This window comes from Lethenteron reissneri, chromosome 29 (genome assembly GCF_015708825.2).
Source record: "Lethenteron reissneri isolate LAM-NWPU_2019-01 chromosome 29, ASM1570882v1, whole genome shotgun sequence".
Classification (NCBI taxonomy): Eukaryota; Metazoa; Chordata; class Hyperoartia; order Petromyzontiformes; family Petromyzontidae; genus Lethenteron; species Lethenteron reissneri.
In genome coordinates, this window is record NC_083807.1 from 11,482,349 (window position 1) to 11,554,437 (window position 72,089).

General features: G+C 43.7%; 1 protein-coding gene across 1 annotated transcript; it reads left to right on the plus strand.

The window, feature by feature from the left end:
* Positions 1-3,819: 3,819 nt before the first annotated feature.
* On the plus strand, positions 3,820-46,713 carry LOC133349243 (visinin-like protein 1). Its single transcript, XM_061562569.1, has 5 exons — positions 3,820-3,901; positions 4,164-4,271; positions 32,338-32,514; positions 42,488-42,703; positions 46,404-46,713. Exons 3-5 carry the CDS (start codon positions 32,353-32,355, stop codon positions 46,599-46,601), a joined length of 576 nt encoding a protein of 191 aa, XP_061418553.1. The 5' UTR covers positions 3,820-3,901; positions 4,164-4,271; positions 32,338-32,352; the 3' UTR covers positions 46,602-46,713.
* The last annotated feature ends 25,376 nt before the right edge of the window (positions 46,714-72,089 follow it).

A 72,089-nucleotide genomic window follows, 5' to 3' on the forward strand; every position in this document is an offset into this window, starting at 1 on the left:
CGGGCATTGCATCAGTCAATTGCATCAGCCAGCTGAGACACACGACGACCACCTCCTTGGCAAAAAAAAACAGACTCTAATTTCCAGGCAATACAAAAATTGTGCTGAGTGATTATAATCTACAAGCTTATTTTATGTGCGGGTATTGTATTCGTCCTCAATCTCGAAATAATGTCTGCAAATCGAGTTGTCGCCTCACTGTCGTACACTCATTTGCATCAAGAGAAAACGTTCTGCGCGATCTCAAATTGATGACACGCAAAGTGCTCGGGTCTGCACGCTGAATAACCACATCTATATATGCCCCCATTACACGGCGCTTATTTATATATATATACTTTAGTGTTGCCCATCGCAGCTAATTTCTCCGTCTTCCTCTCCACCCCTGTGAGACTTTGGGTCAAATTTTGCCCTTCCGCCGGTGTGGAGTGTCCACAAACCCCCGTGAGTGGGGAGGCTGATGTGGGGATGGGGATTAATTTTAAAACAGGAGGAGGGGGTCTCAATAGGCTTGCGGCTGGATACCCCTATGGTGGTCAGTGTTCTCCCAGCTGAGACAGTTTACGCCGATGCGAATGGTTTCGTTTCCACAGCTGCGCGGTAAATTTCTGTAGGGAATTGCCAAAGCGCACTGTCTGCTGTATAGAGTGAATGTTTAAAACTACATGACCCCCACCCCCTCCCCCCGTTTTGTAAAACAGAAAGAGAACCAGTGTGTGTTCCTGTTTGATGGCGCAGATCTTTTTTTTAATATATATTTTACTGACAATTACATTGCCAAAAAAACTGTCCTTACGTAGTAGTGTTTAACTACAGAAATGTAATCGTGATATTTTAACCTAATGAAATAAATTAATAACCGTGTTCGGTCATAATAGTATTAATTTATAGCTCTATGATGTGTTGTCGGGATTAACCGCTGTTGTTTGGAATAATGTGCGAGGAGCTTCTTTAGTTCCGCACAGAAGCGCCCCGCAAATGGAGTTAAACGTCAGACATTGTGCTGAAAGAACACGCAGGAGAAGCCGCTAACACGTCGGAAAGTTGTCCAACACAGCCGCGAAAACATAACACAGTCAAAGTGATCGTTGATGCTTGGTGACAGAGAGAGTTTTATGAAGAAGATGGCCCCAAAATAACCGTCAATAAGGAGGCACAAGTGACTCATGGAAACAGCCCAACTCCTTGTAATTACACATCTTGTATATTACACATCTTTTTAATGCTGCTCCGTTGGCTGTGGTGCACAAGCACAAATACCAAAACAAAAACTGAATACATTCGTGGATTACTTTGTGGCCTTAAAAAAGGATATAGTCGGCGACGTGTCTGGCAATGGTCCTTCTTCAGAGCACAACCATAGAGAGGCCAGAGAGATAGGGTGGATAATAATTGGAGACTGATTTTTACACTTGATTTGAAGCTTTCGTGACTGTAGGAATCCATACTCTTTGGTTATTTTGGTAAAGTCACGTAGGTAGAAATTTTTTTACACCGCGGAGAATGATGAGAATTACATATTAAACCGTTTCCTGATGAACATTTACATATACGTTATACCTATTCTGTACCTATTCTTTTGAGGTGGGTGTTATTGACGAATTTGTTGAGTTTGTTTGTGGTTTACACCATTGGAACCTCATTTGCCAGTAACAAAATATGATAATTGTTTTTTTACCCTTTTATCTGGCAACAAAACTGACACCTTGTTTTACAAGGAGTCATGTTTGCATTAACCACAATACCTGCAGTCAGAAAGCAAACAAAAAACATAACTCTGATAATGTATGCACTGTCCTTGAAATTGATTGGTCCACACCCGAGACAGCTTTCTTTAGAGCCTAGTCTCACATGGTGTTGATGACGCTAAAAAAAGGTGTCAGTTTTGTTGCCAGATAAAAGGATAAAAAAACAATTGTCATATTTTGTTACTGGCAAATGAGGTTCCAATGGTGTAAATGCTTACCCCGAGCTCTCATACTCTGATGGTCCATTGTCCTTGCGTTGTGCGCCTTTTGGCGTCATCTGGTCCAACACCATGTGAGACTAGGCTCTAAGAAAAGCTGTCTCGGGTGTGGACCAATCAATTTCAAGGACAGTGCATATATTATCAGAGTTATGTTTTTTTGTTTGCATTCCGACTGCAGGTATTGTGGTTAATGCAAACATGACTCCTTGTAAAAAAAAGGTGTCAGTTTTGTTGCCAGATAAAAGAGTAAAAAAAACAATTATCATTGTTTGTGGTACTTGTAGATTACAGGTTGGTTGTCACCAACTGGCTTAAACGAAGCAAGTTGTCTTTTCCCATTGCCCCGAAGAAGGCGAAAGGAACAGAACGCGATGTCCCCACGTCATAGAGATATTCACAAATCTGTGGTCCAATCCACGTGTCAAGACTCATTTTACACGTCTGCTCGAGCTGCGGGAAATTGCATTGCAGTTCCCTTGCTCAACCATTTCCGACCACAGCACTTGAGAAAAGGCGCTTTAATGTGGAAACAAATAGCCACCAAACATCCCCTTTGGCGTCGCACGTTACGGCTGCGATTTTTTTGTTGGTCGGAGCACTGGGCTGTGTGATGAGTTTGGAGAGAGGGGTGGGGGTGCGGGCTAAGCTGGCAGGGTGCTCCCCTTAATTAGGATGCGCGCACACGTGAACGAGACCATTAACGGGAGGGGAGACCTCCCATTCTTGCCAGGTTTGTTGCCCGACTGTTTGCGCGCTGCCAAAGTCGATCAAGCCAGTTGATCTGATTGGAGAGAAAATGGCAACAGATATGTTGATAAGCAGCCATATCCGCGTGACGAAAAGTAATTAATGTAAGCGCACTTTTCTGCGTAATTATATTAACGAGCTGTACTGTTTGCGTCCGTCACGCGCCTATCGGTTGAAGGCCGCTGCACCATCTAAATGTAAGCGCACGCTGCTTGTTAATTGTTTAAATGAGATCCATCAGCGCTGTGCATCCAAGTGTGTATGCAATTCTACAGTGATGAGATTTAACGCTACATCCTGTGTGCCACGCATGGATAGAATTCATTCATCTTAAGAGGCTTCGTCTGTAGCTTTGCTCGGTATGTATGCCCTTCACTGAGCAAGTGAGTTTGGAGACACGTCTGTTCCATTCTCACAAACCACTCTGAAATGTGGGTGCCATTACCAATAATGTATTGTTATAAATGAAAGACCCCGTATTTATTTGCGATGGTTTGCCAGAGCTACATTTATTCCCAGTAAAATAACCCCCCCCCCCCCCCCCCATACAACGATGACTATTAACAATTCACAAGTAAATACAGCTAATCAAGTCTCCCAAGCACCAACAAAAATAACCCTTGTATCTCAAAGAACTCTCGCACCCTCACCTGATTAAATCAAATCCACACTGGATTCGTATTAATTCCTCGCCGCCTCCCCGTGGATTTTGATCGCGACGCTCGCCCACGTCTCTGGGCTACCGCCCAGCGAAGTGCGGTGGCATTTGCCCTGGCAGCAACCGCTCCGAAATTTCCTCTAATAATGCGGGGATTTTTTGTTGTTATTGTTGTCTATGCTCGGTGAACATGCGGGGGAGGGGAGGGAATGAGGAAGCAGGAGGAGGAGGTGCTGCAGTGCACAATGAAAACTGCAGCCACTAAAAAAAAATCCCCTCCTCACCAGCCTCTCCCCTATCCGTTGTTTTTTTTTCGTGCCGTCCCGGGGCGTGACGTAAGCCGCTGGGCTGCGCTAAAGTGCCCTCTCCCTTCCCCTCCCTCCTTCCCTCCTCCTGCCTTTGGGTTATGTGCAGAGAGGCGAGAGAGGGAGAGAGACTGGTGGAGCTGGCGAGGTGTGGGAGTGCCTTTAGCTTGAATGTGAAACGCGTGCGCGCGTACCACCACCAACCAACCAGAAGTGCCCAAGGTAGAAATTTGCGCCGTCTCTTTCTGTGTCCCATCCCGCGCATCTCTTCACTGCCTCGTTAATGCTCCGTGTCTCTCTGCACCTTTCAAGTGCACTTCAAACAAAAACAAAAAAACTACATCAGCAGCAATTATCGCTACCGGAGAGAGCTTTCACTCAATTTGATATCATTTAATTTTCTATAAATTTCCTCGCAAGCTCACCCTCTCGCGCGTCGCTGACTCTCAATCCTTGCGTGGGAGAGGGCATCGACTTGCTGCAGGCGAGCCGGCGCTGGGTGATCGTGCCACTCCCGACTGCTGAACAACTCGGCTCCCATCGCCAATCATACCCGTGGGAAGAAGACACCGCGGCGCAATCAACAAGACCGGTAAGTTACAAACTACATGTTTACATCACGCACCGCGTGCTGCTGTATAAGCAGCGCGCTCCGACAGGAGTAAATATGCACAACTATGCACGTATTCCAGCATGCTGATTGCACAACGTGTATGCACTATTCGTATAAATCCATGAACCCAATGCGTGATATAATTCGAATTAACGGCCCTTTGCCAATCCACTGGTGAATAATGACAGTGAGGCTTGTTTGACCATATTGCACCACGCTGGTCAGTGCCGGGTTGAGTTGAAGGAGGTGGTGGCCAGATGACATCGCACTCGCTTGTAATGTCATGGACGGGAATCCAACTCGGCTTGCGGGACTCTCATCGCAATGGCGCTCACCGCCGCACCACCGCTTCACCAACCCAATGCGCATGTTAGACGCAATCATAACTCAATGCAAAAATCAATCGTGGTGTATTCTTTTTGGAAGAAACCCCAAAAAGAGCAGGTAAGATGCATGTATATACATTCAGCATTTAACATGCAATATATGCAAATAGCATGTGAAGTAGCGTCAATATGTATCACTGGAGTGTGTTCATCACAATTGTGATTAACAACCGAATGAGAGCCTCTGGAATATATTTTTCAAGAGAGGGAGATCTGGGAAGAAGGTGGCAATTGAGAACATGTCAGGGTATCTGATACTGCATCGATAATTGTTTTGTGTGATGGGGAAAAAATCCCAACAAATGACCACGTACTGTGCTCATCTATTAATGTACATTGTGTAATCAATGTATGTATACGTTTGTATACAAAACAATCATGCACGTATACCCTCTTCACATGGAACATACATTATTAGACAGTGATCTGCAGTTTATTACAATATGCGTACATACGTATGTGCGTGCGTGCATTTGTACATGTGTTCAAATGTATATAAATATACATTTGTGTTGTTGTTGTTGTTGCCTTTCCCCTCCGCCCCTAAGGCTGCAGCGTTGCGTTGCGATGTATGCAATATGCCCTGCTCGACGAGCAGAGGTAAAAAAAAATTTAAGTGACAACCGCTGGCACTGGGTGGGCAAATGCTTCAGTGAGCTGAAGTGTCCACACATCGATGTCCCGAAAAATCCACCGCGTTCCGCGCGCACACAAAAAAAAGGTGGCAAGGCGAGGTCTTTAACGAAGGCGATTACTGGGAGTTTATAACGAGAGCGAAACCTCCCGTGATGCCACGGAATATCCAGGGATAATTATTAACAAGCGAGCACGCAAGGGGGCCTCGTTGCATTTAAAGGGCTGTGAGGACGGTGGCGTTAACTGCTGCTGCTGGTAGTGGCATAAAGCCTCATTAAACAGGTGGGCACGCGGTGGGTGGGGTGTGAAATACCACATAAAGACAAACATGTTCCCTGCAGTCACAACAGGATGTTGGGCCAAGTGCTGTTTGCGAGCACCTATTAAGGTTGGCTACGGCACACGAGGGGTTGGATGGACAAAACCGCTCGCGGGCCGCCTTTGTATCGTCTGTGTTGATGCTTGCACACCGCACCAGGTGCCGAGTCGACCGAGGTTAAGGCCGACGACCGCGCTCAAATATTCGCCACGGTTATTTTACCGTGAGCTGGAATTGAACGTGACCACCGGTGTCGTGTACATGTGTTCATATAGTCCTGTACTGGCCCTTTGTCACTCCACTGCTCGATGTAGGACGCTCCCCACGCCTGTGCAGGTCGCGAGGGTGATTTTTGTTTTACCGTAGTCGATGACCATGCTGGCTTGTGCGGGTTTGTGAAAGGCGGGGGAGCAAAGACGCAGAAGCATAGAAGTACTGTGCAACAACGGGCTTCCCTGCACTGCCCTCTACTGCCCACCACGTACGGCCCAGCCTGCAAGCCCTACGGCAAACTGTTTGTGCATGGCGAGCACCCATCCAGGCACTATCAAGGCTAAATACCTGCTTAGCTTCCAAAATCGCGTGAGCAGATCCCGGGTGATTTAGCCACGGGCGCACGTGGCTTATACATGTCGAACGCATGCACGGCTATAATAAACACATAGGTGTAATATCTACCAACATTGTGCATATCCAGAGCACAATTATTCATAGCCAGACAATAAAACACACACGTGTATCATCTAACGTGTATCATGCATATTAAATTAGATGTATTCATGAAATGGCAAAGTCTTCCTTTCCACTCATTAAAATGTGGTGACATTGATTTAACGACTGTATTTTTCTTCTTGGTTCTTTCGGTAAAGTCACGTAGAAGGGAAGTAATAAAATAATAAAAATAAAACATAATAAAATAAAATAATTCTCACGACGTTTCGGCTACAACGCAAGCAGCCGTCTTCAGGTGAAGAATGAGACACTACCATTCTTCACCTGAAGACGGCTGCTTGCGTTGTAGCCGAAACGTCGTGAGAATTATTTATTTTATTATGTTTTATTTTTATTATTTATTACTTCCCTTCTACGTGACTTTACCGAAAGAACCAAGAAGATGAATCCCTGCAGTCACGAAAGCTTTAAATCGAAATTTGACTGTATTTTTATTCACCTAGCACTTTATACATTCAGTGAAGCACCGACTTTAAACTTTACTCATACAACACTTGTGTACTTACGATTGCATACATATTCAACATATACGTTCCATATAAATGTGATCAGCCTAAATCATGTACCTTGTATAATGGTTACTGATAACTGTGTAAAAACATGCTCATATATATAAAGACCAATATCTATAAAATCTAGAGACCAATGAATGAACACATACTGTACTATATATTATATGCACGCACTTATAAAAGACACACACCTAATCGTGCATACATAGTGGATGACTAAATCTTATACGCAGTGGCTGTAAAACACTTCCATGGCCCATTCCTATAAACACAAACCTACCTACATAGGCATGCGCATTTATAAATACATGCCTTTCCAGCTTGGTTACCGTATGGTCAAATAGCTCCTCATAATCCACACTGCGTGGCGAGACCTCGTGAAGCAGTGGATTGTCAAAGGGCTTGCTGTGCGTTCACACACACGCAGACGTGCACACTGACTCGTAAACGCACTCACGTGAAAAATTTACAGCTCCCTTTCAATCCACTGCCCTTCGTGCCCCCTCGGGCACGCGGGGGTTGCTTGACCTTACTTCACCAAACTGGTCAATGCGGGGGTTGGTGAAGGTTGGGGAGCTGGTGGCCAGGACCAGTTCCGATATCATTAGCCACACATAGACAATGAGTGTTCCCTTTCATCCTGCGTGTATACACTATTGAAGCAAGTGGCGTTAGTGAGAGCTCTAGTGATGAACTGGCAGGACGAGGTGGGACCACCACGCGATTGTTGTCCAGTGCCAGGTACTAATTTTGAGGCTGAGTCAACCGACAGGATGCTCAGTCCAGGCTCAATTGATTTATGTCACACACACACAGACAACGATTTCCCCATGTAGACATATAGATAGACCTACGAACCGTGGTGGCAGGTGCTGGTAGTCGGCACTCAAGCATGCCAGCACGGGACATGAGCAGGTGGTGTGGCCAGAACCATTCCAGTGCTGATGTTTATACACCGTAGTAGGCATTAATTTGAGTCAACTTGGGGCAGGCCCAGGACCAGATCAGATAATCACCACTGACGTTAACCATGACTGGGAATCGAACACAGGTTTCACACTCTTAGGTTTTTTCGGTAAAGTCACCGAAAAAACCTAAGAGTATGAATCCTTGCAGTCACGAAAGCTTTCAATCTAGAACGAACACAGGTCACCAGGTTCGTAGCGCAAGTTCGCTAACCACTCCGCCACCGCTCCCCACACTATTACAAAAAACAAAGACAAAATTCCCCCGTATAGCTGCAATAGACTGTTGGGCCAAGTGATGTCAGCGAGCACACTATTACACACACACACGTACCTTCATGCGCATCTATAAAGACACGCCCCTTTGTCAGTTTCTTGGCGAGCTCTTTTATTCTTGCAAATGCCAGTGAAGAGAGGCTGGTGTGGTGGGGCCAGCAACACAACCAGTTGCCAATTTCTCTCCATGACTGGCATCAATGCTAATTTTAGGCTGAGTCCACCTAGGGGAAGCCCATACAAGGGCGAGTGATTAATATGGATTGCTGCTAATGTGTTAGACTGGGAGTCAAACCAAGGTTTGTGTATTTATGGCCGATCAGCATTAACCCTGCATGCTCAACACGCTATAAACGCACTTCCTTATTAATATTTCACACCACGTACATATTTATAGATACAAATACGCACACGAACACAGATGCACCATTGTTCGTAGCCAGAGTGTATTAAAGCCGGGTGCAGCAGCTGCAGTCCCTGTGTTTGTAGCGGCCGATAACCATTGCAGCTTAACCATTGCTACAGTCTACATTATAGACTGCCAGTACACTCACCAAACTTAATAACCAGGCTACAGTCCATATTATAGATTGCCAGTACACTCACTCCGATTAAGAACCAGGCTACAGTCTATATTAGTGTTTTTTTATTTTTTTTTTATTTTTATTCACTTTTTTTTTTTATCTACGTGGCTTTACCGAAAGAACCAAACAATTTGTAGCAGCCGGTTTCCAGCGCTATAGAACGTGCTGCCCATGTGGCTGCGACAGCATTGACTTGCTGCTGAAGGATGGATTCTGTTGCTCGCCTACGAACTCCTACAACTGTCGATTTTCTTCAATAACATCGCTTGCAATTGCATTTCACGCATATCCTTGTCCGTTTACATAATTGGTCCAATCGTCACCCTATATTCGTATAATTAATATGTAGATTGATTTGTCATTGCTGCTGTGAACATCTAAAGAATAATCTGTCCGCACTGAGAATGTATTATTTGACATTGATTCATGTTTGTGCAGAATTTTAGATTTCTCATGTGATACCATTGTTTGTTTGTACTGATTTCTATTTGTTTAATTGTTGTGTTTTATTTGCTTTTTGCCCCTGTCATTTTGGAGGCGAAGCTCACTCTTGCAAATGAGACTATCCTGGTGTCTTGAGATCTCACCTGGTAAAACAAAATAAGCTTGAAACTTGAAACGACCAACACTAATGCAGAACAACCTGAATTTTTATCAATTGTATTCAAAATATAAAGGTGAAGATGGGCAGATATTATGTCAGCGGATAGAAAGCGTTAGCGACGTGTGATGGCAACCAACGGATTCCTGGCACGTGGCAGGGTCAAACACTGTGAGAATTGGCGTTTGGAAGAAAAAAAAATATGAATTTAAAGAAATGCAAAGTATAAACGAGGAGTTCTGTGTTGTGTGCGGTACGGCATTCCGTGTTTTTTTATGAATATGTGTGACCAGGAGCACAATCATCACGATCATCACCAGCCATGGTTTATCCACTGCTAGATCTAGGCCTCCCCAAACCATCACCATCTCTCAAAATCAGGTCATACATTCGAGTCCAGGTCAAGGGGTCGACTCAGCCCATCATCCCGTCAGGGTCATAAAATTGATACCATTTTGTAGAGGGTCAAAAAGCGCTTATTGCATTGTGAGGCATGTGTCAGGAAGTTTGAAGGGCATTATAAACTGCAATATGATCATGCAGTTTATGACAAAGATGTCATATTAGAGACTTGTCCCCACTGGTTTTGGTCAGCCACTGCTAATAAGCCCCGCGCATTGATCGCTTGAGTTCAGGAACACTACTTCACTAATATTTAAACAGCCAGCGATTCATTAGCCAGAGAACTGAGGGGTGTTGGTGAAATATTCATCATGGGACCTCCTTTGCCAGTACCAAAATATACTAATAGGGTTTTTCCCCTTTTTTCTGGCAACAAAACTGACACCTTTTGCAAGGAATCATGCTTACATTAACCACAATACTTGCAGTCAAATGCAAAAAAAACAATACTCTGATAATGTATGCATTGTCTTTGAAACTGATTGGTCCACACCAGAGACAGCTTTCTTTAGAGCCTAGTCTCATATGGTGTTTGACCAGATGACGCCTTTTAGTATATTCAGGAACACTACTTCACTAATATTTAAACAGCCAGCGATTCATTAGCCAGAGAATTGAGGGGTTTTGGTGAAATATTCATGCGTATTGGCGCCTCACGCATGGTGGGCGAACTCGCTAAATTACCGCCGAGTCGTTATGGCGGGCAGTGTAGGTTGGTGTGTCGCTCTCCGCGCTGACATTGATCCAAATGCACGTGTGTTCCCCGTGCCTCCCAACACGGCTTGTTCAATTCATCATCAACGTCCCGCCGCCAGCAGCCGCTGCCGTTGTTTTGACACTACATTTACCCAACCTCTGAGAATTCCAATTCGTGATGGTAGCTGAGAGGGCAACTGCTGAGACTCGGCTAATTTTAGCACTGGGTGAGAGACCCCCCCTCTCCCTTTGTTATTTAGTGTTAAAGACAGCATCTAGCATCCCACCTTTGTCTGTCTCTCCCTCGGAACACCGGTCACCACAACCGCTTAATCCCCCCAAACTCGCATTTGATCGAGCCCTGTGATGTGGCAGCAATCTTAAATTACGTTGGTGCTTGGAATTATTGATGTAAAAATAAAATTCCCAGCAGACACCCCTGTGTTTTTATGTATTATTCTCTATACAAAGTGGTGCTTTTCAGCGATCGGTCTTGTTTGTTTAAAGTGCAGAAAATGCAACTGGAATGAAAATCAATCACTGTCCCTTATTTCACCCGGTCAGAGAAATTGAGATGTATTGCACGTTTATCAACAGAGGCCCCTGTGACCAGAGATTCATAGGGACTGATACGTGTGGAATACTATATATTCTTGCGAGGTGTTTTCAGATGTTCTGTGACACAAACACCATGTAAAATGGTGGACAATTTATATTATGATTGCCAGTTAATACTAACAATAATGACAAGAACCAATATAACTCCAAAAATCATGATGGATATCATTATCATCAAATGTTATTATCTGAAAGTCATTTGTTGAATACAACTGAATGTCCGTTATGTAATCGGGTAGGAGATCATTATGATTCATGATTTATTTTGCATTTTTATTCATGTGTGTTGAGGTGAATGCTATCTCAGACCGTAGGCCAGACCACGTGGTATTTTTACCACTCCTTGAATGTCAAGTCCTACCATCAGGGAATCACAAATGTGAACAAATTCAAGGGTTTGAGGTAAATTATTGCCTGAGGGCATCCACCTGCTTTGCAATTCCTCGCTTTATATTTTAATAATGTGGGCGTTTAAAAATAAATCGCCAATTATATCAAAATTGTGCCACTGGCATCCAAATACAACGAATTTTCATCTCGCGGAACCATAATAATCACAGAGTTGCACGACCCATTAATAAGTGAGCTGTGAGTAACATCACTGGCCTGAGTCTGACATTCGTTAAAGATCTGGCTTACCACCTCCCATAAACTATGCTATAAAATCGTTGGTGCAGATGGGTGGGTACCTCGGAGCCAAGCAAGGGAAAATTGAGTGTAAAACATAATTTATAGGAGTTGCTTTTTTGTGCATTTGTTGAAAGCCAGGCAGAGACTATCAACATACCACACGGAGGAATCTCATGTACTTTACATGGCAATGGAGAAGATTGTTCGACACGTAAAGCTGGCATATTGCTCTTGAAGGACACGTTTTTCTTTTTAAACGAAGAAAAATAATTTGTTGAAAATGTTCTCGAAAAGCAATTGCGATAGCAAAGTTCTTTCGTTACAAACTTCTGTCCTTGCCACGGCACCAATTCTCGTTGACATTTCCTTGGCCAAAAAAACCCCACAAACTCATTGAGGGTCGTCTTGAGAGCCGTGACAGCACACTGACGTCAATGCAAGATGTAATAAATTCAGAGATCTCAGAATGCAGTGCACATCAAAGGGATGCACCTGGGAGGTTAATGTAGGTCATAAATTGCAAATAAATAAGGATAGGCCACTCAACCTCTTTTCCTACATTTAATGAGCTGCCTGGATGGGCTGTAAGGTGCATTTGCAAGTTCATCAGCGGTGTGAATCATGCATATGCAAATGTAGGCTTCAATGTTATATATCCACAATGCATTGCCACATTTTAATTATTTTACACACACTACGTTGGGGCACTTTTGGATTGAACATGTTCATATGTCTATTTGCAGTTTATTTTTTTACAATTAAACCACGTAACAGGGGTTACATTATTTAAAGTGTAGCTTCAATCACATGGCTCATGAAGGCCAATATCCAAAGCCTGACACTTGAATCCAGGGAGATTCTGAATGACTACTTTTACATCATTATCATACATGGTCTATCCACTGGTAGAGGAAGGCCTCATACCGTTACCGTCCCACATGGTCCCAGAAGCCAAAGTCCATCTCTCTCCTGCACAAGCTGATTTCAACATTTCGTTTCTGCAGTAGATGTACTCCATGCCGTGTTCCCTCCTTTGGTTCGGACGTTATGACATCACTCTATAAGATCTGTGCACGTGATGTACAATGTCCCGTGGCCAATTAACGCATGTATATCTTATTATTAAGAAGCCACTGGACCTAGACACTTTTAAATATAGATAGAAAACTCATTTCTTTAGAACTGCTTTTTGTCTTTAGTTTGTTGTCCTTCCCCCGCACCTCCGATTAGCACTGTTGGCTACGTACGGTGTGAAAGAAGTTCAACATACATGTGGCCCGCCAAAAATTAGATTTAAAGATCCTGTACTAGAACTACATACGACATATGATCATGAGATGACTAGCTAGGTGACCCACATGACAGATATGGTGTCGCCTGTTCGAGCATTGAGTGGGCACTAGTCGACTTGAGTTGACTCAATCGCGGGTGGATAAATATAGGTTTTGGTGTGCGTTACATTTGATGGATACAACCCAAATGCCAGTGCCTATATGTAAATATAAAGGTACAGCTCTGCATTTGCTCGCACATACCACAGCTATCAGAACTTCCACTAGAAGGAGCTCGAGAGAGCCGCCGTCGAGGGTATTTCGGTCTACTCTTCCACACTGGCCAGATGCCTTGGAAGATGTGGGAATACCCACACTTTACCCCACCACACGAGCCTAGCCGATTGATTATCTGTGGTACGGTGTACCCATTTATACTGCTGGGTAATGACTATACATGATCAATGGCCATAATTTAAATATTAATTGGTTTAGTGATTGATTTGATCGAGGCCATTATTGACAAGCCTCGTTACCCAGATAGGCTCAGGTGGAACAACACACACCCATCTGCGTGGCTGAAGTGAACACAGCCCAGTGGTATATACAGCACGAAGGGTATCGGGCAAAGAACCATGACATGATTTTCAGGTCGAGTCACATTGACATCTGGTTGTGATCTTGGACAGATAATTTTGGACGAGATGCCAAGAGTACGTTTGAAATTAAATTTGATAGATATATTTTGTTAAACTAAAAGGGCATAAACTAGCTTAATGAAGAGGTGTGCCAGACTAAGAGAAGACAAAGGTTTCGTTTTTTTTTAAACAATCTCGTGCATCCCAATAAATGTGTGCAATTTATATTCCCGCACCCTGCACACACACACAGCATTCACGATGATCGTTTTCAAGCCACTAATATGAAGAACGTGCCTTTACGGAAACCAAAGTGGACGTGCAGTGAGAACTATTAAATGTATATCCTACCCACAAGCCACGCTTGCCTTAGATAAACAAGATTCCATATGGGTCTTTTGCTACAAAATCAGTAGAACGAATGCCAATCTATAGCCAACTGATCCCTGCAACTGAACATTTATATCTTCATGCCAGCAACAATTGTCTATACATTGAAAGGTTGCATACAGTTTGTTGGGAAGTTTTATGAAAATACTTTCGATTATGAACTTCTATAGCAACTTATGCAACAAACAAAAAATCCCTCTGCATATTCATGACTAACACTGCTTTGAGCAGAACTATTATAATAGGCCACGTATCGCCGTGTCAGCAAATAGAGAGGTCACAGGATAGTCAAGGAGGTGCCATTGATCCATGACATCCAGAGGTCGCAACCGGGTACCCGATACCCGTACCCTACCCGATACCCGGCTACCCGTACCCGGCCGGGTACGGGTACCCGTTTGCGACCCTGGTGTGGCTGGGTACGGGTACGGGTAGGCCGTGAGTCACTGGTGAGTAACTGTTTGTCACTCATTTCCCAACGTCTTGTTTCTTCTCACAATTCAAGTTCCTAGAATCAACCCACCCACGCCTGCAACATGGCTTCATCCCAGATGTCGCAATCGGTTACCCGATACCCGTACCCGGCCGGGTACGGGGGTAGGGTACAGGTACGGCCGGGTATGGGTACGGGTACCCGTTTGCAACCCTGGTGCGGCCGGGTACGGGTAAGGAATCAAAACCCGTTTGCGACCTCTGATGACATCACATTTTATCCACTTTTCCTTTTTAAGGCAGTTTTATTATTCAATATTTTCAGGGGGGTGAGGGGTTGGTTGCTATTGTACTACTTTTTTTACCAGGTAAGGCCCCATTGAACTCTTTTTCAGAAGCGATCTGGCTATCGCGAATCATAGCTCAACTAAGTCGCTTATCATCACGTGGAAATTTATAGCAGCCAAATCTTATAAAAGCATGATTCTAAATGTGGAGGGGAAACCCGGAAGACCCGGAGAAGAATCCACACGAGCACGGGGGCAACATGCCAACTCCACATACACAGCAGGCGTCAGGGTCGGGGTCGAACCCACCGCTACCAATACAGCATCACCAAATAAATTAGTTGTATTTTTCGATTTAAAGCTTTCGTGACTGCAGAGATTCATCTTCTTGGTTCTTTCGGTAAAGTCACGGAGAAAGAAAAACATTTTTTTATTATGTTTTATTTTTATTCTTTTATTATTTCCCTTCTACGTGACTTTACTGAAAGAACCAAGAAGAGAAATTAGTTGTATTTATTACACCTTCAATCTTGTTGTTTGTTGTTGACCACTTTGCATTTTGGATATCAGGGCCTGTGCCTGACAACCTGTGCTAATAAAAAGAATCATGGGGCAGCAGCAGTATTTGAGTACAGTGCTCAGTTTAGAATCAGAATCTCTTATTTAGACTGGAGGAATTCGATGAGCTATGAAGCTTTTTGTCACAGATGGGGGTGGGGGGGGGAGTTCCTCAATATGGTGATAGGAACACAGGGAACAGTAACAACCAATGTCCAGAACTTAAACAATATCAATAATAATGATAATCATCCAGCCAATTCACAATGACTGAATACCCAGTACCTCTGGAATGCCCTGCAAGGATGCACAGATAACAGGCGTGTAATGATTCACTGATTCAAATCGATTCTCATTCTTATGCTACACGCATCAAACAATGCCCTTGAGAATTGCTCATTTACGGTTTATGCATATTATGGGCTGTTTTTACATGCAGTTATTTAGGCTACTGGATTAAACAGAGTTTTTTTTATTTTAAAAAAATACAAGAGGCAGGACAAATTAGAAGCGGTGCAAACAAGACAGCAACACTCATCTTCATCATCCATTTCTCGAGTGAAAGAAAGATCTCCCCAAGCCACCACCATCTGCCACGATCCTGCAGGGCCCATGAAGGAGACAGCCAAAATGAGACCAAAAAATTATCAATTCTTGAGAAGAATGTTGACCCTGATGACGATGCATCATTATCATAATTACAGAGGTCGGTGATCAAAACACCAACATCTTCATCTTATTTGTGATATCGCCAAATAAGATGATGTTTCTGCCTGTGATATAAACAAGGGCAGGATGGATAATTTGGTTTGTGTGACCCACGGATGACACAAGGGGAGTCATAAGACCAGTATTGTACTCCAGAGGAAGGCCTAATGTTTAATAGTTGATGCGTCATGTGCCGTATTTATGACGCGTAGGATCATCAGCAGCAGCAATTGTCGATCCACTGTTGGATGAAGGCCTCCTAAGCCACTACAATCACTCACGATCCTGCGATGTAACTGTCGCTCGTGGCCCTGGGATGCGGTAATCCACTTAGCACCGGCATACAAGCTGATTTCATCTCTCCATAACAAATACTGAATGTTATAATAACATTTTATCCGGTAAAATATGTCGTGTATCAAAACTTTTAAGAGGCCCCTGCACTGGCACGTGTGGCCGGAAGTGTTTTGGATGTGGGCAGAAACTGGAGAGCCCAAAAGATAGCCCAAACATACGGTCCACGCAGACAGGTTCGCTGCCAACATCCCGAATATCTCGCAACCCAACACGCCTAGGAGTGTGCCCAACCGATGCGATCCACAAATAAGTATAACCCGTAAAAACAAAGTTTTTCACTATAAATCCTTTATATGCGTGGCGGCTAGAATCCTCTCGTCCTCTGGCTTGAGATGGCTGCCACCTATGGGTCAGATGATTGCATTGCACCATTAAGCAATTGGTAATTAAATATAATATTTTTGTCCTAAAAAGTGTAAAAATTTGGAGAAAAAAATTTCACGAACATTAATTGTCACGCACAACGAGTCTGTGTGTAAAATGTCAGCTCGATTGGATCACGGGAAGTGGGTTAAAAAACGACCGAAAGATGTGCACGGTCCTAAGCAAGCAAGCGAACTTAATATAAAAGATTTAAAAACCATGGCCCGATGCCCCGCGCGTACCATGGCAATATTCTATAACAAGCACACGGGGACGAGGATGCTGCGTGCATCGCCGTGTACGCTCGCCCCCAAACGAACGACGGTTTTCAGTTTCAGTTTCATTTATTAGGTATAGCCCTGTGAGCCAAACGGCTCTTGAATCGGGTGCAACCGCAACAAACAAAAAAACATGAACAAGAAAACATCTTAAAGTGACTATGCGCAAACAGAAAAATCCAGGAAAAAACTGCAGTATCCCAGAAAAAAAAGCACCGTACACCAACGCTGTGCAGAAATCCCAGTGGGATGGAAGTTAAACAACAACAACAACCACAAGACAACTTAGATTAAAGCCATCATTCTAACTACGTAATACAACAAACAGACATGGCCAAACCAAAAAACTTTTCGAAATCACCAAAATAAAGCCATAAGCAATGTAACAGTGATCATAGGAACTGTGACCGGAATTTCACAATAAACGACATAAACAACATGTACCACCAAACCCAAGGCACGAGCCTTGCAAGAAAGCCGTCGTGAGCGCAGAGTGAAATGCACCCCCGCCGCAGAAGTTGGTACGCTCGTGCCGATGTTCCCTGTTTCTCATTGACGGTTGTGATAATTATCAAACATGTATACAATTACACACGCACGCACAGTTAAGCGTTACAGAGGAAGGCAATGCATGTTAACGTTTGAGTGCCTTTCCAAAACAACGTTTTCCAGAAATGCCGTGAAAGAAGGGGAGAAATATTTCATATTTCTAAAAAATATTTTTTTTACAGTAAAAAAACAATTTATTGGTTACCGCCTCTTTCATATTTAATCTTTCCTTTCATCTCACTGCGAAAAATGACATTTACATGAAGTAAAAATGTCATGAGAATATCGCATCGAAAGCTGCTTGATCCGCAGAAGGAGAGTACACGCTTTGCAAGATCATCGCTGCCACCTTGCATGAGCATTACAATTCCGTCTGTTGTCGTGCGTGTGTGTGACGTATATTAATATCCTCTGTGCGTGCGTGTGTGTGGCGATATACGGGGGGGGGGGGGGGAAACATTTGTACCCAAAGTCGCTGTAACCACCATAAAGAAATAAGCGAGCAAGCGAAGAGCAATTAGGGAGCATTGTACAGGATGCATCACATGCCCCTAGAGTAAAACACGATTTGCACAAAACAGATTTTATCTTTCAAATGAGACATTGAGGCACAATGAGAGCTGTGAGCCCAGGCTTATTAATGGACATGACATTTAAGATTGGCATGTGTGTCCCCGCTGCGCATTGTTAATCCTCGCCATATTTGAAGCTGTCTTATCTTAATTTGGTAGATAAATTGTGTTTTTCTTTGGCACTGCCATCATCACCGACTGTTTGCACATGCGCGTGTAGTTTTTAATTGTGTTCAATTCGGTGAGACGGAAACGCGAATAAAACCAAAATCATGCTGCTATGCGCGTAAATCTCATTGGATCTTGTGAAGTAAAACAGCATTGAGCCCTGTTGAGTACTTGAATGGGTGACCACTCCTCAGGACTTTCCAGGTGTTGTCGGCATGGGGCTGCAAGGTGTGGCCATGAGATGGCAATGCTGAGCGTCGCCCCTCGTTTCCCGTGGTGGGTTTTCTCTCACACACGACATGCCATTGCAGGGCCACTTCTGAAGGCCAGTCTTGAGACTCAGTCAGGTTTATCCTGGAAAATAATTGGCATGTATTATTACACGCGTGTGAATGTGCGTGCACGTGTTTCTTGTTGGGTATGTTTGGGGTACTGTGGTGACGAGATGTTAACTACCTCGCCTGGTATACAGGGAGTCGTAGGTTCGACCCCGACTCTCACGTCTGTATATTTGGAGCTTGCATGTTCTCCCCATGGTCACGTGGAATTTTCTCCAAGTCCTCCGGTTTTTTCCTCCACATTTAGAAACACGCGTTTAGAGTATTTGGCCGCTTGAAAACGCCACGCGATAAGCCACTTTGCTGGGCTATCATTTGTGGCCAGGTCGCTTCTGAAACACGCTATATAGCTCCGTGGAACTTACCTGGTAAATAAAAAATAGTTGATTTATTTTATGTTTTGAGGTTAAGGTAGGGAGGTGGCACGGGATGAGTGGATTGACTTCGACAAATTCATATTGGTGAAGCAAAGATTCTAACCCAGCAATTCAACGTTGCCAGTTGACTGCTCCGACAAGGGCAAAGCAATATCCCTCCTGAGCCACTGCAGCCTACCTCTCGCAGCGATGTTTGTGCCCTCGGCTTAATTAAAAGCGGTAGACGAGTGCCACGAGTGGAATAACACGATCCACGAGCTTCCTGGTGCCAGCTAAAAGGTGTAAGAGAATTCCGTTGAGTGAAATGCACTAAAATGGCATCCCCTGCATCCAGTAATATATTTTTGTACCAGTTTAATCACTCCGATGCTCGAGGCTCACAGTGGGGTCATATTTTTCCGTGTTATCGGGTTCGCTGTGAGAATTACGCCGTCAGACTGAAATTGCTGAGACTCAGGAGTGCCTCGCTCTGTTGTGCGTGCTCTCCTATGTCCTAAATCACGGATGATACACGTGCAAGAACTTCACCGTTTAGATTTCTGGACGTACATATGTGTGGAACTACTGGGCATCTGTGAAAAAGAGCTTTATAGCGCATCTGATTCCTCCTGTATAAATGCATATTCTGATTCTGATCATTGTCCCATAACATGTGTCCGAATTAACCATAATAGAGGTGTTTTGGTTAGATCGCGTAAATATAAATATCTGTTAAACCCGCCACCACCCGACACAGCCAATGAGTAAGGTTTGTCACATATACAAAACATGCCAATTCGTTACTAGTTTGGGTGGTGGTGGGTTTAACCTCTATAATTATGGATAATGTTGGTCACAAAAGCCTACATGTTAAATTGTCCGATTTAAGTACGCAAGTTAATTGATCGCATATGTAAATAAAGCAAATATTTGTTGACATGACTATAGCCCAACAAATTATGCTTGAAATAATTAAACAAGCTGTACATGTGTGGTATGTTGTATTTTTGTTCGTTGTTGGAAAGCATACAAAAAAGAATGTAGTGTATTATTCATGTCCTGAGTTGTTTTGTTATGAATTATTTATCTTGCCTGCGAGGCATGTAAGGAAATAACAAAAAATGTGGAAAAAGTGAACAATCTTAGCAAAACGTGAAATATGATTTGCTTAAAAGCGCCGGGTAGACTTTGGTATGCAACCTCAACACGGTGTAACCTTCATAAAAATGTCAGAGATCATTACACATTATTATTATCAATCAATACATTTTAATGCTGAGAACGACGCAGTAGCCAGGCTACACAGCTTTGCAGGAAGAAAAACAATTGCATGTAATTTAATTTCAGAATTTGTGAAATTATGTTTCTAATTTGAGATTTTTGGGAGAACATTCGAAAATAATGGCCTACTCTTGTGACTCTCACAGGGTCTAGAATATAAATTCCAAAGTAAATGCTGCATTATGATAATTAAATAACAATAGGCCATGACAATTGGATCCATGATGGCCACGTCGGGACCTTGCGCCTTCAGCACTGAGCCTGGGTTTGAACCCAACGAGATTTTTAAGTGGAGCAAGTTGATGCTCGTTAAAGCCTGTTCCACCAATTACTACTTAAAGCATGACAAGAAAAACCTCTATTCATATTCGTTATTCTCAATCAGCCTAGCACATTTCAGGGTGTTACATTTTGCATACGCGTTGAATCAGATTATGGAAATGTGGCGAATTGCTCTTTACGGAACGTAACTTGGCACTGCTTGGTGTTGGGCAAGAGTGGTGTCACTCCAATATTGGAGTGACGCCAAAATTGGAGTGACACCAAAACCAAGGTGGTCAGGAGATAGGAGTGTTTATCCCTCATGTGTTTGGGGTTTCTCTAGGTATTCGGATTTCCTCCCAAATTCTCAAAAAGTTGTTCACAGTGTTGTAAAAACAACCTGAATGCAGTGATATTATGTTATTGCGTTCCTGTGTGGCATTATTTGTAATGCACTTAAATACGCATACGTACCATTTATGTTGTGTGTGGGGGGGGGGGGGTTGTAAATCTCAATTTTATTTTTTTATTACATCGTAACATTTTAGGACTATTTTATGACCAAAAAAATACCTATGTGGACTGTAGGAATTTTAGATGTTTAAGCAATAAGATCCAATGTATTGTGTACAGCAAAGTGCTGTATTGTATTTAAAATATATAATTGTTCATAGTTTAACTTTGCAGGAGCCACACTGCGGGCAGCAGAGGGCAATTGCAGTGCAATCCATTGTTGTACTGTGCTATGATCCCATATCATTGCTTCCCACCTTCACTAACCAGCACGTTGGAGTATGGTCAAATAACCCCCAACGACCCTCATGGCATGGGGTGGCCCTTTTCTGGAATGTTACCCGGAGGAGATGGCTTTTGAAGTCGTGAACGTCCACACACAAATCTGCAAACCACCAGGCAAACGCATCCGCGGCACAACTTAACGTCTTGACCGCCACGTGACCCTGCGCAGGGCAGCACGCAGCAGCGGCCCTGCTCGCATTTACAATGAAGTGCCACTGGGCAATGCAGCCCGGGGAGAGGGTGTGAAGCTGTCTGCTCGTTGTATAATCGCGGAACATTGTCAACACTTTATATTCAATAAAGGTCAAAATTGCAATGAGCCCCGTGTCATACATATGCATGCAGGCACAAGCCATAACTTCATACGCTATGCATAATTGCATATCTTATCTTGGCTCTGCATATATTGAATCGCTCTGCAAATATCGATTCATAATGTAACGATTCGTGGTTTAAGAATCGTACAAATTACAAACGACAACAGCTGTGACCAAAGCACCCTCAATGCGCTCGATCTTGTCGAAAAGTAGGCATTGTGAAGCCTGGTCAGTAATGAGATGGTGTTGTAGGCTTGGGCTGCGATGGGGCCAGGAGATTGCCGCACAACGTGGATTCTTGAATCCATCCGCAGAACGTTGCTTGTGTTTCGATTTAAAGCTTTCCTGACTGCAGGGATTCATCTTCTTGTTTCTTTCGGTAAAGTCACGTAGAATGGAAATAAGAAAATAATAAAAATAAAACATAATAAAATAATTCTCACGACGTTTCGGCCACAACGCAAGCAGCCGTCCTCCGGTGGAGAACAGGTCTGTCGAGAAGACATAATAATTCAGACTCTGTCTTCTCGACAGACCTGTTCTCCACCTGAGGACGGCTGCTTGCGTTGTGGCCGAAACGTCGTGAGAATTATTTTATCGGTTTATTTTTATTATTTTATTATTTCCATTCTACGTGACATTACCGAAAGAACCAATAAGTTGCTTGTGTTGTTGCGTCTCTTGGGTGTGCGCAGTCTCTGGGTACTCTGCTTCCTTTTCATGGGCCAAAATACTAATTCGTGGAATTGGCCAAACATCCCATTGCAGAACCCAACTGAAAGTGAGTTTCAAGACAAGGATTCAACTTTTCTGAATAAGGGGCATTATTATATTGTCATTGATAGTGAGCTGAGATAATTTAGGAGATTAAATTATCACAATGAACTCATTAAATCAACTTTTTACATGTAGTTTAGCAATTGCCCAATTGTGTGTTAGTGTACGCAAAAAGTATTAAACCCAAAAAGCAAACAGTTGTTTTGTTAGTCGCTGAGGCACCAAGGCTCCGGAAAGGGCAACATAACATTAAAACAAAACATTAAAGCTTCGTTAATGGAAAATTTAACTCCCAAGCTGGTGACCTTAGACTAGGCTGAGACCGCTGTACATGACATGTGGCAATCACGCGATGTGTATGCAAGGCACGATGGGAGTTGTGCCTTCCTGCTGGTTGTGAGCACACCTTTGTGTGCTATTAAATGTGCATAATGAGGCAAAGAAGAAACACAACTGGCAACCATCATGCTCAGCATAGTAACAGTAACATCCACAGGCTAAAGTTTTGACAATGTGCTTTTTCCTTATGTTCATCATGGCATGCCTTCTGCAGATTCTTACAGAATGGATTTATTTTGTTCCCAAAGCAGAAATTTGTAAGCCGTTTTTTTTCTCACCATTTTTGTGCCAATGGCGGGCACACTTATAGTGTTGACGTAAACATCTGACGAGATGGTCTGTGCGAGGAGAGTATGATCACGTTCCGATGTTGCAGCAGGAGCCGCCGCAAGAGGCTGATATTTTACGTCACTCAACGTTATCGCGTTTTTATACGACAAAAAACCGAGATCATTCCGCGTATCCGAGCGATCGCATCGTGATAGCAATGGCACGATTTACAATCCTGGACAGGGTTAACAAATAAAATTGACCTTTAAAGGATAACGTCACGAAGACTTAAACATTGCAAAAGCATTAGGGAGATGGCAGGGTGGTTCAAGGGTCAGAGCGCTGAGTCAGAAGCGCTGAGATGCCATGATCAGCGGGATGCTCAGGTGTAGCGAGCTGATGGTCATGGTCTGATCAACAATCGCTGCGTGAAAATAAACACGTGTCACATTTTGGTTTTTCACGTCACGTGGTTCAATTCCACCTGTGTGAACTGCTGTGGTCACATGGCCTGGCGGTAGCACGTGGACTGCTTGTTGCAGAGGTTCACGGTTCCAATCCGGCGGCCGCCCCGGTTATCACTGTGGGTGTGACAAGCATAACAATACTACGTGCCATCCGCTTCACACCTCTGATGTCTTTAGTAAGGGTAAAGCCAATGTGTTGCCGGCATCAGGGTCCACGTTTTTTCAAATGCTAAATTACTCAATTAGGATTATACTTAACGATCATCGCCCCCCACTGGCAGGCTAAAGCCCCAGGTCAATCTTGCAAATGAGGGTCATCCTGCTCGCTTGAGTTCTCAACTAGTTAAACAAAATATTCTTGAAACTATTGGTTTGCCTGCTGTGCTACAAAAAACAACCACTTAGCATAGTGCACGGGCAAGTGTGCACCTTACTGTATAAATATAAAGAGGCACTGGAAGGTTTGTTCAGAATAACCTCTGCGCAACATTTTTGTGAGGTTTTCAGACTCGCAAAGGCACACGGCTCTGCGAGATTTCCAAATGCATTCTTTGTCTCATGATATGACACCAAGAGCACACCAGGAATATTATATTCTTAGGTTTTTTTCGGTAAAGTCACGTAGGTAAAAAATTAAAATTAATAAAAGTAAAATAAAAATAAAATAAAAATCACGACGTTTCGGAGGCAACACAAGCTTCCGTCTTCAGGTGGAACCGTCACAGCACGATAGCTGTATCAAGTAAGAGAAATTCCAAGAAAACCGTCCTTGTATATATACTGGTTGAGGGTGGGAGGAGCCAAGGCAGGCCCCTGGATATTATTATTATTATTGTGAAGTTAGTGCGGCTGAAGTCGCTGCTAGGAATTAGCCGTTGTTGTGTAGACTGGTTGAACTGGGAGGTTCCAAGAGTTGTTAAGGTGCGGCTGCTGTAAATGGGACACCAGGAATAACATTTGGAAGAAGAAGGGAAAAAAACTCAAAGAAATGTTCACCAACTAAAAAGTGAACAAACAATTAGTAATTAAACACTGTAAGGTTAGTCTATATATACCTGTGCAATTCAGATCCATTGTCTACCTATTTCAGTGCATTGAATGATAACACCATGTAACACGATTTTTGTTCCTGGGTAGTAAGTGTCATTTTCCAATTGCTTATGCATCAAAAGTACAGAAAATGGCTGTTATTCCCCACAAACGTTGCTTTTGTGACCAGGACTTTACGTGAACGAAAGACGCAAATGCACACCACGTTTTCTCATTGAAAATAGGTATATTTCAAAATATCACTGTCCTGGTCACAAAAGCAACGTTTGTGAGGAATCACAGCTATTTTCTGTACTTTTGATGCATAAGCAATTGGAAAATAACACTTACTACCCAGGAACAAAAAAATATATCTATTTGTTACACAGTGTAATGCACTGCTGGTGGAAGGGCTTCCCCTCATCATCATCGCCATCCTTCCTGGTCCTGTGATGGCCACAATCTATCCTCGCTCTGGCACAAGATGGCGTCTCCTCACTCCCTCCTCCGGTGGCTGTCGTCCTCTTGGGGGTGTTGCCTCCATCGACTGCCATTCCATCACCGGTCTCCTCCCATCAGCCATTATTATCATTCCTCCTCGGGATGTGTCCTGCCAAAACCCGCTGACTTTTCTTGGCATTCGCTTACTGTTCCTGATGACCGGTTATATCGATCTCACCACTTTCCAAGGTGGATTTATTTTGTTCTTATAAGCGGCTACAACTGTATGCGTGTTGAACATCTTTAAACATTCGATTTGCCAAGCTACTCTTAAACAAACCACACATAAGCGATATAAAAAAGAGAAAAAAAGCTAGAAACCCGTTGAGTGTGCGGCAGGAGTTGTATTCACAATGACCGGGTGCATGCTTTTCATGGCCTCTCTGTTCAATTACCAAATCCAGCTGATGGTAAATCAGCCCCCCCCTCACTCCACATTTACTGCACGCCCATCCATCAATTAATGTTCTCATCTCTCCTGGGCAGATGGCCAGGAGGAGTGAGTTTAGCCGGCACACTCTGATGCACCACTCGTCTGAGCGAATGCCCAGCCACGTGGTCCCGAACGCAAATTAAACCTTTGCGTGTGGTTGTTTCCTAAAACAAGTTTGGAAGAAGAAAAAAAAATCATGCTTATGCATGGCTTCTGGAATGCTTTCCAAATTTTGTTTGTCCTTGGACGTATTTAATTTGATGCACGTATGGAACGCCGACGCAGAGCTGTGAGTGCGGAACACGTGGTTCTTTTGTTTCATAGAATATTGGCGCAAACATTGTGGGCCATTCAATCAGAAACAATTACGAGAGTGGGAAAAATATTCCCTTTTGATTTGTGTCACCAAGTTGGACAATTTGGTCTATTTTCTACGCAGAAAGTCCCTAATCGCAACATAACTTATATTAACGTTTTGTTCATATTGGATAATTGTTAGGAATGTCATTATAACCCTATGTAACATACATACACGCATGCAGATGGACAGAGCTGAGGCATGCATGCTTCAAACCGTCGTAGGAAAGCATAAAAAAATGCAATTGGGCAGCAGTAGAGATAATTCTACCGACTCGCGCACCACATTCCACTAACAATTCATCTCTTCACCCTCCTACAGCCATGCGGAAAATCTCTTTTTTCTTTCTTTTACAGTCACGTTGGTTTACGTAACGTAAGTCAGCGCGATTGTCAAAGAACACGTCCTGATGTCCATGCCGCCTTGCTCCACGTTGGCGGTTCTTCTCCACTTTGCAGGTTTTTGTTTTCTTTCTCCGGCGTGTGATTTGATTGCGGTTTCCCATTTGATTTATTTATGCTACTGGGACACGGATCCATTTGATTGATTGGGTTGATGTTCCTTTGTAGAATAAGACGAGATTCCCTCCGAGATGCTCTATCACTGTCGCAAGGGGAGACCTGAATTGGGGACAGGTACAAAGGGAATTGTCAGACAATATTTACAAATTAGCTGTGAGTGTGTATTGCGAATGTAAAATTCGAATGTGCCACGGGCACAGGATGGGCAACGCTTGTGAATAATATTGCGGCATCTTTAAGCATCTTGCTTTTCGGCATACGTGGTGCTTTTAATAATTGCCTGCAGAGGTTACCTGGCAGCTCCAACAGGAATCGCAAACCACCACGGTTTGCTCTTGCAAATTATCAAGAATATTTCAGGGCGAGCATATTAACCATCCACAATGTGGGATTGTGCCGCGTGTGATGTTTGCCATGATGTCTGTCTTTTCGCTCCGGCACGTGGAGCTAATTGTCAGACATCATGCCCAGATATTACAATTATATTACAATTCAGTTCCTAAAAAAGCTCCCAGCACGTGGAATTGAAACGTCGGATATCGTGTCGAACGAAACGCGGTGTAACCCGAAAACACGTCGGAGAGCTACAGAGCACGACCCGCGCCGTATTATCAACAATGGAATTTGTAAACAATTCCATTCGGAAAAAGACCTGGCCATCACGTGCCACATTCCCCACGGATCTCTGGTTGCGTCAGACGCAAAACGCTGCGTGACCATTGAAAGCCAAACGACATTCCGCTCTGCAAGCACGCGACGTGACCCGTTATCACGACGGCCTCATCGAAAACGAATTGCGGGAAGGAATTAATTAAAAGAGGAAATGAACTCGCAAATTTCTGAGGCTCATCCTCAGCAATCTTATATCGTCATCTCCACCCTCCTCCGAGCACACCCTGAGCACCGGGGCTCTTCTGGCTTTGCCCCTAACGGTGGCGTGTGCTGGGTTTAAATGAGAAGGTATCTGACCCAGATTTGGGGCCATCATCAAAATCAATTAATGCGTCCGAGTCGTTAGCGAACGAGGGAGATCCCCACGGTAATTATAGGGGATGGTTTGCTGATCATTGTGCATTTGTCACCAGCTTCCCATCTACCAGTAAATCGAGCTAAATGCTTAAAATAGAAATTGAGGAGAGATAAGAGGAATGCATTAGCGTTTCCTGAACCCAGTGTTCATGTCATTACAGCGACAGACCCTTTCTTTATACAGTTTATATAAAAGTGCCTTTTGTTTATTCTTCAACGCTGCTCAGGCGGCTTAAGAGAGATGGGCTCTGCATTTACCCCACCACCATGATCTGCCCTGTGCTTGAGTTGGTTAAAGAAAATGGTGGAGGGAGAGCAACTTGCCTTCAGTTTCAGAACACTGAGGCGGCACTGCCGAAACCCTGAATATGAACATTTTTATCCTGCGCAGAGTAAAGGATGCAGCCGCGCGGTGTAATGGCTAGCACACCGGACTAGCACATCAGAGGTCACCGGTTCGGTTTCCTGAAGCGTCAGTTGAAGCAATGACGCAAGGTTCTTAAGTCTCCCCGCCTCTGTCCATCCAGCAGTGTCAATGGGTGCACCGCAGTGAGCCAATCGGCAGGTTGCGCGTGGTGGGGTAAACTGTGGTCATTCCCAGCTCTCCCAAAATATCTGTCCAGCCGTGGCAGAGTTGGCCAAATGCCCTCGAGAGGGGTCTCTTTCGAGCACCCCTTTAATGGAGACCCCTCCGACAATAGTGCCGTGAAAATACAATTCCAAGGTCTCGTGTTTACCTCGTTATGCAAACGTAAGCCATATTTTCACGTCGAGGGAGTTATCAACGACTACGCAAAAGTGCACAGGGACAATTTGTTCATAAACCAGGGGGGTCGGTAACGAAAATCACAAGAAGAAGCATATTTTCGAACTTCGGGAAAAGAAAAAAACCTCAATAATTCAAGAGCCGCAATGCATTGTGATGAATACGAGACTCAGGGGCAGAAAAATTGATCATGCATCGCGTAAAGAAATGTAAATGTAACCACAATATCACCATAATTCATAATCAACGTTTTGGGTTAGATCGCGTTATTTATAAATGTGTCGTAACCCTCCACCACCCGACACGGCCAATCAGCAAAAAAGTGTCACGTTGACAAAAGACAAATTGTTCACTGCTTTAACCCACCGGTGTGTTGAAGAGTGAAACCACAACATTTACAATTTTTGGGTACGACGTTTCGCTGGTAATTGCATCCAGCATCATCGGGCAATTCGCTAGAATGGTGAGGCTCTGCTCATGCTCCCGGTCTTAAAGAGCATCAGCAGGGTGACGTCATCACCATACTCATTACATTTCTATAGTGCCTGCACGTAATGTATTAGCCTCGAATATATGTAGACACAAACATCTGACGACAATGCTTCATTGAGCAAGCTATGTCATTAAATGCGCCTTGAAGACTGTAATGCTGCCAGTAATATTAATTTAAAATTGGAGCTAATTTCATAGCTTTAGTTCTAGCCGAGATGCAAAACTAAGCAATAACTTTACCGTTTCTGCCCTCACCACCAGTAATTAGCATTTTATGTGATCACTTTCATGAACACCTTTAATATTTCCTTCATAAGTTGTTTATCAAGTACGTATTTTTTTACTATATATTAAGGGGAACGGCGGCACAGCAGTTAACATGATCCCGGGAGCTCAATTCCTGGCCAAGGCTTACATCATTGGCAAGTTAGCATCTGGACCTGTCAACATGGTCAAATATGGTCACACAACCCCATTGGCCAACATGGCATGGGGAAGCCTTCATCCAGCAGTGAATTGACAAAGGCCTGTAAATTATTATCATTATTATTGAATTCTTTATGAACTTGTGTAGCAACTTGATTCTGTACATGGTAGGCAATTACTTCATCAGAATAGTAACCTATACAATAACTGATATGTTATAAATGGACCACTGTCGACCCATATATAGTAAGGGAGGCCGACTTGGACACAGCCCTGCGTTGAGACTTTTAAGGTCATTCCTCAATGCCCTGTGAGCCTCTGCTACCTGTGTGTTGTTCTTAAAGGACATGTATGTGTCATGGAAATTAAAACTTCATGAAGATATTAACTAAAACCCAACTTAACATCACTCCTAATAAGAATATGTATTACACAAAAAAATCACAAGGGAGGCTCAAGGCTTTTACAGCAGAATCTTCCTTAGAACGTTGGGCCAATTTATTATTGCTCCTCAAATAAGGGCAATTTCATGAACATGTTATATAAGTTGCGGTAAAAAAATGTCCAAAATGAGATCGTCATGATGATATTTTAGATACCATTATTTCAAACATGAAACCTATAATAACGTTGGCAAAAAATCCATCTAATTACTCGCCTCTTCTGTGACAGACAAAATGTCCTTAAAATATGGCCACTATTAAAATAGCTCGGCAACCTACTTGCGGTACTGCCTATCAATATCGACACCCTCGATGCTCACCAGGTGCGCGAGTCATCATCTCGCACATGTCTACAGCGCCATCTCTGCGTGTTCCACGAAACCGGCTGCAAATCATCGCCTCAGCCCAATATGACCCCCCCCCCTTAAATATACATATTTTTTCTTTTTTTTACGAAACCGTCACTGCCTGCATTAAAGTCTCGCTCGCTGGACCGACTCGAGCCGCGAGCTCAAGGTCTCGGGGAGACTCATCGCACGGCGCAGTGTCGCACACTCGGCTATCAAAAAAATGGCAGCAGCAGCTGGAGAGAACCCGCGTGGGGGGCTGCCTCATGGTTTATGAAGCCGTAACTCCATCTGTTATTCCTCGCACCCTTGCAGAGTGCAATTACCTAACACCGCAAGAGTCTGAGCCCTATATAAATTAATCTGCTCGTTCTAACGCATCAACGTGAGGCGTATTCCTTTATTAAAATGTGCAGCCTTTTTATTGTTTTCAGGCCTGTGTTTGGTTGACCCACACCTGTCCGTCTTTCAAAGAGTCCAAGTTAAGGTGAAATATGTTAATGCCGTATAGTGTCATGGTAAATACCCACAGTGCTTTGCAAGTCAAATCAGAGTGCATATACCAACCTGGGCTCCACCAGCATACTTGCCTGATAAGACTTCCAGATTGTAGAGGCCTGTGCACACTTTTTGTCTCAGATGGTGGGCACTCTCATCTGCCGAGGAAGACATTAGCACGTCGTCCACCTCTTTAAACGTGAATGCGTTCCATGAAAACGTGACGACTCTTACAATTTAAATGCATCGTCTTGTTTTAACTTTTAAAATGGCAGCTATTAATTTAGAGCACTCAGATCCTTCATAACGCACAATTAGAAATTCTCATTCTGCACCAACATTCATAATTATTTCTGATGGAATGTCCCATAGTGTATGTGCCAATTATTTATAATTTTAACTAAAACAAAGCTCGAATATGTGCGTGGTCACTGCAGAAGCAGACGTCCTACACACATTTAATAAGTACAACACATCCGCATAATTCAATGCTGCTTTCTTTCATTCTCTACAGCGAAAAAAAAACGAAGTCGACCCTTACGTGTCCGGTTAGCAGTTTGCCTGTGCATCTTGGTTATATTTTCATCTCCTGGGGTTCTCAACCACTGTCACTGCCCGTGTTGCTGTATGCCACTGTTCCCCCAGAACAAGATGTATTTTGATTTGATATTAATGGTAATGGGGAAATGTTCCCATTATTTTTTTGAGTCTGCAGGTGTCAATGCTGCTTTGTATGAGTCTAATCTAATTCTGTTGCTGCTGTGGAGTGGTTTAGCATGGGGGTGGGGGGTTAGTTGAAATTATCTGTGCTCGAAAAGTGTATCCTACTTAAAGGCATTCACAAAGGTAAATGCGTTTTATATTTAAGAAGCTATGGGAATAGTCTGTGCCGCCACATGACCTCCCCGACACGTACAACACGTGTTGTCCGTCCCCTAGGAATTGCGGGCTACCTCCTGTGGGTCGGAGGTCAATTTTTGAGTTTGTAGGTGACGAGAGGAATCCTTTGGGATGATGGCTTTCAGAACATTGTCATCAATATTAATAAAGGGTTTCTAAATGGGGACAAGCTTTGGGGGTAAGTGAGCTCGGATATCACAAAGGCTCAGGGTGATTAAATTGCCATGGTTTGGCACCGGATGGACTTGTTTGTGTCCAGCTATTCGGATGCAAGCATTTTTTTACCATTTGCCCTTTTGTTCACAGAAGAATAAATGGTCTATCGTCTGTCAGTATTGTCACTGAGAGCTTGTTACACGGCAGGATCGTGATAGGTGGCTGGGGCTTGGGGAGGCTAAGCAAACTTTGTTTTACAGACACATTATAAATGCTTGCCACTACAATTAACAATAATGTTCAATTGTCTAGAAAATGTGTTTCTCATGCATCGACATTGTTTTGCCGCATCCTAGAACTCGGAGTGTGTGGATTATCTGCGTCGCGGATTAACCATGGTAATGAAACAAATATAAAGGAAATATTTAGCTTTTACTCACCCGTTGGTTTGAATAGCCACTGCTCCTCACTCACTGTGGGTCGGTGACTCACGTGACCAAAAAACCAACGTCTTCAAGAAACAATAAAAATATCTTCTTCATCTTAATAGCCATTCTATGTTGGTAAACAACACATTGCGTTGTGTAACCTAATTCACATTTGTTATGCCCGATTCATTTTTTTTTTTATCTGGGCTGCCCCTTCCCCCATTGCCCCAGATAATCGAGGGTTGACTATAATATTTTTTTAATTTACAGCCTGCATATATAAACGACAATTAATAATGTTATTTACATTTTAAGCTCTTTTTAACCTGGTATATGTTGTGTTCTTATTATCCATTCAAGTTGAATGTCTACTTTTTTCAGTATTATAATTCAAACATCACGTTTCTCTCCTAACCAATTTTCACCAGTTGTAACAAACAAAAAATACTCTGAAGGCATTGCCAGATTTTCCCATAATGCTGCACGCCAAAAGCAATGTCGATTTGCTGTTGAGCCAGTGAAAGATGTTGTGGAGCCTTGGTGAGCAATGACCTCAATGACTCTGTCCTCTTCTTTTACCCCACAGCTCTGACCTCTCGCGATGGGCAAGCAAAACAGCAAGCTGGCTCCAGAGGTGCTGGAGGACTTACTGAAGAGCACAGAATTCAACGAGGCTGAGCTGAAGCAGTGGTACAAGGGCTTCCTCAAGGACTGCCCCAGCGGCAAGCTGAACCTGGAGGAGTTTCAACAGCTCTACGTCAAGGTGTTAGATCGGATAAACTATTTTCACTCGCAATCTCTTTCCAAACATACGATTTCACCAATCGTCACCTTTGGCAATTCTTACCCTTTCAGAATTAAAATCAGATAACTGTCTGGACGTTTTACTTCAGAGATGTGCAGAACGCTGAGCGTGGGATTTGCCCACAACGGCGCTCAGGTCTCTGGGCTCAATGTGGCGCTCTGCTGTGGTGACATAAAATTCCGCTCGTTTGCACGGATCAGTAAAACGTCAATAAAAATCCATGTTTTGCTTTGTACCCGGGGTCTGTGGCCGGCTGCGCATGACAGGCCATTTCCCTGCGATAGATTTTTTTTTTATTCCCGAGACACAATTACGTTGATCGCCCTCACTATGGATTGTTTCTTCTCATCCACGGTTATGCCACTTCAGCAGATATGTCTAAGCACATTTTAAATGCCCGGTTGTGTGTTTTTTATCACATCCATCCATTAGTGTGAGAGAGAGAGAGAGAGATATCATCGCAGCATGTTTTTGGGGCTTCCTGACTCTTTTTTTTCCTCTCCGTTATCTTGCTGCTCAAATTGCTGGTGCAATATGTTTGTTTATTCCTGTTTTTCATTTCGTTTTTTTTTTTCATTATTTTTGCACTCATTCTGTAACATATAGATGAGAGACGTTTCTTTGTGGAGGGTGCAGGGGAGCGATTGAAATCATGAGCTTATTATGCTACAAATGAATGTCTGTGCTCAGAAAAATGCAGCACATTTGTCATCGTCACCAGCCATGATCTGTTCACTGCTCAATTAGCGCTTAAGCGGCCATCTGGAACGCTCTTCCTTCTGATATTAGGAAGCCACTGGAGCTATTCATTTTTACATCTAGATTGAAAACTCGTTTCTTGAGAACTGCTTTTTGTGTTTAGTTTGTTGTCCTACCCCCGTACCTCTGATTAGCGCGGTTGGCTGCTTACAGTGCGAAAGAAGTTCAACGTGCATCCATACAATCAAGTTGTCCCCAAGTCATCACAGTCTTGTGATGTGACAATTCTTGCGCATAAGCTGATCTCGTCAATACAACTCCAAACTGGGACGTGCCCTTAAGTGTGTTCCCTCCTTAGCTGCCACTTTATTGTTAGTCTCGGCTACTGCCCATCATCCCTCCTTCTGACGTGTCTTGGCCCATGCTCGGTTACTTTTCCTAACAGTCAATGCAATGTCTCGGATTTGCATTTGATCCCCAATCCGTGTATTCCTCTTTCCGTTTCTCAGTTGCAATTCTCAGCGTGCATCTCTCCACGCTTTCTCCGTGCACTTTGCACCTTCTGCGCTATTTATTTTGTCAACGTTTACGTGAACCATCTGCTACCACTGGTAATATAACGCTGATTAGAAAAACTCATTTAGGCATGCCGTTTTGTTGCTTTTCATTAAGTTCAGTTTTCCATAAGCACAGTAAGATGTGGGTGAATGAATGTGTTCTGGAATTATGATGCGATTGCCAGATGCCGGGCTTAATGTCAATAGGAATGTAACTTTTTCACTTCCCCAGTGGTTCGACACGTGATCCTCATGGCGGTAACCCGGGGTACCCAATAATACTAAATGGGCCGAGGCAATTAAATATTTTATTTCTGGGACACTATTTTCTCCAGGGGTGTACTTCACTCCGCGACTGGGGTACCAATCAATCCGAAATCAGTGCCACTCCGCCATGTCGAAACGCCAAACATCAGCATAAAAAAATTTGTCATGGAAAATTTAAATTTGGATAGTACATCGTGTACAGCTCGTCCAGATGAGTCGTTTGCTGCATCGCCGACCATCAACAGACTAAAAACGACTGCATCATGGACATGATGCGAGAGCCGGGGTACTATGGTAACCCTATGGGACCCCGGGGTGAGTCGTTTGCTGCATCGCCGACCATCAACAGACTAAAAACGACTGCATCATGGACATGATGCGAGAGCCGGGGTACTATGGTAACCCTATGGGACCCCGGGGTACCATAGTACCGCAATAAAGTTAAAATGTCCATGAGACAGAGTCACTTAAGGTTTTTGTTTTTGCATTTTTACCATCTTTATTTTTTCGTTCATTATCATATCTAGTTTGTACTGTTTTATGCACTGCATAATTTGTGAGTATTTCGAATGATTCATAAAATTAGTTGATTCTTACAGGTACAATTTATTGCATGGATATTGGGTCTCTTGAGCGTAAGCATCGATTTTGCTTGATGCATATGAGCGCGAGTACGCACGATCACCACGGATTCTGCCCGAATGAAGTTAAAGGTCAATCCTGACTGCAGCCAAATACATTTCATTTCGGGAATTAAACGGGATGTTATGTTAAAAGCTTAACGTTAAAGGCTTAAATGAGTTGGTGATCGCTTGCTGGGGTCATAGCCCAAATACAATTTTTTTTAGCTTTCATTCACAAACGAGAGGGAGCTCAAGAGAGACCTTCTAGAAGGCAATTGGCCGACTTTCCCACACCGGCGAGACATCTCGGGAGAGGTGGAAGTTATCCACAAATTCACACGTAAAATTACATTTTGTTTCGATTTAAAGCTTTCGTGACCGCAGGGATTCATCTTCTTGGTTCTTTCGGTAAAGTCACGTAGAATGGAAATAATAAAATAATAAAAATTAAACATAATAAAATAATTCTCACGACGTTTCGGCCACAACGCAAGCAGCCGTCCACAGGTGAAGAACAGGTCGCGACTCTAAGACCTGTTCTTCACCTGAGGACGGCTGCTTGCGTTGTGGCCGAAACGTCGTGAGAATTATTTTATTATGTTTTATTATTTTATTATTTCCATTCTACGTGACGTTACCGAAAGAACCAAGAAGATTACATTTTGAATTTACACATACACGGCCACCCTTTCTCATTATTTCAGTAGAACTTGTATTGCATTGCTCCGACTGTGAAATCTATTCTTATGTTACACTTGTAAGAACGATTTTACATTAATTTCTTGTGGGGGTTTTTCTTTCAAATGTGATCCAATATATTTTTCATTTTCCAGCTGTGATATTTTACTTAAAGTGAATGGATGCATCATTTTGTCAGTTAAATACAATTTTAAAAAACATTTTAAATTTCAAATAAATTATATGGCAGTGCCTGAAGGCTGGATCAACCAAATTAACTACAATTGTAAAAAAAAATGTTTCAATCATTTTTTTCACCGCACTTACTACACAGTTGTTGAGTCTATGCCCGAAGTCCCAATATGTCAAACTGCTTGTGACGGCCAGACTGAGACCGTCCTGCTGTATAGAAACGTGAAACCTCTTACCCCATGCGTTGTGGGTTTGTTTTGGTAAAACGATAAGCCTGTTTGATATGTTGGCATTGCGCGTAAAAATAACTTAACATTACACATTGATTAACACCCAAATAACTAACTGCGAAAGATTATAACACCGTGGGACCGAGGGACAAGAAGGGAAAGCTGATAGCGGGGTGGCAGTCGGCACCGCCGAGGAGGCAATTACACATCGCGGAGGTGAAAATTCTCGTTAGGAAAATTATCGTACCGTAAAATAGTTATATTTAAACACTGTTAATTAATGCCTATAAATACAAATAAAAACTGCAATTTATTCCTATGAGTAAAGTGGAATCATTTTTTTAAAAAACAATGCCGAAATTTCGCTGCACTGCAACTTCTGCGCATACTTGGATTTCCTTGATAGATGCGATGCGCTCGGTTAGGCTGCCAGTGATTTGCACAAATTGCGCTCGCTTATTGAGAGATGTGTGGGTGGTGCACAGTAACAAGTGCAGTTTTGTAAGATATTATGCATTTTCCATTTCGTCTTCCTGGCACTTTGATACATTTTCACGATTCCGAGGTCACGATTGGACTCAAGGATCGGTGGCTTGTACTTCTATTGCAGTGAATGTAGCACCTCAAGTGGCTGCATGGTTCACATGACTCAACTACATACAATGCATATCAATTGAGTACAATCGACGCTCCAACGCGCAATTCAATGCGCGTTATCGTGAGCGCCGGAATAGATTTCAGTCGACGGATTGACGCTTTTCTTTCATGCTGTTTGCATTTATCATGCTGACATCATCATGTGCACAACATAATCTACTAACATTCCATAATTTTGGTTCACAATTGTAAAAAGCTTACATCCACGTTCATTTACCGTCCAATGGATGAACACCGCATGTGAGAAAATGAAGCTTTGAGACAGGCAGAGGTGGGCAAGACCGTCCCTGCCTCGCCACACCCCAAGACACAACTAAATCCATGCCAATACCTCGCGGCTATTTCTGAAACGATGCATCCTGGCTTAAAGTGCCAGGATTTAAGTCTCCGCTTTTGGCAGAGGAAACCTACAAAAAGTGGGGGCCGCAAATGGGTTTTACGACACTCCGGACGACGCAGGAAATAGCTGCGGGGTGCACAACCGGTCCTAATCGCCTAGATCGGTAATGGAAGAAGATAGTGTGCCACAAACCCTTCTCAACAGATCAATAAGCAGGTCGATAAATATAGGTACCTCTCTCGGGTGTTGGTAAGTAGCTTCGAGAAAAAAAATGTCCAGAGAAGTATTAAAGGAATGCATGAAAAGCAGTTTTAAAAAAATAAGATGTAATGGATTAGGCATGATTGTTAACGAGAAATGTAATATTTATTCAAGCAGTGGTCAGATTTGAATTCTCAAATATCGCTGTACAGGGGGCTTCAAAAATTGTTTAACAATTCTGAGAATTTGCAACAATGCCACGAGAAATGTGCCTCCAGGCTTTGGAGGCCACTTGGAGAATATTCCAGGCACGTGTTGACATTGATGGCGAATAAGTGGAGACTTTTTTACTTTTTGAAGCAATTAACATTAAAATGTTTATCATGTTATAATGTATTATTCGTTCTTTCTCCATTAAAAACGATAGTCCCATGTAAGTGTTAACATTTTTTTGAAGCACTCTGTGTTTGCCAATAACACCGATTATATTTGTCTGAATTTCGATCTAAAGCTTTCGTGACTGCAGGGATTCATATTCTTGGTTCTTTCGGTAAAGTCACGTAGAAGGGAAATAATAAAATAATAAAAACAAAACAATTAAATTCTCACGACGTTTCGATTGCAACACAAGCAATCATCATCAGATGTGAAAACCACAGCAAGAACATTTTCTTACGTGACTTTACCGAAAGAACCAAGAATATAATTGACTGCTTGTACTGAGAGACAGAAAGAGAAATGCACGGATCAGAAAACACATGCAGGTTAAAGACATAATTATAATTCATCTTCTTGGTTCTTTCGGTAAAGTCACGTAGAAGGGAAATAATAAAATAATAAAAATATTATTCTTTTATTATGTTTTATTTTTATTATTTCAATATTATTTTATTATTATTTTATTATGCTTTATTTTTATTATTTTATTATTTCCCTTCTACGTGACTTTACCGAAAGAACCAAGAAGATGAATCCCTGCAGTCACGAAAGCTTTAAATCGAAAAATAATTCTAATTGTTAAGGAAAGTTTTGTGGGCGTCGCCAGGAGGGACGATGGTCAATGGGCAAATCCAAGAGCAGAATGGTAGCCAAAGGATTGAGCACGCTTTGAGAGGACGTCTACCGGGGGAGATGGAATAATGAAATGAGCTCGTGGGCAGGTGCTGGGTACATTGTTGTGTCACAGGATGGTGAGAGATGGCAACAGTTTGGGGAGGCCTTCATCCAACAGCAGATTGTTTATGGCTGATGATGATGATAATAGTCCGATGTTTGGAGCGGTGGTGCTTCTTCCGAGGAGCAGAGCGAGAGGGCAGAAAGAGTGACTGGTTTTATAGTTGGAGATCGAACGTTACACTGTGGTTCAATGAGGAATTTTTCTTAAAATTGTTGACATGGGCAGTTATTCATTCATATACATTGAGTAGTAAGAAAACCCTCAGAAAAGTCGAAAACAGAATGTACATATACACTGATTTGAAGTAAACGTAACATTCTTGAATGAACGTACGAGACTTTATCGTGGGAACGCTGACAACGTCGATGGATACGGATTAAAGGCCCATCGTTAAATTAACTCCATTCGTTATACTCGCACTGCTTGACTTTCCAATTCCCTCCTCCCATGGTCTCTCTTTCCAAAGTTCCAACAAAAAAACCCTTGTTCAATTCAAGAAAGTATTAACTCTTATCTATCACGACTTTAATATCGCTGTTTGTTGCTTGGCCCTTGGTATTATTATTTTTTTGGTGAGCCTACAGGCCCGTCCTCAACAACAACGACTATAAAAAGTCAGCCTATTGTGCGGTTTTTTTTTTCATTTCCTGCAATGCTGCAGTGTTTATGATAAATGTGGCAAGGTTTTTTTATTTGCTTGCGCTTGTGCACCACGGACAACGTAGTCCCTTGCAGCTTTGTTTAATTTTCTTTGCTCAAGTCGGTGATGGATGTCTTCGGGACTAGGTCTGCTGACTGCTGGTAAAGCCAACTGCCCTGTCACATGTAATGCAATACTTTACTGTTACAATGATTTTGTTTATTGCGCAGCAGTGAAATGCAAAAATCATTTCTAGGCACTGAGCAGGAAATGCAATGAGCACCGAATAGGTGTTATACAAATAAACTCGACACATTCGTCAATAACGCCGTGACCTTAAAAGGGAAAACAAAAGTAGGCGACGTTTTGTGCAACGGCCCTCCTTCAAAGCACCAACAAGTTAGTAAACAACGCTAGAAAGGACGGTACCTGCCGGATTGTTGTCCAGTTTAATCTCTCAAATAGCAGTCACAAGGAACACGACATTATTATGATTGTGTTCTTATATAATCTCTCTAGCGGTGTCTCACGTCAGAGAACTCCAAAGCATATTTTATAGAAAGAAGAAAAAAAACCTAGAGGAATAAAAACATGAACAAGATTTAACGTGTTCAAAGCCCACAAAGCCATCCTTAATGCATGGAAACTGCACGAGGAGCGCTCCCCACGACACCCCACTGGTGCAATGCCCTCTTCCGTCTCGCCTCAATGGAACACCTCGGCTATAAACTGAGAAGGCTGCAAGATTTCCCCAAAAAAGGACGTGGCACCCATTTATGCATAGACCTCTTGAGCTCACTACAACGGCATCCTCCAGCCACTGAGGTGCTAGAGCGGATAGCGACTTGAGACTTCATTTGCGTGGCCCAATGTACAGCCCACCCCACCCACCCACATCCTCGGAACAAATCCTAGGTAACAATTTTTTTTTATTTTACCAAGTAAGGCCCACTGAGCTATACGGCTCTTTTTCATAAGCGACTAGGCCACAAATGATAGCTCAATGAAGTGGCTTATCGCGTGGAAATTTGTAGCAGCCAAATCCTCTAAACGCACGTTGTTTTGAAACGCGTGGGGGGAAAAAACAGAGGACCCAGAGAAAAATCCAAGCGACCATGGGGAGAGAGACCGGGTTGGGATCGAACCCACGACCTCCTGCATACCAGGCGAGATAAACCCCAGGAATAACAGAGGGACAAACTTGAATGATGTAATCCAATTCAGACAAGTTTATTGCCACAACTCTAACGATCTGGCAAAATAAGTTCTATTAAAACGGCAGGTGAAAACATGTGGATCTGAAGGCAATGGAAAATAATTTCAAATGAGATTATACGTTATTTTAAAGTTCTCCACCACATGCATATTTAAATGTACGTAGCCTTTGTGGTTAGAACAGTCTATTATAACGTGTGCATCACATCTAGGGTGCCCATTGCATTGTGGGGAGCGGTAGCACGCTGCGCTATGAACCCAGCGGCCGAGTTCGATTCCCACTCACGGCCAACACCAGTGACGATTATTTGAACCGGTCCTGCTCCTCCCCTAGGTCGACTCAGCCTCAAATGAGTAACTGGTGTGGTGTGTAAACATCGTCACTGGGGAGACAAAGGCGACCAGGTGTGGTGCTGGCCACCCAGCCCCTCTGGCCTTCATAGGTGCTCGCTCACAGCACTTGCCCAAACAGTCTGTTATAGCTATACGGGGGATCTGTGTCTTTGTCTTTTGTCATTACATTGTGGATTTTCCCAGTGTCATGCGATGTAACAATTACTTTATTGTAATCTTGGTGTATATTATTTGAGGGATAACTTGTAGTTGATCTATTTGGGAATATGAAGTCATGCAGGCACGAGGTTCTGTTTTTGTTTAGTTTTTTTTTTGCCCAGAAGCCAGTCAGCCGTACAGTTTTATAACAACTTAAATTTGCATATCTAAGAAATTAGGATTTTATAGCAGAGAAAGTTGCAGTTATCAAGTTCCTATTAAGAAATCCTGCAGTGTTGTCAGAGACAATATAATTTATAGATATGTTTTAAGAAGGTTTAACATGGTCGGACATGCGAGAAGTGGAAATGAATTGGGGTCAAGATAGTGCAGAAATTACAAGCCCGTTTAAGTAAGTTTAATATTCGTGCTAAGGAGTTAGAGCATTTACAAATATTAAGTGGGTTATTAGCACGAAGAGGTTCTCCTGTGCCTGGTGTTTTAAGTGGTATTATAAAATGGGCAATCGTTGATATATTTGCCCAGAATTGAGAGGGACAATGGGGCCCTTGCTTGGAAATGAGTTGTAAGCAGCTCAATTAGGCTGCCCTCTGCAAGAAAAGACGAAGAAATGAAGATGTGTTTTGCGGTGCGGTCTTGTCAATACGCCATGTAATGCGGTAATGACTCGCCGGTAATTGAAAAGGAGAGAAATCTTTTGAGCGTGGGCGTTAAGCCTCATACCTTGCACAGACCCGTGCCACGCAGCATTTGTTTTTATTACTATTTTGACAGGTTTATATGCGACTCTCAGTTAGGCCTCAGGGCATCAGTGCACAAGCAGACTGCGATTGCATCCGCAAGTGCAAATCTCTTGTCGCACATGGAATATTCCCGGTTCTTGAGCCACATTCTGCTTCTGGGAAGAAGGTTTTTTTCATTTCATGAAGCAGCAGTAGTTTGGCATTAAGGCATTATCCACAGCCTCGATAGCCTCATCATGGCCACATCATCAGACCTATAACGCCCTCATTATATTACTGTTGTTTTCCCCGTTGATTGCGTTCGCATTTGAAATCGCCGAGAATTCCCGACCTCATCAGATCTCAGAAGCTAAGAAGACTCGAGCGCGGATAGTGCCAGGCTGGGCATAATGCATAAACCATTTTCTCTAGGCGGCTGCTGTAGGGCTATATAATCAGCACGGGGCAGTGCAGCAATATTGTTGTTACCCTGTACTGTGCCCCTAAGCTGCCTTTACCAGCGGGCACTGACCAACGTGGTGAATCACAGTCGAATTGCTCCGACGAACCGTTACTCATCCGGAAAGTGGATTGAGAAAAGGGCTCTGCGTGGACATTTTTTTGTATGTGTGGGCTTTTTTCCAGCTGTGTGCGTGTGTGTGTAGCCTCCTGCACTCCGAACTCAGCTGTGGCTTCTACTGCTATGGGCATCTGCGCCGTGCAGCAAGGGCACTTGTTCCCGGATGCAATGGCATTCAGAAGCAGCCGTTCCATTATTAAACAGGAACACTCAATAACTTCTATTGCCAATTTATAATAAGTGCTGGGAGGCAGCAGCATCACTCAACAGTTTACATGGCATAATTAGTAAGAGAAGAAGATTGGAGAGGAAGACCCTCATGCAAAAGAGGCATCCGACCAGATGCGATTATAACTCTTGATAAGTGAGCCGTCAAAATGAAACCAGTTGGTCAGTTACCGACTTTCTGTGCTGCTATATACTGCCATTAAAGTTTGTAAGATGTCATCTAAATAAATAAAAACTGTTCCCTCGTCCTATCTCAATTCTATATTTGTATCTGTCTCTCCGTTTCTCTCTCTCTCATCTCTCTATCTCTCTGTCTGTCTGTCTCCTCTCTGCCTCTCTCTCTCCGTCTGCCTCGTGTCTTCCTCGATCTCTTTCTCTTCTCCCTGAATGAAAAAAACCAAACCCCCATCAGTTCTTCCCGTACGGCGACGCGTCCAAGTTCGCTCAGCACGCCTTCCGGACCTTTGACAAGAACAGCGATGGCACCATCGACTTCCGGGAGTTCATCTGCGCGCTGAGCGTCACGTCCCGCGGCAACTTCGAGCAGAAGCTCAACTGGGCCTTCAACATGTACGACCTGGACGGGGACGGATACATCTCACGCGTCGAGATGCTGGAGATCATCGAGGTGCCGCTCTCGCCCCCCCCCCCCCCGCACTCGCCCACCACTTGCCATCGCGCTCTGATTAATTCCATCCACGGTTATGTTGCAAATTCACTCTGAGTGCCTGTGGGGAGAAAAACCCTACCTGGAATGCGCCAAAACCTCATGAGAACACGAAAGCTAAGCAGGGTTGGACCTGCATCGAGAAGCTGTTGACTGCTCTGCTAGGTAGTACAGCAAAAATCCGCTGTTGCACTGTGTTATGTCCCAACAACTATGCTCCCCGCCTTCACCAACTCAAACTAATCAGTGTGGTGAAGTATGGTCAAATAACCCCAGTGACCAACACGGTGTGAGGAGGCCTTCATCCGGCAGTGGATTGATAGAGGACTGTAAATTGTGTTGGTATCAGGACACAGGACAAAACTCTTTCATGTGAAACTCTCACAGTTGGCAGTACATAACATCTTGGCTCCGGCTACATCACTCTGAATGCCCCAGATCTTGTCAGATCTCGGAAGCTAAGCTAAGGTGAGGTGAGCCTGGTTAGTACTTGGATGAGAATAAGGGAATACCAGGTGTTGTTGGCTTGGGCAGGGGTTTGGCCAAATGGTGGTAAAGAAATGTATTCATAAATCTGTGCAGAGGTTTGAGTGTTACCTTCTCAAATTATTGATTCCACCCCCCCCCCCCCCCCCCCGGGACTCCGGTTTCCAATGGGAATTAGCCACTAAATCTCACCGTAGCACCTTCTGGAAGATAATGTAAGACTCAGCAAAGCTTTAGTGTGTAACTAAGAGACATTACAATGGTATGGATACGATTGGAAAAGTCACGTAGATAGAAAAAATAATAAAATAAAACACAACGTTTTGGTCGCAACACAAGCGGCCGTCTTGCGCCCGAAACTTTGTGTTTTCTTTTATTATTTTTTTCTATCCACGTGACTTTAGCGAAAGAACCAAAGAGTATAGATTCCTGCAGTCACGAAAGCTTCAAATCACGAATGATTGGAAAAGCCCATGGAATATAGCACTACGTGCATATGTTGGAGTCACTTTAATGGATTTCTTACCGACAGGAGACAACGTTTCATTATGCCCTGTAAAGAGCGTTCATCGCATGGCAATCAATTTGAACATTGTATTGCTCAGAGTAGGAGTTTGCTCAATAAAGTGAAAACCAACATTTTATGACGGTACTTGCGTGTGCAGTCTGGCAAATGGACTGAGAACATCAAACACTCATGATTGTTGACTGGTAGTGATGACAACATCACACATTTTAAATATTTGTCAACAAGGTATTTTCAAATATTTCTCTGTGGTCATTCGCAAATAACTTTGGTAATTACCTCGTATAGGAATTACCGAGCAGAGGCAGCAGGAATCCCAGCACTGCCTCTGAGCAAACTGGCTGAGTGACAGACACCCTGATCGCTACGCCTACCCAATGTGACATCCTTCCAAGTCGCCCTGCAATCACACGCGGCTCCGTCTTCTTGGGGCACTCTCTTCATGAGAAAACGTAGACCTGAGTAGCTGTACCGGATAGGAGCACCCATACCAGTCACGTACTCGGCGACACAAAATGTGCTCCCTTCACCAACTCGCACTGACCGCGTGGTGCAGTATGGCTGATTTGCCACGAGCCTTGGCTCCATGAGACCTTGGCAGTTGTACTTCCGCTGACAGCTTCATTCGCCAGGCTCGCAACGCCTCGCTGTCTCTCACGGAGGCAACGGCGCTCCTCATATTAGCGCTTGGAATTGCTCCGACGCGTGTCTGATTTGACGAATCCCTACCCAGAGGAGAAATGCGCGTCGATATGCAGCAACGCAGAGTGAATACAATATATAATGTGTGTACACACAGACAGCACATGAGTGCACTAGGCAAGGACGTGACCTGTTTCCAAAATTGTCTAACCTTTCGATACAATTAAATTCGGTTTGAAATAGCGTTCGCTCAAGATCTCCAGATGCTTTGTGGCACAGTTATACATCAAGGGTACGAGATAAGGCACAAGCAAGTCTTAATGAATCTCACCTCAAGAATCTTTGCCAATTTAATTAAAGAACAATCAGTATCTCCCTACAAGGAATGGTTACTCTTTATTTGAGACATTTGCCATCAGCTGTAGATCCATGTTTAAATGGTATTCAGCAAACAGCAGTATGTCAGGGAATTCTTGAGTCGATCTGTGTAGGGCTTTGAATATTATACCTTAATGTGCCTGCGTTTTCTCCATGTACTCCGGTTTGCTAACATATGCCAAAGATAAAATTATGGAATTGGTCAAACACCCCAATGCAGTCTTGAGACTCGGTGAAGGTTTTCTTATAAACGAAATCGTTATTAAATTTCTCTTGCTCCTACTTTCAGAACTATCAACAGCACATTGTTTGTCCCATCTCCCTTCTAACACTGTTGGCATTCATGACATGCTAAGCACCCATGAGCATTAAATGTGGCATTGCCTCTCAAAGTCTTTCGGAAAAAGCCTGCCACCCAAAAGACCGATCAGTGTTTTGTCAGCGAGGTAGTTTGGATTGTGCCACCGGCAAAATTATCATTTGTTTCATAAGGTGGTCCTGCAGTTGGGCCGTCACGCACTAGACTTAAATCATTTCCCATCGGATTGAAGCTGACACCTAAGTTGGGCAGAGAGTGTTGGTGGCTCAAATCCAGAATCGTTAATTGGGCAATGCCCAGTTTTCCAGTAACTGAGGCAGACCCAAAGCAGTGAGTAAAACAACTTATTTTGGTCCTATAATTTCATAGCACTGTATACATTTTTGCGTATGTATTCTGACATTTTCTTTTGCTCTCATTGAGAGAATAAATTCCTAACTTTAGCTTTGCTTGTTATCTGAACATTATAATAATCATATAAACCCTGCGTCAATCAACAATTAGGTAAAGGCCTTCCCATGCCATGTCATTCTTGGGGTTTGTTTAAACATGCGTCATCACGTCAATCAATACGCGTTGGTGAAAGGGGTGGCCCAGGATGGGCTTGGTTGTCACTCTCCACCCGCGTTCGCCACGGCCAAGAATCAAACTCAGGTCACCAGGTTCATAGTGTGGGGCATTAACTCTTGTACTACTGTTCTACCCCACTTGTTATTTGTTGTGCAAGATATCTGAAGCAACACAAATTGAATAACTATAGCTGCATATGTATAATACTTAGGCTGAATCTACCATAAGGTTGATCCTATCTGGTAAGCAATACCATTGATTGTCCAGGCCATAATTTAATGGGGCCAAATTTAAAATATCTGGGTGGTGACTATACTACACTAGGAACCTGGTGATCTAAGTTTGATTCTCAGCCACTTTTAAACACTTTAAATCTAGATCTCAAAACTAATTCCTTTAGAACTGCTTTTTGTGTTTAGTTTGCTGTCCTTCCGCTGCACCTCCGATTAGCACAGTTGGCTATGTACGGGACGAAAGAAGTTCAACACACATACATCAGTGGTGATATATGAACTAGTGCTTGGGCCCCCCTTTAACAATCCACACTGACCAGCGTGGTGCATTATAGCGAATCAAAATGTCTGTAATTATTATTTATTGTAAGTGAAGATTTGACTACAATAGTCCCAAATGTACGCTTTGTAGGCCTTCTATAACCTATTTACATTCACCAACCCACCAATGTAAGAACGAGACAAAGGTGAACTCCGTCGCGTCGTCCACGCGTTGTTGTTCTGCAGGCAATCTACAAGATGGTGGGCACGGTGATCATGATGAAGATGAACGAGGATGGCCTCACGCCCGAGCAGCGCGTCGACAAGATCTTCAGCAAGATGGACAAGAACAACGACTGCCTCATCTCCCTGGAGGAGTTCAAGGAGGCGGCACGCAGCGACCCGTCCATCGTGCTCCTGCTCCAGTGCGACATCCAGAAATAGACGGGGGAGGGGCGTTCCTCGCCACCGTCGCCGCCACTTGACCACATTTGTACGTTCGGGGGGGCAGTGCGCAGCGGTGGGTGGTGTCGAAAAGGAGAGGTGGGTTGGTGTGGCAGAGGGATTCTGTGTGGGAGGGAGGGAGGGTGGCATGAGTAAAGTGTTAGCACAAGAACGGTTTAGGTCTGGGATTAGGGTTCTAGCGATTTCTGCATCGTAATGGGGTTTTCTGTTTGCCTGTCGCTTGTCATTTCAAATGCTTGTTTTATGACGCATTAGTGCTAAGCTAAGAAGTCATTCATTACCTCGATCGATCTGTCAATCAATAGCCTTCATTCACAACCAGGTGACAGCCCCATCTGATATTAAATTTATTCTGTAAGCTATAGTCTAGGAGACTGTGCAAAGGTCCGTTATATTATATTTTCGTATTTGCCGTGACACAGGAACACACTGGCCTACTTGTTTGAATAGTACGATAGACATATGTTTTAGTGTCTGGTAAAAATGTAACAACTGACAATAAGAAGATATGAACATCTTTTATGGAACTCGTAAAAATTGAAAAAATTCAAAAGTATCATTAAAATGTTTAAAAAAACATTTTGATAATTTAACACTGTCACAAGTTAACAATTTACTACGATTAAAAAAACATTTGCCTTCCATTAGCCACAAAGCTCCATTATGCACATGGCACAACCATCACATTATTAATGAAATTTAGAATGTATTCTGTAATTAAACATTTGAAAACGTTTCTCATTGATGAGCACTTAGGAAATGTTCTATCAATTACATATCGACCACACAGAAACGGGGTTTTAATTTTCTTCTGGTGCAATGCTCAAGCACCCACCAGGCGACAGAGGGAGACCAAATTCTAATTTAGTTTGTTCCAGCCACGTGAGACTTGTTGCAGAGACACCATCGTCGGTGTCTCTGCAACAAGCGTGTCCTCCTTCCACCATCCTAGAAACTTCCACCGTGATCCCTTTCACACCTCCCGCCCCCGCTCCGCTCCGCTCCGAGTTCATCGCATTTCAATCCCAAGTCCTCTGAAACACCGTCGTGTTATTTTTCCGTTGTCCTTTGAGGGCACATCATCGACTCGCAGTCGCGGTACGGGTGACCGTGTGCCTCGGCCCCTTCAGCACAGTGGGCAGCGTAAAGTTGCGCGGCGTTCCGTGGCCGATTGTCGAGGTGAACCCCGTGAAAGAGTCGCGGGATGTTTAGTCACTTCCACGGTTCGAGCAGCCGCACAGGCACGCGCAGGCAAACGCTGCTGGCTCTGTCTCGCGGAAGATTTTCAAGTCATTTATCTGCAAATGTTACCGTCGCCCCCTGCACGCACTCACGGCAATGTCGCCTATCCCCCCGACTCCCTGTGCCGTCGGTGGTGGGCGGCCTGGCTCCTAATGCAATGATTATGTTCAATCCGTTTTGTTTATTCGTCATTGTGAACAATTAGGAGCCCTGAAAATTAGCCCAATGTAAAAGTGTAAAGACCGTATCACCAGAATACCCGGATTGAGAAGGGTCTCGCATCGTTAACGGCGTGGAAATGTATGGCTGCAATTATTTGTGGCTCTGATTTGGGATTTTTTCATTTCCTTTTATTGTTTTCCAGCATAATTGCTGCGTGATTCCTTCGACATTGAGGAAGTAAAGAGCATTAAACGGCAATAAAAAATATCACGGAGCGCTCGTTAGAAAAAAAATTGAAAAGTGCCATCGGCTGAGTGGTTCACGCGGCTCATAATGGCCGTGTCGGAGCAATGAGCCAGCAATGCTGAAATCCTGGGTTCAACTTAACTGGAGGAATCATATTGACTGTTAAGACAAAAAAGTAGTCTTGGGCGGGATGCATTGTGAGAAGGATTGATGGTCCGATGGATTGAGAGGTCGTACTCAGATTGTAAATGCTGTGAGTTTACTCTCCAACACACAGGTTAGTGATGTACTAGCAAACAAATTGCCATGTTCCGTTTACGTGACAAACCTTACTAATTGGCTGTTTCGGGTGATGGCGGGTTTAACAACACATTTATATTTACGCGATCTAACCCAACAAACCTCTATTATGGGTTGAGACTGATGATGGAGTGGCAGCCAAAGGTAGGAAGATGCCCGAGATGGCGACCGCTGTGAAAACGTACTGATCAGATCAGCTCATGCAGATGCTCAAGATGGATAGTTGCATTGCAAGACCGTGACGGATTGTGATGGCTTGGATAAATTACGGCTCAAGATGATAATACTTAATGGGCTCTCTCCCAAGTGCAATGAATTAATGACTTTAACCCGCTCTCCAAACAAGTGTACAAAATTACCATCGCTTAGCTTGGCTTAGCCGTTAGCTCTCTGGGATGATCGGCGCCGCACGAGCCTCCACTGATTGAAGGGGTTCAGAAAAGACAGATCGTCATCTCGAGCCATGACCCCGATAGCACGACTGGGATTTAATCAGTGGCGGAGAGCTAACATGAGCAGATACTTTAAAGTAGCGGAGCAACGAACAGAACATCCGATTTAGAAACCCCAAAAGAAACGGCAATTCCTTGAAGACGCTGGGGCTGATGTCGCAAATTGCCGTGGAGCCGGCAGGAGTGGGTTTCACACCGCGCGCACTCACGGCTGCTGGTGTGGGCACGCATAGGATGCGTGGGCACACACCGCGCGCAGCGTTCCGTGTGTCGGCAGAGAGAGAGGCCCTTCCTTCAGGCTCCCGCAGGTTGCGCGTGTGTTCTGCTGGCTGTCCACCCGGTCCGGACAGCCCTAAGTCTTGGAGCAGAACGGGCGTGACTCCACCACTGTAGTTTGCCCTGGGCCGTCTGCACGTTTCTTGTGCTCGTGTTACACGTTGCTCTGCTGCGGTGTTTATCGTCGGTGGCAGGTGGGATGAGCTTTGCAGCTATGAATACACCTGTATTTACCTTCGAGGGATGTTTTGTTCCAATTTCTTTTTTTAACACCGAAATTGGCTTTGTATGCGAAGTCGTCGGTGGCCGCACTGAGACTGTCAGACTCGCTATGGTCGAGAGGCTGCTTGAATGTTGATGGGAGCCTGTGATTGTAATCCGGCGTCTCAGAAGAGCTGACTACGTCCTGTGATTGAGACCTTCAGTCCTGCAGTGTAACCGAGCTGCCTTGTCGAGGGCGTCCAGTCCGCATCCATTTGTATTGCTTATCATCAAGTGCTAGATTTAACACGTAGGCTTTCGCGACCAATATCATCCACAAGATGTTTTTGAGTTAGATCGTGTAAATACTGTATATAAAAGTGTCGTTAAAAACCCGCCACCACCCGATACAGCCAACTAGTAAACAGAACATATCAATTCGTCACTAGTACAGCACACAACACATCTACGCCTCTATATAAGGAACGAAACAGGTGGACCTCTCCACAAATCTGGCTGCCACCTGATGATGCTCGTTGTAATTACTGGTGAAACGTCGTACTCAGTTTGTAAATGTTGTGGCTTGGCTCTCCAACACACCGGTGTGCTGTACTAGTACACTGCACTATACACTACACTATACACTACGCTACTATACACTATAGACTACACTACTATCCACTACACTATACAATATACTACTATACACTACACGATACACTACACTACACACTAGTGCTGTACTAGTGACGAATTGGCCACGTTCTGTTTACGTGACAACCCTTACTAGTTGGCCGTGTCGGGTGGTGGCGGGTTTTAACGACACATTTATATATGTATACGCGATCTAACCCAACAAAACAACTCTATTATGGAAGTGCTAGATAGCTCACTGTTTGGGCCATCGCCGCCATCATCGACATCACTGCGCTCGTAATCGCCAGCAAACATGGCGAGGCTATTCTATTTTAAAGCAGTATTGTATTTTTAATTCCACGGGATGCGCGCGTGGCTTTGCTCGGACGGGAGCCTGCATCATGAATTCTTGATGGGGGGCCGGCGGAGGGGTGGCTGGGTGGCTGGCTGGGGGGGGGGTTCTCCTCCGAGCAGCCACTAATGCGCCTTGAGCGTCCACTTTGGCGACATCTCGGCCGGTGCACGGAAAGCACCTGCAGCCGAGGGAGTTTCCGAGCACGGATCCTCTCCTGCACGCGTAATGGAACACATCCGTCAGGGGCCAGCAACAGCTGGCACATTCCACTTTACATTTAGAGTGGGCTGCCCCTCTTCCTCCGCCGCAACGCCCGCGATGCTGTTTACGTCCCCACAGTAAAATAGGCAGCAGTAACATACTTGCTCGGAAATTATATCTTTCTTTTTTTTATAGAACATGTGCCATGGGCTTTCTGCACTGGGGCGGATTCGAAGCGCGTGTGCCTCTCGTTGCGGTGTTTCGCCGAGACGTTTTCATGCCGGGTTAAGTTTTACGCGCTGAGATGATTGAGGCTTGAGATGAAATGGTTCGGGGAGAAAATATTATTGATGAGAATGAGAGTGAAGACTCGTAGAGGTGCCACGGGGGAGGTTTAGAAAGCAGCTACATACAGAGGATGATAGAGGGACCTCATTTGGCGTTCTCATAGACAAGCGTGTCAGGCCAGGATACTCTGCTCGCATGTACCCCTAACTATCTTTCAATTTGGCGCGCATCGCCTAAACCTGTTTGAGGTCACAGCAGGTTTTGTTTACTTGGCTGTGCGGTTCGTGGCTCATTTCCCCCGTCAGAGCCACGCACGGCGAGTTCATGTTCTGTTCCGTGCGGCAGGAGGGCAACCGGTTGTGTCTCCTGTGCAAGATGCAGTGGGAAGTTAAGTGGATCTCATATCAAAATACCGTTCCCGGCTCTCGGAGATAAAAACACAGCCAGCCAGCGGATATTGGGAGCTTTTGCCTCTGAATTTCACGAGCGCCAGCCATCTCCAACCAGGGTGCCCTTGCCCACATTAACCACGCAACATAAAACTGCCTTTAAACGCATGATGCTGAAACTGGCCGAAAGGATTCATGTACTGCAAGGGACTCTGGGAAAATGACACGGGCATGGCCGGTCAACGCAAGTGCCACATGCTTGGTTCAGACATCGAGGGGGGGTGGGGAGAAAACGATTGTGGCTTTAGAATGAAAATCACTCGCCGGGTTCTGCCCAATTAATGTTTACATTGCCCTAGGGCCGACAGTCTGTGGCCTGTTTTGCCAATGCAGGTTGTAACGGAAACAAGAGGCGCGTTGCGCTCGCATTTTATTTTGTTGTAATATCTTGACACACGTAAAATATGATACCGAATACTGGAATACCGCATTAAACACCAATGTTCACATGTCTGTAAATGTATGTGTATATACACAGTATATAAAACAGGACTCCCTTGGTAGACATTTTGTCTCGTCTCAGCAAGCTTAAACCTGGATAAAGGCTAAATATGGGAAGTGGATCAACCTCTTTATTCCTTTCACGATGTCACTGTCGGTCATGCACTGGGAAGAGACCAAGTGACTGGACAATCTCTCCGATGGCAGCAGCTGTCTCTCCAGTGGCTTACACTTGTCGGTATACTCGACACTATTTTACACTGCGCTGATAAACTCCAATTTCAAAATTGTTCTTCACTGCAAACATTCGGAAGTGATCAGTGAAACGCGCATGCGGTTCAGGATTGCTTTGAAGATTGACACTCGGGTGAGCAAGACACACGTGACTTATTTACACGAACCCTGAGTAATATTGAAGCATGCACACGCGCAACAGAGCCAGTGAACCACTGCGTATGTGTACATGGCATCTTAGCTCAGCGCCTGTGGCCCCTCTGCTGTACAAACACACGCAACAGATTGTAGGCAGTGAGTGAGTGAATTGTGCTCTATTTGGAAAACTAATGTATGAATCATGAGCATATCCAATAGGTTTTATTATTGACTGAATTATCCGTGCCAGACGACTGAGCTGCTTCCAGCCGTGCAGATGAGTAACGTTGTGTCTGCTACTTAAATCCTAAGAGCTGCGTTTGACCAAATTTATCAGATTTTTTTTATATGAATGCAGTCGTCCGCGACCGCGCTGTGATCATCAACTTGCTACGGCTGAAACGCCTGGTTTAATTGCGCTTTGCTGCCCGGATATGTTGTCTGCTATTCTAGCACTGCGGGCTAAATCCTCCTTACATCGATGATGGCATTACCACGTCCTTGAACCACGGAGCCACCTCACGATTGTGAATCGGTCACGTGGCGTTTATCGTACTCGGTGGTGGGCAGCGGTGGTGAGGGTTAGAATCCCAGGCGCGCAGTCCACGTTCATCTGCAGAATTTAAACTTTGCCTGGCCCGGGTGAGAGTGCATGAGGAGGATGGTGGGTGATGGGTGGGTGGTGGGTGGTGAATGGTGCTGGGTGGGTGATGGATGGTGGGTGGTGATGGGTGGATGGTGGGTGGTGAATGGTCATGGGTGGGTGGTGGATGGTGGTTGGTGATGGGTGGGTGGTCGGTCGTGGATGGTGGTTGGTGATGGGTGGTGGATGGTGGTTGGTTGGTGGTGGGTGGTTCCCTGCCTGACTGCGGTGGCGCGCACGTCAAGCAGTCGTGTAGGAGCGTGCGGTTGAGGTACGAGGCAGAGCAGACGGCAGGGTCATATCGGCCTCCATCGGGCACTCGCTATAGCGGGGCATCTTTGTGCGTTCGCCAAGCCGATTGAATGGTGGAAATAAATAAAAATAGAGCCGCTGGAAGAGAATGCATTTCATGCATCTTGGCTCAGATTCGTAGTTTGCTCTACATCGGAGCTATTATTGCTACTCTTCTAAAGTTTCGATGGTTTAATCGTAGCACCAGTAAACAAGAAAGCCGCTTTTTGCGTTTCAATCTGAGGCAAATACAGTTTTGTAATTTAGTGGAATAATTAATATAGCATCGTTAAAAAAAATCCCTCCGTTTCCCCTAGGCTGTTTGGCTACCATGAACATTCTTGTGTAAACACAGATGCTTATCATTTACAGCTGAGAAATATGGATGCCCCGTTTTTAATATATTGGTTATAATTAATTGTAAGCAATATTTTAAATTGTATTATTTGTGCCAAGAGGAAAAAAACGGCAATTGAACCGTAACTGTAAGTAGCCAGATGTCCATTGCAGAAGCATTTTTTGTTAAACTAAATTTACACTCGGCTGATTATATAACGGACGAGAAATCCCGTTCAAGTAAAAGGAGCTAAAGGGGCCTGTGTGACGTTGGTGGCTTCTGTAATTCTTGGCAGCCCAGGCACAAGTCGCGGACAGCTGCAAATCAAGCGCCCTCATCTCAAAGGGGCTTTCACCTGGGTTTTCAAATTCAGGACATCAATCAAATTAGCGGTGGCTGGCACTCGTTCCGCGCTTCGTGCGTGTCACGGACGCGAAACGTGTCGGGCTCACTCCTCGCAGGGGGAGTAGCGAGCGGTCTTGCGTAAAGGCGGGGAGGAGATTTATATTCTTGGGTTTTTTCGGTAAAGTCACGTAGGTAAAAAATGTAAATTAATAAAAGTAAAATAAAAATAAAATAAAAATCACGACGTTTCGGAGGCAACACAAGCTTCCGTTATTTTTATTTTACTTTTATTAATTTTATTTTTTTACCTCCGTGACTTTACCGAAAAAACCCAAGAATATGAATCCTTGCAGTCACGAAAACTTCATATCTAGGGGAGGAGATTAATCGTGGCCGCGGTGTTGTTTCGAGTCGAAGTACTTCTTCACTGAGCACTCCGGCCGTGAGTCCCATTCACGCGTACGGCCACAGTGGCGGAGGTTGCGGGGTTTTATCGCATTACAAACTCTTGTAATTATGTTTATTATCAATGTCAGTGTTGCTGTCGTCGTATTTATTGTTGCTCTTTCTCGTGGGGGAAGGGGGGGGTGTTATAGTTGGTATCGATGTTATTATTCATTTTTTTTGCCGAATGTAATATTATTCCTCAATGTATGATTACTAATGCCATTGTGGAAGATGTTGAGTTTTTTTTTATTATAATTGCTGTCGCTATTTTTTTTATTGTTAATAGTATGATGTTTTCCAAATGCGGATCATAATTATTATTAATACCGTGACCTAATTCGCAGTTTTTCAATTATAAAATGTAATCATGAGCCACAATTTAAAGTGGTGAGCCTTTTTTGTAGCGATTTGAATATATATTATTATTGCTTGGTGACGATTTTGATTTTAGAATTGGCTTTGTTGTGCTGCACTGAACACACACACGCGTATGTGTTTGATAAACGCGTTTCAACCACGCTATAACATTTTATAGATCTAAATAGTCATTATGTAACCTCCCGGCATACTGCGTGTATGTTGTGTGTGTTGTGTGCAGGGACGGATTCCCTTGTATAACACGATTGTGATTATTACAATTTACAGATTATGGTGGGGGGGATGGTGTCAAAGCTATGTTGAACTGTTAGATGTAGTGCTTTCTCCGTGTGTTTTTATATATAAATATGGACTGCCCGTACTTAGAAATGCATGTACGTAAGTAATGTTATAACAATGAGATATTTAAAAGTGCAATAAAATGAGACACGCAAACTAGCGTCCGCTGCAGCCACTGTTAGTTCTCATCAACCGGAAAACAAAAGCAGTGTGTGTGCAACGATGAGACAACAACAACAACAATATCCACTGCATATTGCACACTGTGCTGCCAAACAACACGTCACTGGCTCGTGACGACACAATTCGGCTGCTGTTCGCTTGCATCCGCTGTGGCGTAATTGCGCAACCGAGATACATCTCAAAACACGATGACAGCAAAACATGCTCATTAAGGTTCTGAAAACATATTTGTCGTTAACTCGGAATGGGGGCGAAGGATGTAGACCCGTCGTGTTTTTATTGCGTTGTAACGTGATTGTTTTACTTGCAGACTCGTTGTCGGTAACACGTGGGCACTGCTCAGTCGTTGAGCCCCGATTATTGAGGAGCAGCGAACAAGGCGAGCCAGCGCGCCCGTGTTTTGTTAAATCAGCATTTGGCTTGATTCGCCTACGATCGTCAAAATGTACCCGAGTTGTGGACTATTCCTGCAATGCAGCGCAGCCTGAATTTTGTTTAGCGTCGGTGCGTATTATTGAGCGCGGCGAGTCCTGCACTTAATTCTAGATTTGAAGCTTTCGTGACTGCAAGGATTCATATTCTTAGGTTTTTTCGGTAAAGTCAGGTAGGTAAAAAATAATTAATAAAAAAAATCACGACGTTTCGGAGGCAACGCAAGCTTCCGTCTTCAGGTGGAACCGTCACAGCACATCGTGATTTTTATTTTATTTTTATTTTACTTTTTTAATTAAAAATTTTTACCTACGTGACTTTACCGAAAAAAACTAAGAATATGAGTCTTGCACTGTGTGGCATTGCACACAAAAAAAGCACCGAGATATTACGGTTGGATTTTTTGAGGTCGTCCGACGTACACAAACTGGGACACCTTCAGGGCTTGGCCAACTGTTCCTGTTTGCCAGTCTACAGATAAACGCGAGACAGAGCCGTGTGTGTATTGCTTACATTTCAAAGATGGTGTGCAGTCAAATGGGCCCCCAGATTTCTTCATCACATTGGGTGTCTAAACTGACCGGGTCTTGTTTAACGAAACACGGTCAATTACTTGTATCGCCCTGTGACAGCGTCCTTGTGGTTTTTATTTGTTAAAAGCAATCAGCATTTTAAATAAGTGGACAAAAAATGTGGTGATTTGTTAATTTTGTCTTAGAATTATTTCGAATGGATACATTTGTATGCTCGGCGAAAAATATCAAAGACTCTTGGTGGGGCCCAATTTAGTTTTTTCAGTGAATTAATATAGTAATAGATGGAAATGTCATAAATTAGTCAGCAGTCATTAATACAAACAGCCACTTCAGTACAAATACGCGAATTAAAATTTTTTTGCAGCATTGATGTTTGTGCAATTAATTTAATTGGCTGATTAAGGAAATTACACGATTATGCCTATTAGAAATTGGTGTTGTGCTAACACTACTGCTATGCAGATTAAAGTGTTCCGTGGCCACTCAATACAGAAAACATGAAAATGGAAACAATTATCATTAACGCTGCTTTGCCGTTAGTCGAGATGTACAGATGCATGAAAATATCCAAGCCTGCATTGACCGATTGTGAGGCCTATGCTATTCACCTGACGTTGGTGACGAATAGTCACAGCTTCTCCTGCGTAGATCTTCGCGGCTGTGACCGGCAGCTGTCCGAGATGTTTGCAGGCTTCACCGCACATTGTTCGGCATGATGTATGATGTTTCGCTCCGCATGATGGGAGCAGAAAACTGAGTAGAATTGAAGAAGCTGCCGGCACGTGGAGCGAAATCGACATCAGGCTGGACAACAACGCTGTGTGTGTGCAACCCCAAACACATCGCATGACGGACCTCTGTTGGTAGCCTCTTGATCTACTGCTGGTTGACGTGTGGGGATGGAAATGACGTCGCCTCATCTCTTTGCGATCCGTGTGGACATCGACTCATCATCAGAATATTTAGTTGTACTGCAGGAGGAATCCGGTGAGCTGTAACGCTCTTCTTTTTCACAGATGTCCAGTCGGGGCGCGTGATCAGAACGTTACAACAACAAACAATACAAAAAGTATAGGAAAGGTGAGCAAATCTTTGGCTCTTTTGGCAAAGTCACGTAGATAGAAAATAAAATTTATAAAAATAGTTTTAAAAAAAGAATAATATAAATAATTAAAATACTCACGACGTTTCTATCGCAACACAAGCAGTCGTCATCAGGCAGATGACGACCGCTTATTTTTTATTTTTTTCATTTTTTACTATATTTATACGTTTTATTTTCTATCTACGTGACTTTGCCGAAAGAACCAAAGAATATGAATTCTTGCAGCCACGAAAGTTCTAAGTCAATTTTTTTATTTTTTTTAACAGGTAAAGCCTACCGAGCTATTAGCTTCTTTTTAGAAGCGACCTGGTCGCAAATGACAGCTCAACAAAGTGGCCTTGTGTGGACATTCATAGCAGCCAAATAATCTAAACGCATTCCTTAGGTTTTTTTTCGGTAAAGTCACGTAGGTAAAAAAATAATAATAAAATAAAAATAAAATAAAAATAACGACGTTTCGGAGGCAACACAAGCTTCCGTCTTCAGGTGGAACCGTCACAGCACGATTGCTGTATCAAGATACAGCCTAAATTAGTGTATCAAGATACAGCAATCGTGCTATGACGGTTCCACCTGAAGACGGAAGCCTGTATTGCCTCCGAAACGTCGTGATTTTTATTTAATTTTTATTTTACTTTTATTAATTTTAATTTTTTTACCTACGTAACTTTACCAAAAATAAACCTAAGAATATGAATCCTTGCAGTCACGAAAGCTTCAAATCTAGAATCTAAACGCGTGTTTAGCCCCAGAGCACGAGACCTGCCCTTGCAGCTAGAAACGTTTCACTCTGCTGCAGGATTCCTGGTGACCAAGTCACGTGTTGCAACCTGCAAGCTGTCTTGTTACAGAAACAGAGAGTTTGAAATCCAGGCTGTTCTTTTCACGAACCTTTGTCAAATGATCAAATTACCCATGTTCTCGTGACCACAACATTTTTGTTACGTTTGATTGGATTTAAATAGCGAGAGCTCTGGCCTTCAGCAACTATTTGTCTGTTGACGGTACAGCAACAACGTTCTGCCCTGGCCAATTGTTCTGCATTTCAATTAGCGTTAGAGTTAGGCCAACTGATTATTTTAAGTAATCGATTTCAGAGTATCGGTTCAATTACTTGGCTAATCGGATAACGCGAGAGAAGTTATAAAAAAATTTGTTGCAACAAGAAATTCTCACCTCGATTCCCACGTGTGCCGCTGGACGGGAGGTGATGGCCGGGACTTGGTGACATCATTGGTATATAATTTGTGTCAAGCTCGCTTGTCTCGAAGAGGGTTTCCTGCCTTCGGGAGGCAGGATGTCGGAGCATCCCTCGTGTTAAAATGGCCCAAAAGTAATCGCTCGCAAAAATATGTAATCGATTATACCGTTTAGTTGATTAATCGCCTAATTGTCCCAGAACTAATTTCAATACATGTGCAGCAGGATACCATTCTTCCAAATGCAACAATTCACCGAATGGTCTGCAGCCCTCAAAGTTCCACCTTTGTGGTTCTTAATTAAGAATACTCTGACATTTTCCATGAGGTGATCTTTTTTTCATCATTGTTGTCAAAAGGGGGAGTGAAAATGAAAGGGGTCATTGAAGAGGAATACGAATGGCGATGGAAACAGTGACATACAATGCGGCTCATAACTGGGTCAGTTAATGCGATGGATTTTCCAGTGCTCAGGTGATGACGCATGCAGGTGGACTAATTGATAATTGGAATGCAAAGGCAGCAAGTGGTGCCGCTTAAATTAATACCGGGCTCCCGCCAGACCAGTTCTCTGGGAAGCTGCGTATGCCTATCAGGTGGAGAAATCGCTGATAATGATGAAGCCAATGACTGCCAGCACATTCCAGTGAGGTGATTAATCCACCTGCGCGAAACCACCTGAGCATGGAAAAACCCAAGTCAGAGGAATAGAAAACGCATCCACAAACAATGGATTTAAAGCTTTCGTGACTACAGGGATTCATCTTCTTGGTTCTTTCGGTAAAGTCACGTAGAATGGAAATAATAAAATAATAAAAATAAAACATAATAAAATAATTCTCACGTTTCGGCCACAACGCAAGCAGCCGTCTGTCAGAAAGACAGCGTCTGAATGAACACCACCAGGCTTGGCAGCGTACATTTAAGCTGGCAAGCCTGGTGGTGTTCATTCAGACGCTGTCTTTCTGACACACCTGTTCTTCACCTGAGGACGGCTGCTTGCGTTGTGGCCCGAAACGTCGTGAGAATTATTTTATTATGTTTTATTTTTATTATTTTATTATTTCCATTCTACGTGACTTTACCGAAAGAGCCAAGAAGAACACAAACAATGGGTCACGAGCTGCCACTGGTTGCAGGAGGCAGAATACCAGACCATCGAGTACACCTGGGGTCACACACTACTTTTATCCACAAAAAGAGGGATTTTTAGCGTCTCCTGCAACCAACTTTTATGCCTGTGGATGTAAATTTTAAGTGGTTTCCTGCCACGGCAGGGCTGTAGGGAATCTCACACAGATGCGCTCTAGTTATCTGGTAGATGTGCAAATATGGGTCAGAATCCCTCCCGAGGATTGGAGTTTGAGTTTGACAATGGCCATCATAGACTGCACCTATTTTTAGAAATGCATATTTGCATTTGAATTGAATCGACATTTCCACTTGAATGGAGGAGAAGAGCTGATATGGGGAAGGGATTTGCATCCTAGTCGGTCCCGGGGAAGCATGATTTTTTAATCTTCATAAATATAAGCGTATTGATTGGCAAGGGTCGATGTAATCCATTTGACATTGTGTTCAATTCGATCAAAAATAAATGCTATTGTTCCGATTAGACTTCATCGTAAAAAATATGGTTCAAGCTTTACCCCAGGTCAGTGATATAGCAGTCCAGGTTTTACATATCCAGCACGAATAAACATGTGGATATAGTTAAAATAATTGCATGTGCTGTTCGGTTTACTCTACTGGCATCAGTCACATCTGTCGAGGAAATTGTGTCACCCGAGGCTAACTGGCAGGCCACACTGACCCGTAGTTATCTTAGGGCACACAATAACAATATATTGACATTGTTAAACGTACGCACACTTTAAAAATCAGTCGCGCGGAACTTTTATTCAGAGTCTGGAGCCTTTTAAATCTTCTTTAACGGAGCTGCCTGCATTCAGCACAGAACCTGATTGAGCAACTGCTTCATACGCATACGAGGCTTGTATCGTAGCGTACACGTGTATGCGCATGCGCGTGGTGTATGTGTGAATGTACACGTGTATGTATATCTGTGCGTGCCATTATATTGGGTAGAGCAGCTGCAGCTCGTGCCATGTTCTCTGTGCAGGAAGGCCTGCGGTGCTGACATGGGGGGAAACTCGCAAAAAAATATCGCCACGTTGCCGGCAGACTCCCGAATCGCAGGCAGGGGGTGTTCGTGTACTTCTCGTGCCACATGGAGACACTTGCCACTTGGGGCTCTCAAGGCGAAGGCTGCCAGAAGGCGATGAAAAGTGCGATTTTAGATGTTGCTGTCAGGCGATCTGTGATAGATGCCGCGGCATTTAAGCGCCCTATAAATGAACATCTTAAAGCAGCGGTGCTTTAATGGGCTCTAGTGTGGTTAAATAGTGGACAGTTTATTTTAATTACCTCCAATGACCCCACATTTCAATTTGCATTCCACTATTAATCTTTCAAGGACACTCCCTATATTTGTCAACGTGCGAACCAACATTTTCCATCATTGTATTCATCTTCAATTCACCATTTCATTGACTGCGATCCGCAAATAGACACAGATGTGTTAAGGTACAGGCAGTAATCTTAGCACCATGAATACATTTCAAATGCATGTCAACAGTGCTGATTTTTTTTGAGGGGGGGGGGAGATTGTTTAGAAGCCACATGTTGATTTGCAGGAAGCTTTCAATTCCGAAACAAAAACCTTCCATTTTCATTTATATTCACGCAATTGCGGAAAAGAACATGATTTTATTAAAAAATATTAGACCTGCCCAATGAGCTTTTAATAAACGTTTATTTCCATTTTGGGATTCATTGTTCAGGTTAAGAGAGTTTTACGTAATTTCTGGGAGTATGAAATAACTTTTTCAGGGCCAGTGGCTTGTGATTTTTGATTCCATGAGACTGGGATTTGTGCCACAATTGTTGGGACAAAATAAGTTTCTTTTTTCAGCATTGTGACTGAGTTTCACTTTTTAGTTACAAATGCTGCAATATTTAGCCCTGGGTCTACCCTGTCAGTGCCGATGAAAAGAATGTCATTTGCTGTGGCATGTGGGAACTGCTGCCTCCCATGGGTTTTTATAAAATATTGAAGTGGCTATAGCTGTCAGTGAAATATAAAACTTGTTTTTATTTTGTCACGAATTAAAACATGTTCAGAGGGACATTGGATTCTGCGAGCATTTGCCATTTAAGTTGGTCTGATCTCCAGAGACGTCAACACTTTTACTCTTCTGGTCATCTTTATGAGAGTTGGTACCACGCGAGTCTCTTGCACGGGCATCCACGCCGTGGTCCAAAAAGTAAATCTCCCTGCCTCCAGGGACTGTTTCAAACCACGTCGGTGACTCCATGGGCCCAGAGATTAAGAATACAACCTTTGTGACGGCTACGTGCTCAGTAACAACTTTCTGCATGCGTGTTTGATGTAAAAAATTAACGATAAAAATATATATTTAAAAATACAGCTCTCTGTGTACCAGGCAGTTGTGGAGTGTGCGTGCCATTGCATGCAGTAATAAGTATAGGCGGAGCCATGCCTCCAATCCGCTTACCCACCCACCCATGCCCCCTACCATACCCCCCCCCCACTCCATCGTGCTGTGCTGTCGCATAAGAGTCCCTTAGCCCGACACCTTTTCCCTCCATGCCCCATTTCATGCGTCATGACGTTGCTCTTTTACTCCGATTCTGAAACTTGCATCTAATAAAACATGAAACGTCCACTTGGTGCCGTGTGTCGCGTGGTGTATTGTCCGGACGTTCGTCGATGAGTTCTGTGGGAGGAGCAGGCAAGATGTGGACCCTCAGTCGATGGGCAGGTCGAGTGTGGTGGGGTAGCGTGTGGAGACTCCCATCTTTTCGATTTAAAGCTTCTTTCGTGACTGCAGGGATTCATCTTCTTGGTTCTTTCGGTAAAGTCACGTAGAAGGGAAATAATAAAATAATAAAAATAAAACATAATAAAATTTCGATTTAAAGCTTCTTTCGTGACTGCAGGGATTCATCTTCTTGGTTCTTTCGGTAAAGTCACGTAGAAGGGAAATAATAAAATAATAAAAATAAAACATAATAAAATTTCGATTTAAAGCTTTCGTGACTGCAGGGATTCATCTTCTTGGTTCTTTCGGTAAAGTCACGTAGAAGGGAAATAATAAAATAATAAAAATAAAACATAATAAAATTTCGATTTAAAGCTTTCGTGACTGCAGGGATTCATCTTCTTGGTTCTTTCGGTAAAGTCACGTAGAAGGGAAATAATAAAATAATAAAAATAAAACATAATAAAATTTCGATTTAAAGCTTTCGTGACTGCAGGGATTCATCTTCTTGGTTCTTTCGGTAAAGTCACGTAGAAGGGAAATAATAAAATAATAAAAATAAAACATAATAAAATTTCGATTTAAAGCTTTCGTGACTGCAGGGATTCATCTTCTTGGTTCTTTCGGTAAAGTCACGTAGAAGGGAAATAATAAAATAATAAAAATTAAACAATCACATAATTCTCACGACGTTTCGGCCACAACGCAAACAGCCGTCCTCAGGTGAAGAACCCGACATACCTGTTCTTCACCTGAGGACGGCTGCTTGCGTTGTGGCCGAAACGTCGTGAGAATCATTTTATGATGTTTTATTTTTATTATTTTATTATTTCCCTTCTACGTGACTTTACCGAAAGAACCAAGAAGATGACTCCCCATCTTATACGAGACGTCTGACCCGCGTGCAAGAATAGGAACACAATACTAAACTGAATATTTTATTTTATTTTACCACGATAGGCCCTTTTCTAGAAGCGACCTCGCCACAAATGATAGCCAAATAAATTGGCTTATGTGGAAATATATAGCAGCCAAATACTCTAAACGCGTGTTGATTATAAACGTGGAGGGGAAAACCGGAAAAAATCCCACGCGACCACGGGGAGAGAGAGAAAGACACGTAAACTCCAAATATACAACAGGCGTCAGGGTCGGGATCGACCCCTTGATCTCCTGTATACCAGGTGAGGTAGTTAACATCTCACCACCGCGGGGCCCTCTCATAGAGGGGACTTTCCAGAGCTCGTATTATTGAGGCTCTTCTGCCAGCAGTGGCGAAAGCAAAAAATTGCAGGACTGCACCTTTACCTTGTACGTGAGCCTCATGTGCACCTGTTATGACATATGGAGCGGAACAATGGGCAATGCAACACAAAGCTGAGAAGGGCACAAAGAACCGTGAAGAGGTGCTATGCCTGGAATTTTACTTGAGAGATAAGAAGGGATGCCCATGGAGTAGAGAACGCGTGCATATAGACATCACATTGACCGTTAAAAGAAGTACGTGGCCTTGGGCAGAACACATCACGGGAAGGGATGCTGGCCAATGGCTGAGAATAACGGCGCAGTAGCGGCCCAAAGAGGGAGCAGCAGAGATGGAGCAGTGAAATCAGCCCGTGGTGCGGTGAGAGCCTGATTGTCGCGCGGTAAGAATACGAGAGATTTGGCCTTCATCCAGCAGTGGATAGGTCGTGGCTGATTGTGACGTGTACATGTGTGATGAAGCATGTAGGAGGTGGGGTTGATGGATCACACCGATGTCGGTGGAGGCGAGACACTCGCCCAGAGGAGCAGCAGCAGTGCCGGCAAGCAGCACAGAAAGTAGATCCCATGCCTTTTCATTACATGAACATAACATTCAATATTTTGTTTCAACACTTAATGTGTTATTTTACGCGACATGTTTATTTTGTATTACAATAAATTGAGATGAAGATGTGTTAAACTTGGTCAGGGTCAAGGTGTGTTTAGTTTAGAAAATGTAAAAGAAAATGTATTAAAGGTTTAGCAAGTTAAGCACGTATTCAAGTCAGGTATGATGGCACACGCATTTAAACACATTCCTGCAGAGGGAGCTGGTAGGAACGTTGGGTTGCTCGGTCAATGGCCAGGGTCAACGGCGGCGTGGTGTATTCCGCAAATATGCCCGACTGTGAGGGCGGGGACAAGCCGGCGTGAGTAGGTTAAACGTTGAGTTTTATAAGGGCACCACGGGGTGACCAGCCCCTCCCCACCCAGCCCCACCCTCCCCACCCAGCCCCTCCCCACCCTCCTCACCCTCTCCACCAAGCCCCACCCCTCCCATTTTTGGATGCACGACGGACGGACACAATAATCCCCTGTGGGCTGGTGGACCCAGGTGGTTCCTACCAGCATCAAACGTCTTGGAGGTACAAATTGTTGTTGTGCGAGTACTGCTGTCTGACAATGGGCTCTTCACCTATCTGTGAGGACCGAATCACCTGAAATGCACCCAGCCTCATCAGTTCTGGGGAGGCTCAACAGGTTTGAGCCTGGACAGTGCTTGGATGGGCCACCATCACACAAAAAACAGGCGTCATATAACCATGATGACACGCACAGTGCTGACTCACTCTCCAAAAAGAGAGAGCGACTCAGGCGCGAGCAATCACAGACAAGCAGGAAGGCACCCACGCGGTAAGCCGGCGCAAACAATTTCCCAAGCTTCGCAATCCTCTATTTATTAAGATGTTATCAGCCAATTAATGAGGGTTAGCATTCGGGAACAAGTCAAAGCAACCGGAGAAAACCCACGCTCGAAAGAGGGTAACACTCTACCCCAAATCGACGAAGCAGATGGACTCCACGTGTTTGCTGTACCGCCTCCTCCATGCGAGCCACCTTCCGCGCCCACGGAAAGGAAGTTTCGCAACATTTGTGCGATCCACAAACCCCCGCTTCCACGGTGCTGGGTGACACGCGTGCCGAGCCACCACCGCCCGGCTGCTGTTGAATTACATTGTCGGCAGAGGACAGCACAGCAACCTCGACTGTTGTGTTGCTTATACACTAAGCTTCAACTTTATCACGAGGTGGTATAATCAACCTTACCATGTGGTGAGCACAGAGGCTGAGTTAGGTTGGGGAAGGTGCGTACACTCAGTCACGGTGGGGGGGGGGGGGGTATGTGACCACTTGAGCCTCCCGTGGTTCATTGTTCAATTGATTTATGAGATGTGAAATCACCCAACTGATTGAGTTATTGAATGTGGCCCTACGCCCATCGAGGCGTGTATACGAGGGAGCAGCTTTGAAGCAGAGGTGAGAGAGAGAGAGAGCCGACGGCGGTGGTGTTCATGCACCACGGATGATGATGATGACGCTGCTGGTTCTTGCCCTCCGCTGTTGGTGATTACGTGAGCACCGATCATTCTTATTCTTTCGTGTGGCGGTAGGGAAGAGCAAAAGTTCTGAAACGTGGTATATGACTGAATGCTAAGTTCCCCAAACCAATCCAAGGAGACCGTCACGCTGTGTGGATCACAGCGTCGCCGCCGACACCCCGGTCTATGAATGCCCTCAAAGTGGCATTGTCTTTTTAACAAAGGCTCACCCTCTTAAGCCTCACCTTACCATATGAATAAAAAGTGTGCTGTACTTGCCGCTTCCCCCACCCCCCTCTCCAACCATTATATAAACGGAGTGGTAGCTCCTGCAATCTCTCATTTACTTGATACAGCTGTCGTGGCTGTGACGGTTCCACCTGAAGACGGAAGCTTGTGTTGCCTCCGAAACGTCGTGATTTGTATTTTTTATTTTATTTTACTTTTATTAATTTTAATGTTTTACCTACGTGACTTTACCGAAAAAACCTAAGTATATGAATCCTTGCAGTCACGAAAGCTTCAAATCTAGAATGTCTTTGTGCTGTTCGCATTTTGGCGTTCTCTGGTCTAACACTGGTTGAGACTAGGCTCTAAAGAAGGCTGTCCCTGGAGTGGACCAGTCGGTTTCAAAGGCAATGCATCATCTACTACCAGAGCCGTGTCTGTGTGTTCATCACAGGTATGGGTGGGTAATGCGGACATGATTCCTTTCACAAGGTTTTTGTTTGGTGTTTGAACATCTTGACACAACTGTTTTATTTCCAGAAAGGGTAAAACCTATTGTGATACTCTGATGTGGTGTTTTATTGATGGGACTTCACCTCAGTCGCAGTTTGGCGATTCTTTGATCTTCCACGTGTTGAGCTGCGTTCGAGTCGGGGTCCACAGTTGTCGAGAGAGACAGAGAAAAGCCCGATTCTTCCACATTCGAGTCATCCACGAGGTGTTTGTTTGCCACGGCCATCCAGGTGCCGATGTCGCAACGATCATTAGTCTCCTAAGACGTGAGTCCACCTTTGTAAATATCTTCGTAGATTTTCATCGCTGCTTAACGTGTTTCGCTTCTGAAGCATTTGTTGAAAGTGCCACCATGCAACAGTGGGGGGAAGGAGGGAATCTGCTGGACAGGTCAATGTCTCTGGTTGCCACCTCTTTCACAGGGCAAACCCGGACCTCTTGTCTCAAGTCGGCCTAGGTCTCATACTTCGATGAAGTTCAGCACAGTACCGCTACAAGATCGTAGTGCTCATCAATTCCAGCCACGTGAAACACTGATGCCAATTCCCAGACAAACCCAGATGGGTAGACACCATACATACATTACGGAGCTAGTGTAAGCATTGCATAACATATGTTGGGACGAGTAATGTCGATGAAGGGCAAAGCAACCTGGAGTGACCCTATGGGGAATTTGGTTTTCATGGATAAGGAACACATCCAGCCTTTCACCGCGAGTGGCAGCCTCCTGCTTCAACTAGTGTCCAAGCAATCATTCGACAGCTCCGTCAAATCAGTGAGGTCAAGCTATCAGACACTCCCGAAATGGCGGTCAGGCTATTGAACACAAATTATAATGTGGCATTTCCCTGTTTGAGATTGTAAGAGTCTACAGTGTGGCGCCAGAGATTTACAACTCCACTGGAAGATGACGAGCTATGAAATAAACGTTGGTGGGCACGACTCATTGGCATTGGATGGTTTTCGTACAAGCGTCTACTTTTATATCACTCACACCGTTTGTTCACCAAGGCATTTTATTTATTTTTGAAAACATATTTGCGTGAACTTCGCCGTTCGCTGCCTTCCCGGTGGGGTTTTAAAACGCTTTCAGTGAGGATTCTCAACCTGAAACAAGAACTCTCCATTATGAATTGTGTTTGAAAGCTTGGACGGCATTTTTAAATCCTTTATATTAAGTTAACTTGCTTGCTTGCTTGCGCGCTTACGACCGTGCAAATCTTTCGGTCGTTTTTTAACCCACTTCCCGTGATCCAATCGAGCTGACATTTTGCACGCAGACTCGTTGTGCGTAACAATTTATTTTCGTGAAAATTTTTTCCAAAATTTTCCACTTTTTAGGAAGAAAACAAATTTCATATTTTATTTAAAATACCAATGTGATAAAAAATGAAATTCTTACTCAAGAAAAACATAAATGAATAATAAAATAAAACCGATGCCACGCATATAAAGGATTTATAGTGAAAAACTTTGTTTTTACGGGTTAATTTTTTTAAGTGTTCCGTGACTTGACCTCAGTATCTACATATTTTGAACCACCAATACCTTGCTGATGTCGTCGAGGAGCATAAATCATCACGCGGTCTCTGGTCAGCCTCGCAGCGGCTTTTGGATAACCGTCAAACAAAGGCGGTGAATGCTTCGTGCACTTTCAGATGCGCTTCTGTGGCCGTCTGGAACGCTCTTCCTTCCGATATTAGGAAGTCACTGAAGCTATGCACTTTTAAATCTAGATTGAAAGCTCATTTCTTTAGAACTGTTTTTGTGTGTGTTCATTTTGTTGTTCTTCCGCCGCACCTCTGATTAGCACGGTTGGTTACGTACGGTGCCAAAGACGTTCTACATACATATGGCCACCAAGGACGATATCGCACGCCTCTGAGATTAGGCACACGCTGAATGAATGAACCCCGGCATTTAATCAGGATTACCAAGACACGGCCTGCAATGCGGCTACGAGGTTGGAGCCTGTCTCGCTGACGTTGCGGTGGCTATGGGGGAGGGTGGGGGTGTTGAATAGTGTGACCATACTTCACCGCAATGGGCAGTGTGGTATCGTGAAGACTGCTACCTGGGAATTTTGCACCACGCTCTCGCAGGGCACCGTTTCAACTGCTGGCGACCGTGGAATGCAATTGCAGTTCGTCACTGCATCGGAAGCCACAAAATATGTACAACAAAAGAAAAAAAGGGGAAACATTCCCCTTAATTCCTATTAGAATAATTACAGCAATGTAGATTTTCACTAAAGGTGGTTTATTTCAGTTTTCAGTTTCATTTATTTGGTATAGCCATGTGAGCAATTCGGCTCTTGAATCGGGTGCAACCACGACAAACAAAAACATGAACAAGAAACATCTTAAAGTGACTACGCACAAACAAAAAAATCCAGGAGTCTTCCATAAAAAGCACCGTATGTCAATGCTGTGTGCAAAAATCCCAGTGGGATGCAAGTCAAATAATAGCAGCAACCACAAGACAACTTAGATTAAAGCCATCAGTCTAACTCCATACTACAACAAACAAATATGGCTAAACTAAAACGTTTTCGAAATCACCAAAATAAAGCTATAAAAGCAATGTAACATTTGAAGGCCTCCTCACGAAGGCTTCCCCTTGCCATCGTCATCCGTCAAGGCTCAGTGCAGCCATCGTCCACCCATCGTCCACCTCGCTCCTGCACTGACGTCATAGTTACATCTCTGCTGTGGTCGAACTCTCTGACGCGTTTTCCCCTTTGGCAGCTTGGACCAAATGAATTTGGCAAAACGGTTTGTAAAAAGTTTGGTAAATATATCTCGTATAAATCTATAATGTTCACCTATAAAAAGTAGCTATTCAGGAAATGTGGTTAAAACAAAATATTGTTGGTATATTTCTTGGATCGGTTAATTGCAAAGCATTATTCATTGTCAGTCTCATAAATGAATATGAAAACAACTTATTTGACCACGATATAGAAGTCTTTACTGCAAGGTCTGGTTTTGGGAATATGCATAATTTAAATCAAGTGTAAATTAAGGCTTTCTTTATTAAAACAATTTTTATAGTAAAGTACATTTCCCGCCAAGTAATTCGCCACATGATCGTAAAACATTGCAAAACAAAGTTGTTTCAAACATTAAATTAACCCAACCACTTTTCATAAAATATAAACAATATTACTATTTTGGCATTTATTTGTTTTACGATTTTTCCATCGGCATCCTCCACATTCACCACATGTAAAAAAAATCAACATCTAACGAGGCAAACCCCTCAGATGTAAACCATGCATTAAAAGAGCCACCTTTTTTGCAAGGCAGCACGGTCCAGTAACGTCATCCATCATCATTATCACCATCGTCCGTTCCAACGCCAGGCCCTTAACCCTGTTGCATCAAGTTCCAACCAGCCCATGCAGAGGAGCAATCTGGCCCTTAACGCTCCAGCTGCAATGGCATAAATCAAACGCACATCTTCCAAGGAAGCCAACATTTCTTCCGAAGGTGCCTTCGCAAGTGCCCAAGACAGATTTCTTGGGTCACGTCTGTGACATTTTTGACTATTTTTTTTTTATTATTCCAGGCTGGTTTTCAATTTCCCTTTAGCTCACCTCGTTGGGCTCCGTTCCGTCCTCGCTTTGGACTGGATCCGAGGTTTTCCACAGCCAAAACGCACGCGGCTGAAACACGCCATCCCGAGTGTACATTACAATGAGTGGGTGCCTGGTTAATTTGCTCCGAGGCAAGTGACCTCTCCCCCTGCCTTCTGCGAACGGGTGGGCGAGCAGCATGAAGCACCGTGTTTCAGAAAAAGCATCCGCGTTACATAACGCATTGCAGCAACTATGAATTCCTTTAAATGCTGTGGATTTGTGCATCAACTGCGTAACACATTCATTTTCCTGGCTTGTTCCTAATCTCATTCTCACCTTATCCGCTCGGGTATTTTTTTTATTCATTGTAATGTAATTAATGTTTGGGCTGCAACAACAACAAAAACAATCAAAGTCACAATGACTTATCGAATTTCAATGCCGCGATAACGTTCATTTGTCCATCTTAACTCGCGAGAACGGAGGGCCGCTATTAATCCGTTGCCATGTCAGCTTTGGGCAATTGTCGAGTGCTACAATTTTAATCGCCGTTGACCGACACTGGCGCATCGTGGCTTACTCTGAGAAATATCATGGCACGCGACTGATTAAAGCAGCACTTTTTTTTAGAAAGCCTTTTTTTAATGAGGTGGATGCGTGAGCTAAAGAATTCGAGCAATGAGCTGGCACTGCAAAGATTCTGGGTTCGAATCCAGATTTTAGCCATCCATAAATAAACCTGGTTTCTCGGGAAGAGTGAGTTGATCGCCTTCAGTTCCAGCCCCGCAAATAAAACGCAGTTTGATTTAAAGCTTTCGTGACTGCAGGGATTCATATTCTTGGTTATTTCGGTAAAGTCACGTAGAAGAAAAATAATTAAATAATATTTATATAAAACAATACAAATTCTCACGACGTTTCGACTGCAACACAAGCAATCATATGATGCTTGTTTATATTTTATTATTTTATTATACCCCTTCTACGTGACTTTACCGAAAGAACCAATAATATAAAACGCATTTGTTTGACTAGCAAGCGGAAAATGCACATCTTTCAAAACGGGACCTGTGGAAAAGTGTGGCCCCATCTAGTTTGTGCCTTAAAAAGGCCCCTGGAAAGGATCTCGGAAGCAGTTCTGTGATGTCATCTTCTGTGGACCATTCTTCAACACGGCGATGCACACTGCTGTACGAGAGTTCCGAACGAACGTGTCTCGTGATGTGACCTCATTCTCATAATTATAATTACATCTTGACTTAAAGCTTTCGTGACTGCAGGAATTCATATTCATTGGGTCTTTCGGTAAAGTCACGTAGATAGGTTCAAATAAAATAAAATAAATTAATAAAAAGTTGTAGTTCAATTATGATTTGATTCTACATGTAGTTATAGTTTTTTGTTATTTTCTTTGAATCTATCTATGCTGACTTTACCGAAAGACCCAAAGATAATTATAATTACATTTGAAAAGGGAATCGCAACGTTTAAAGATAAGTTGCACGTAAGTGTTGAAGTGATATGTCAATTGCATCCTCTCTAAAGAAAAAACGTTATTTATTTTATTTATTAAATCTGCAGCTATTTCTCGGCATCCGGCCTCGAAACTGCGGTAAACCCAAAGCAATACACGCTCGGCACGAGGCGGGCAAGACAATGGTGAGTCATCAATGCCCATCCCAACATCGGGCCCTGTGTTGTTGATGTAAATGATATGAAACTCCCATGCCAATTGATGTATTTGTTTATCCGTTACTCAGGATGATTCGTGAGACGTAATTTCTTACATCACTCGTCACGATCTGCAGCAGTGCTTCCAGCTTGAATGTTTTCTTGACTTTTGTAGTAGGGAAACAATGCGATGCCAATGAATGTTGAATTTTCGGGAGTTAGAAGACAACATTTCCCGGTCAAATAGTGCAAAGCCTCACAGCAGGGAGTCGTATTGCTGTGAACTCTTGAGGCTGTCCCGTGGCTGTCGGGATTTTTTTTAATGGAACTACGACTTCGGTGATTCTTACGGCGCTTTGTGCCGTCTCGATTTGCGTTCGACACACATGTGTATATGCCGCCGTGCCGCCTCATTGGGGAAAATGGAAGGCAGGCTTAGAGGAAGACAAAAAGACGAACGCGCGCGTTCATTTCATCACGCCACGCACGG

Bases quoted from the DNA above. Each gene is read 5' to 3' on its own strand.
- LOC133349243 (XM_061562569.1), top strand. From the start codon at position 32,353: ATGGGCAAGCAAAACAGCAAGCTGGCTCCAGAGGTGCTGGAGGACTTA. The intron at 32,515-42,487 runs GTGTTAGATCGG...AACCCCCATCAG, and splicing joins TTCAACAGCTCTACGTCAAG to TTCTTCCCGTACGGCGACGC. The intron at 42,704-46,403 runs GTGCCGCTCTCG...GTTGTTCTGCAG, and splicing joins AGATGCTGGAGATCATCGAG to GCAATCTACAAGATGGTGGG.